This window comes from Cibotium barometz, chromosome 66 (genome assembly GCF_041138505.1).
Source record: "Cibotium barometz isolate CiBa-2024 chromosome 66, ASM4113850v1, whole genome shotgun sequence".
Lineage (NCBI taxonomy): Eukaryota > Viridiplantae > Streptophyta > Polypodiopsida > Cyatheales > Cibotiaceae > Cibotium > Cibotium barometz.
In genome coordinates this window covers 13,448,283-13,520,371 of record NC_141111.1, presented here as the reverse complement: position 1 = coordinate 13,520,371, position 72,089 = coordinate 13,448,283, and the positions used below count along the sequence as shown (strand labels likewise).

General features: G+C 38.8%; 1 protein-coding gene across 1 annotated transcript; it reads left to right on the top strand.

Moving 5' to 3' along the window:
• Positions 1 to 18,768: 18,768 nt before the first annotated feature.
• LOC147602786 (uncharacterized) lies at positions 18,769 to 69,803 on the top strand. Its single transcript, XM_086797747.1, has 5 exons — positions 18,769 to 18,875; positions 25,271 to 25,457; positions 25,551 to 25,909; positions 25,994 to 26,211; positions 69,502 to 69,803. Exons 1-5 carry the CDS (start codon positions 18,769 to 18,771, stop codon positions 69,801 to 69,803), a joined length of 1,173 nt encoding a protein of 390 aa, XP_086653873.1.
• The last annotated feature ends 2,286 nt before the right edge of the window (positions 69,804 to 72,089 follow it).

The following is a 72,089-nucleotide window of genomic DNA, read 5'->3' as shown; positions in this document are numbered from 1 at the left end:
TAAGGGCATAAAACCCACATGAGTGAAGAACATCATAACATCACCATCAATCTCAAATCTCTTCATCCAATGTTGAGTGGATTCCAATGAGGTCAAATCTGTCCAAGATACTAAATCATCATCTAAAGAGTCAAATCCTTCATGGATAAAGTCTGAGAAATCCCTTTAGCATTGCACCATGTTGATGCTTCCCAACATGAATGTGCCAAATGAATGAGGTTTCAAAAATTGTGAATTTCGAGAATTTCTAGCAAGCATAAACATCAACATTTGCACACCCAAAAGCTAATCATGGCCATATAGTATGGAGGTGGAACATGCCATATGTACTCAGTAAGAAAGTTTCCTTACTCGCCGCAATCATGTTGAAATATACAAGTGAAGGGGGTGTGCGGGAACAAGCCCTTGGTTAGAGGCTATAAAAGAGAATCTGTGAAAAGGTGAGAAGAATCTATTGGGAGAGAGGATAAAGGGTAGAATGAGAAGATTTAAGAAGTGTGGAGATATTCTAGGAGAGGTGGAGAGAATCAAGCAAAAGAGGTGGAGTGAATCAAGGAGAAATCAGTGGGATTAGATGCTTGGATGTAAACTCTATAAATTGAGGCATTGGCCTAATGAGAATTCGCTAGTTTTTTATTATCCATGCCTACATTAAGCTATTAGTTAATTGCTCACTAATTATATCTTAATTATCATCTAATCACTTTGTTAATGATTTTGATTCTAGTATTTGATTCTATTAGTTAATTATCATCTAATCACTTTGTTAATGATGTTGATTCTAGTATTTGATCCACCATAGCTCATCACATTGTTGTAATTTTAATATGGTATCAGAGCCTAGCCTAGAATCCATCAAGATTATGAGCCCATTATCTAGTTAATTAGGATTAGTAGATAATTAGAAAATAATCAAATTTTTAAAGCTATTTTCAAGAAGCCTTCTCTGTACCCCCAGCTGGTGGAGGAGGTTTATCTCCTTGCACACATCAAATTAGCCCCATTGCTTCTAGCCATACATAGCCAACTCATAGGTGCTCCAGCCAGTCGAATCAGAAGCGCAAACCGCCAGCGGAATGAGGAGAAATCACATTTTTATCAAGCGTCATTTTTTTGAAAGCAAATCAGTGATTTTCACTTCATCAAATCAAATAGGTCTAATTCCTCTTAGCGCCAGGTGTTTTCAAGCATGCTCTACAAGCTGGTGAAGTCAGAACTTGATTTGATTAAGTCTACAGTGAGATCCAAGCTCTTCATCAAATCTACAGGTGACTTTGGTAAAACAGAGATTAAGCATTCAATATTTGGTCAAATCTTGTGTTTCTTGGCTGAATCCTCTACTCGACTAATTGCTATTGATGGCCTTAAAAGGATTTGAGCTTATTTGAACTCTAAGGCCTCAGATCTGGGCTCCCTACATACTCTGTTTTTTGTACACAAAATAGAGGATTAATTTGCTAATCAATGATTAATCAGTACTAATCATTGTATTTTGGTGCAATTGAGGGTTTGAATTAACCATTAGGTATCTGATACAAATCCCTATAACTTCATATTGCAATTCAGAGTTGGTTTGATACTCCAACCATTCTGTACAAGTTGGTTACCCTTGATTTAATGTAATTTTTGTGCTGATAAATTTGTGATAATCATCATTTTGCATTTAACCCTTGGTTAATACCTACAAATCACACTCAAATTCAAGATTATTCACAGCCAGAGTTGCATTTGGAAATGTGCATAAGAATGAATACTATATGCATTATGTATTGGGCACATTACATCAGTGTAAAAATGGGATCAGACACTGCCCTTGTCCAGAATAAGGTAAGAGGTAAGACCTCCCACATAGATTTGGGTTTGCATTGCATAATGACACAAGATAAACATCAAAAGCCCAAAAGAACTGTCAGCAAAACATTTAAACATGTTGCTCACATGGAGCAAGAAGACCTAGCGGACAAGCTCATGGCCCCAGCCATGAAAGAAGAAAAACATCTCTTTCCAAGAAGAGGATCCACACCGAGAAGAAGATCTAGAGGAAGCATTGAAGGAAGACATGGACGCGTGAAGAGAAGCTGCCACAAGAAGAGTGAAAGAAGAGGAAGACACGGACGCGTGGAGAGAAGCTGCCACGACAAGAAGACTGAAGACAAGAGAAGATGTGAGGCTCGAAAGAGTGAGGAGCCATGTGAAAATCTCTGAGAGAAAGAGAGAGAGAGACCCCACAACCCAATGTAACCTGCCCCAACAAAGTAAAACCACCTCTGAGCCATCGATGATGTAGGCCACGTGGTAGATGTATGTGTGAGCACTTTAGTCAAGGTCGCGGGCACTTGTAGTAAGCCTTGGACACATAGAGAGAGAGAGTGTCAAGGACTATGAGTTTAGGGACTTGAGGCACTGGTCACGGACTATCAAGTAAGATAGAAACTTGGTACATGGTCCAGGTGTGCTAAGTTCACTTGAGGGGAGGTGTGCTAGGTACTGGTCGCGGACTATCAAGTAAAAGAGAAACTTGGTATAGGGTCCAGGTGTGCTAGGAGTATTCACTTGAGGGGAGGTGTTGAAATATACAAGTGACTAGGGTGTGTGCGAGAACAAGCCCTTGGTTAGAGGCTGTAAAAGAGAAAGTGTAAATGTGAGAGAACCTGTGAAAAGATGAGAAGAATCTACTGGGAGAGAATAAAGGGTAGCATGAGAAGATTTAGGAAGTGTGGAGATATTCTGGGAGAGGTGGAGAGAATCAAGCAAAAGAGGTGGAGTGAATCAAGGAGAAATCAGTGGGATTAGATGCTTGGATGTAAACTCTATAAATTGAGGCATTGGCCTAATGAGAATTTGCTGGTTTTTGATTATCCATGCCTACATTAAGCTATTAGTTAATTGCTCACTAATTATGTCTTAATTATCATCTAATCACTTTGTTAATGATGTTGATTCTAGTATTTGATCCACCATAGCTCATCACATTGCTGTAATTTTAACAAATCATCCATGATTTCTAATTGTTTGTTGAATGAGGTGAAAGACAAGATCTCTTTGCGGAACATAACGAGCAACTATGGTGGATCATAACCAGAAAATAGCATGATTAGCATCATGATTAAGTGTCAATGATGGTAATTAAGCATGATGAAGCATTAATCAAACTCCTGGGGGATTCATGCATAAACAAGATCTCTCGATTACTTATAAAAACGAGCCTCTTTTATAGGCACATTCATACAAGAATAAGGAGCCAAGTGTGATTCCCCCATAATTTCTCCAATAGTCTCTCAGTTTTCGACCAATTTTCCTCTCCAAATTATAGGCCTTCAGCAGCTAGATTCAAGGTGGGCTCATTTGTTCTTTGTCCTCGCTTGATTTTGTAGAAATTGATCATCCTAGGGAGAAATGAAGACTTCTATTTTCTTACTGCCATTCACAAAGCTTAAGTGACTCTAAGGTTGTTTGGACTAATCCACCTTTGGCTAAATGACTCCTCCTAGTAGTGTGATAGTGATGGGTAATGGTTGCATTCCCAACATACTCCCCCTCAAGTGTTATCCCCATCACTTTGACATATGGATTGAACCTATTTTGATACATAGATTTTAACCATTTAGAAATGGTTGATAGAGTGGGGAGGTGAAGTGTTATCCATCACTTTGACATATATGGATTGAACCTATGTTGATACATAGATTTTAACCATTTAAAAATGGTTGATAGAGCGGGGAGGTGCCGTATAGACCTTGGTCTTATTACAATTCCTAATCATACCGTTACGTTGTCTCCGTGTTGTCACATTTGGCACGCCGAAATTTATCGTCCTTTTGGCATGATGCTATATATCACAACAGGTGGGTGACTAAAAGGTTCACGCTTTGCAGCAAAGCGTGTGGGATCTATATATATATATATATATATGGGCCTTGCTTTGCTGCTAAGAGCAAGCTCTTCTACAGCCCCGTCTCTCACATTGTCATTATGGCAGCTGCCTATTGCTGTTCCAAGCGCCTGTGTTGCTCTCTTCCACTTCTTTTTGAAGCTGTTGTGGTGATACTTATAATCCTGGGGTGCGATCTTCCAAGCGCAAGGTCATGCAATGACCCACACGGGCCCCCTAAACATCACACTAAGACTCCCTCAGTGCCGCCCACCACTAAGCCTCCCTCAGTTCTTCCTACAGTTCCTGCTACGCCTCCCTCTATGCCCACTAAGCCTCCCTCGGTTCCTCCTACCATGCCTCCCCCAGTGCCCAATAAGCCTCCCTCAGTTCCTGCTACGCCTCCCTCTATGCCCACTAAGCCTCCCTCGGTTCCTCCTACCATGCCTCCCCCAGTGCCCAATAAGCCTCCCTCAGTTCCTACCATGATGCCTCCCCCAGTTCCGTCCCTTCCTCCTACGCCTCCCCCCCCTGCCACATGCTCTGTTGACATCATCAAGCTCGGTGTCTGCGTTCCCATCCTCGGCGGCGTTCTAGGAGACCCACTTCAAAGCGATTGCTGTGCTCTGCTCGGCCTCATTGGGCTTGACGTGGAGGTGTGCTTGTGTGCTGCCATCGATGCTAACATCCTCGGCCTCGTTAACGTCCATGCAAAACTCGACGTCATCGTCACCATCCTTACCACTTGCGGCTCCAAAGTGCCTCCTAACCTCTCATGCCCTTAAACCACCCTAGCTAATTAACAACACATCAAACCATTCCCTCGCATTGTTGCCATTCGAAATATCTACAACATTTCCTAGCCAATACATCACGTTAATATGTATGCAATATTGTTGATGTCCCCCCCCCCCCCCTAAATTGATGGACTACCATTGTCCTTGCTCTTTAAGAAGTCTATTATTATATTAAAGTTTCCAAACCCGGGTATTACACTTCGTCTCTCGTATCATTCATGGCCCTTTTGCTTATCTTTTTCTTGCAATGGAAACATTCTTTTACATATCATTTATGGTTCTTGATTGATCGATCCTCTTCTTTGCCATAGAACATTCTTAATTTACGGTCTAGTCTCCACTGATTAACGTTGAAAACACTATTTTGTCCCCCAGGCCATCAATGCTGCTCGTTGTCATCCCTGCACCCCAGATCATGGAGCAACATGATCCAACTCACACATACCATCCGTAATGGGATCTACAAAACACACCTCTTGAGCACACTAACATGGAAGACATTAATTACCCCCCGGGTTCTCAAATACAAGGGAAGAGAGAGTTTATAAGCTGTGTCTCTCCAACCCTCCGTGTAGTCACATATGCTCCACAATATCTAGGTGATAAGTTTATACAGCCATTAAATTCTTCACATACCTAGGGTGTCCTATTTTAGGTTTATCATGAGCCTCATTCAAATGTTCTTCTCTTCAAATCTTTTCCTTCACAAAACACATAGCCGATTGTTAAAATACAAGAATTCATCTCCCAACTTGTGGCTCTTGACTTTTCATCATTTCTTGGGTCATTTTGCTACCTTGCTTAAGTAAGGAAATAATAGGGAAAATAATTTATCCAACCCAATTTTCTCCTTCATTGTGATGGGTAAGGGTTCTTAGTTTTGGAAAGAAATTACACACCGAACCCTATCACTTTGTGGGTTTGGGTGCCCTACTTGAGTTGCTATCGAGGACAAAACCGTGATGCTCCATGCTTGTATGGTTTTGGTAGAAAAATACACACAAAACCTGATCTCTTTGTGGAAATAAGTGTGGGCGTCATGGGGGTCAAGGTGCTACCTAGGGATGTCTTTAAGGTAATCTTAGTTGGGGCTCACCCTACCACCACTATTGGCCAAAATGGTTTAACATATTCTCTACTAACTCATCCATGCTCTTGTGCTGGTTGGGCACCCTTGGCCAATGAGACTTTGGATGATTTATCCCCTATCTCTTGATTTGGGTGGATGACTTCTACATTCTTGTCTTGAAAATTATCTACTAGGTATATTTCCTCGTGGTAGTACTCATCAAAAGAACACTGTTGCAGACAAAATAGGTAATATTTCCTGAAAACGAGAAACATTTGGCATCTTTCAAAGATTCCCTTAAAACAAGTTTAGTTTTTTACCTCTTTTTAAAAAGTGGTCTACGCATGCGTACACCACTGCCAAAAAACAATAATATTTTGGGTACTTTACATGTTTCTTACAAAAATTGACATGAAAAAAAAGACTTCCTTTTGCTTACTTTTTGAGATTATAATTAAAAATCTAACAATAAGTTTTCAAAAAACGTGCCAAAATAGAGACAATGTTTATTATTTCCATCTTCAATCCATTTAAAAAATGATACAACTGTAAAAGAAGCCATTTTCTAAACATATAGCTTATGGCATAGGTATGGTTCCTCATATTCATTGCTACACCATCACTAGTCGATGTGCCTTTCCCTGAGAAGGTAGACGAGGCATCCTCTTCTTCACTATCCACAAATACAATTTTTTTCTTCTATGTGTACACTTGAAGCTTAGACTCGTTGGGTCATCTTCCATGTTAGCATGATTGAGGATGTTCTATAGAGTGCAACTATAAAAAACTATTTGTATAACTATATTACAAAAGCATTATCTTGATACAATTATTATCTAAATTGTAAAACCCTATTTTGGCTTTTGATGAGAGTAGTACATTAAAATCCATTTTGAAGCTCTTGAGTATCACAATTTCTTAATTGATAATATAAACTTTTTTAAAAAGAGTCCGTTACGTACATATGAATTTTAAAATATCATGAAGCTATTTAAAAGTTGTCTAATTTTCAAAAATAATTCCACACTCATTTTTAAAGAAGATGTGTCCTTGATGTGACAAAAAGGGTTAAATGGTAATTTTAGTTATTAAATGAGTTTAGAAAGTATGAAAAATGTCTCTTTAAGAAACAAAAGTTTATACTTTCTAAAATACTTTTTGTGTAAAATATCAGGTAGGAACTTAGGTTTGAATCCTATTGGTTACTACACATAGTAAGGATGTTTAGCTATAACATTTGCGAGTGCTGAGTAAGAACTTCTCAACTAAGAGTTGATGTTTTCCATCAGCTTGATACAAAACATCAACTTTCACGAAAATTTGATATTTTGCATCAAGTTGATGCAAAACATTAACTTTATATTCAAAACATTAACTTTCTATGCAAAAGATCAACTTTTTTACAATACTTGATGTTGTGTATTAACATTATACAAAACATCAACTTCCCACAAAACTTGATGTTTTGCATCAACTTTGATGCAAAACATCAAGTTTTATGGAAAAGTTGATGTTTTGCATAAAATCAATGTAAAACATCAACTTTTTCATAAAACTTGATGTTTTGCATTAACTCGATGCAAAACATCAACTTTTTCACACAACTCAATGTTTTGCATCAAAGTTGATGCAAAATATCAACTATACCACATAACTTGATGTTTTGCATCAACTTTCAAATGCTGTGGAGAAGAAAGTTGGAGGATCGGAGATCGATTTTCACAAACGGCCTGTTTTAGCAATTCCGTTCATAGAAGCATGCTTAGATGACCTATTCCACAAATTTTGAGTACCAACACGACTATGTTTCGATGCAATTTTTACAGACGTCACAAAGCAACTTGCTGCATCAGGAAGTTTTGTGATGTCTGTAAATCACATTCAAACATAGTAGTGTTCATACTCAAAATTTGTGGAATAGGTCATCTGAGCATATTAGCATGGATGGAATCACTAAAAATTTCTATTTGTTAATCAACCTTTGATCCTCCAACTTTTTTCTCCGGAGTATCTGAAACTTGATGCAAAACATCAAGTTTTATGGTAGAGTTGATGTTTTGCATCAACTTTGATGCAAAACATCGAGTTGTGGAAAATTTGATATTTTGCATTAACTTTGATGCAAAATATCGAGTTGTGTGGTGGAAAAGTTAAGTTGATGTTTTGTATCGAGTTGATGCAAAATATCAACTTTTCCACACAACTTGATGTTTTGTATCGAGTTGATGCAAAATATCAACTTTTCCACACAACTTGATGTTTTACATCGAGTTGTGCAAAACATTAAGTTATATGAAAAAGTTAATGTTTTACATCCATTTTATGCAAAACATCAACTTTTTCATAAAACTTGATGTTTTGCATAGAATTTAAAAACAATATACTTAGGATAAGGTGATATAGGTAGAACATAGGTTTACGGCTAAGGACTAAGCTCTTCTCTACCACCATTCTAGAAGCCCTAAGCTCCTCTCTTTTCTCTTTGTACACAAAGACAATGTTGCGAGCGAAAATTGCATCCTCGGCGCGGGGGGGGGGGGGGGGGGAGTCACTCACAAAAAAATGTGAATATCACGTGCGTTCAACGTACAGAAGCATAATTTTAATTTATGAAACTTACAGAAATATATTTACATAAGGATATGATTTAATTTTTTTTAAAAAAAATTATAGATTCATAAAGAAAAGGGGATATTATATAGATTAAAAAATTCATAAATAAGGGATTTAAAATATAGCCCTTGAACGCACGCGATAGGGATATTTTACATATAGTGACCCCCCCGCGAGATTGCATCTCTCAGCATCCTTTGCATGTCCTCTAAATAATTATAACCAGAGTTCATTCTACACTACCCTTATACATATGATCTTTGAACATCCTTCACATGCACTATAAATAATTATAACTCGAGCTCATTCCTACACTACTCTTAGATATACCATCACCTATGTTCATGATAATGGCTATCTGGATCAAACATCAACAGATACATACTATGAATTTTTGCCACCACCACATATGTACAAGATATAGGCTACAATTTCTTTCCGCCACCCTTATCCATATTGTATAACAAAAATTCCCTTCATGAAAAAAAATGCCTATGTGGGTCGAAATTTACACCCATAGGCTATATGATGTCTACCTCTAAGATTGTCCTGCTGAAAAAATATGTCTTTTAACATGCTTAGGTTTACTCAGAGCCTCCATAGTTACCATCTTCTATATATATATATGAATACAAGTCTACCTTTGCACACCTATAAGTTGACCTCTTTAAACTCTTAGCATTGGTTGTATATCATGCCCACTATCTGCTTATAAATAATAGAGAAAATAATTATATCATGCAAACTATGAAGGTAAGTATATACTAAAGGCTTTACTATTTGGGTCTAGAAATAGACTCAAGGATGTTTGTAGATTTTTTCATAAATTATGGAGCTTATATTGTTATGTATTCTAATATTTTTGAGTTCTTATCAAATAATGTGTATATTTATGCAGTGGTAGAATTTGTCCCAAAAAGTCTATCTTAAAAAGTGTCTTATGTTGATGGCTATATGACGTCTACCTCTAAGATTGTCCTGCTGAAAAAATATCTCTTTTAACATGCTTAGGTTTACTCAGAGCCTCCATAGTTACCATCTTCTACATATATATATGAATACAAGTCTACCTTTGCACACCTATAAGTTGACCCCTTTAAACTCTTAGCATTGGTTGTATATCATGTCCACTATCTGCTTATAAATAATAGAGAAAATATTTATATCATGCAAACTATCAAGGTAAGTATATACTAAAGGCTTTACTATTTGGGTCTAGAAATAGACTCAAGGATGTTTGTAGATTTTTTCATAAATTATGGAGCTTATATTGTTATGCATTCTAATATTTTTTGAGTGCTTATCAAATAATGTGCATATTTATGCATAGTGGTAGAATTTGCCCCAAAAAGTCCATTAGAAAAAGTGTCTTATATTCATGAAATCTATAAAATATTTTTTTATTTGAAAAAGATTGATATTTCTTTAAGTTATGTAGACTCCTATGTAATTTTGTAAGTCCATTTCAATTTTATGTCACAAACAACAACAGTTTATAAATCTACGAAGGTCACACGTGTTTTCAATTTTGAAAAAAAATATCAAAATTCATGTATTTTTTAAATTTATACATGGAATTCTAGATGTGTTTTCAAAAAACTCTTTTTAAGCCATTTTTTAGATTTCACACATTTTGGGAGGGAATCTTTTTAGGTAACCCTCGTCAGTTACCTATTTTGCTCGTAATAGTGTTAAAGATGTAGTGCCTAAACCTATATAGATGTTTATAAAGCCACTAGCTCTTAAGGCCGATCATAAATTGATTGATGAGTGATAGATCATATAGTTTTTTTTAGGTGCTACATCTCTCATGTGCAGATACTTGGTTCTTGAAATATAATCCCGCATCGTTTCTCCATCCACTTGCTTGAGGCTTGAGGTTTTATATATGTGTGTGATGGGCCTCTAAACTGGGGCTCCACTGGGTGAGAATCCCATAATGGAAGTGTGTCTCAAGATGTCATAAGCGACCTTTTCAAGTGGGTTTAATGATCTAAACCACTAGCCTACTTTGATTTCAAGGTCATATCTAAATAAGAAGATCTTGATGGGATCATCAATTTATCCCATGACCTTAGAAATTTGATCAAACTTCTCTAAGTACTGAATGGGATCTCTATTTTCAATTTGGTCATTATCTATGAGACGTGGACTGGCTTAGTTTTTCCTTACGATCCTCTTAGTGCTATGTTGGTTATAAACCCCCCTTCCCATTTTAAACGTAAGGAGCTTATAACACTTTAAGGAGCTTGAAATATTTAAAGAAAATAGACAAATAGCTTAAAATTTTCTCAAAAAATGAAGTTAAGTTGTGTATTATGCAAAGATGTAAGGTCCAAAGTTAGAATCTCATATGAGTTTATATGTAAAAGATATTAGCATTTTATGGAATCAGTCCAAATTTGGGACAGGGTGTATACATTGACTTTGTACCTAAGAAAATCAGGACTTTTGACTATCTTATGCGTAATCAGATTATGCAAGTAAATTCCCAACTTTGCATGTGATGTTCCATCAAAAGAACTTGAAGGAAATTCCTTCGCTAGCTAGGAGAGATTGGCCACTAAAGGTAAATAAATGCTTGTTTTTTTACTCTTTATAGGGTGCCTGAGTGGACAAAACTGGGCACCCTGATCCTGCAACCACCCAAGACCTGATACATATAGATGCATAAGGACTTATACATGATCCATTATGCATATAATTATCCTTTAATGTGCATAAACATATGATAATGTAATATTTTAGAGAAAGAGAGACCTTTTAGAGGCTAATGAATAAGTCTTATTCATTATTTCATAAAGCTATCGGAATGCATTAAAAGATACCTAAGCATGCTTCCCATAACTACTGGCATGCATTAGGAGCTCTCCATGCATGCTAGTACTTGGTCATAGAGCTATACTGGCATCCATTGGAAGCTCCTGGTGCATGTTGGTAGGTACTAGCATGCTTAGGAGCATGTCGAGTACTACCTAAGCATGCTGCTACTAATGCATGCCAGTAGTAGCTACAACATACTTAGGTAGCTACGAGCATGCATTGAGACTACATGCTAGTAGAGACTACATGCTAGTAGAGACTACATGCTAGTAGATCTGATAGCTACCCACATTCTTAAAGAGCTCTACTTAGCATGAACCAAGAGCTCTCCACATGCTTAGGTACCTACCCAACGCATGCCACATGCTTTCTAAGCATCGGTAACTACCTAAGCATGTCAGCATATATTGGGAGCTACTAGCATGCATTGTGACCTCTCAATGCATGCTGATATCTATTGGCATGCTTAGGTAGCTAACCAATGCATGTCGGTAGCTATCAGCATGGTTAGGTAGCACGCAACATGCATTAGGTAACTACCGAAGCATGTCGGGAACCCTCAATGTAGACAGTAGGTAGCTATCTAAGCATGTTAGGAGCAACCACCATGCACCGGTAGCACCCAACATGTATTGAGAGATCCCGCCCGGTGCACATTGGTAGCACCGGCGGGATCTCTCGGTACAATCTAAGCATGTCGATAGCTCTATTGGCATGTTTGGATAGCACCCAATCTTCATTGAGATCTCTCGGTACATGCCGATAGAGCTATCGACATGCTTAGATTGTACTAGCGTGCTTAGGTAACATCATGTGGCATGCATTGGTTAGCTCTACCGGCATGCACTAAGAGATCTCAATGCATGCTACTAGATAATACTAATGCATGTTGATAGACACCAATGCATGCTGGTAGATACTAATGCATGCCCATAGCTGCCTAATTATGTCACTAGCTATTGGCATGAGTCAGTATCTACTAGCATGCATTAGGAGCTATCAGTATGCGGAGCTATTAGTGCATGTCGTCAGTAGCTCTAATACCTACCGGTACGCTTAGATAGGTACCTGGCATGCACCAAGAGCTTGCGGCATGCTTAAGTAGATACCTAATGCATGCCATTGTGTTAGCTACCTAAGCATGCCAGTAGCACTAACATGCATCAGGAGAGATATCGACATGCATCAGGAGAGATATCGGCATGCATCAAGAGGTCTTGATAAATGCTGATAGCTCCTAACAATGCATGAATTTCTTAGATTCTTGAATTTCTTGCTTCTATAATCAATTGCCCCTTGATCACGTAATCCAACTTAAAGAATTGTCGATCCAAGATTATGTCATGTCATCAAGTGGGTATAAAACAAAGCACTACACCGATCCAACCCTATTACTTGACTCAGAGCTTTGGATGCCAAGTGACCTTGTTGATGTCAAGAAATGATGCAAAAAACTAGTCATGATCTCTTCATCACCCCCACACAGCCTGCTTGCAACTTGTGAATCCAAGGTAGGGACCATGTAGTTTTGTTGCTTCGCATACTTTATAGAGTCCTCAAGGGTCTCTAATTCTTACACTTCATCTTTTTTCCTGCTATCTCACACAATAAGTGTGTAGGGTTTAGTTCAATAGGCACTGGGTTGCTGATCATGATACGCTTCATGTGGATAAGAATCTATACATGCATGGGGTTCATATATGGAAAAGCACATGTGAGTGTGGCCTTGGAGTTGAACTCAGCTCCTTTTTCACCAGTTTGATACACTGCTCTAACAAAGCCAAAGCTAGACCGCTAAAGTAATTAGTTATGCAGTCAATGAGGCTAGTGGTTTGTCTTAAGTTTGTTGTTTGAGTGTTTAAGTGAGGTTTTATCTCCCCAAGTCTTGTAGTCCTTCCATTAATCCAAGATCAGAGGAGGTGTCACTACCAGAGAGTTAGTCCTTGCACCACGTTGAATCGAGTCTCAGAAAAAGAAGGTCCCAAGCCAAGGTTGGGTTGGTAGGAAGCTATTTGGATGGAAATGCTTTCCTCTAAATTTGTCTCTAAAACACGCCCAATTGCTTGTCATTTCAAGCTATTTAAGGGCTAGGGAGATTTCCTATAAATGTTTTGATTTTTGGGGATTTTTTAAAAAAAAGTGTTGTCTAACTTTGTCCAAAGTGGTTTTTAGGTATCTTTGAACAATACGGATAACAAATGGCATACTTTTTGGATCAGTTAGGTTTGTAATTTTTTGGGTTACATCAAAATGATTGCAACGGCTTAAAATAGATATCTAGCAAGTTTTTACACACACTTTTAAAAAAAAAATATTATGAGCACAGCAATTTCTTTTTCTTTTTTTCTTTTTTTTTGTTTTTGTTTTTGTTTTCATTTTTTGTGTCTTCTTTCATACTTTGTTCCGAGTGGTTTGACTATTTCTAGAGTATAACCGGGTGTATTTATTATGTTACCCAACCCAAGGGACTCTTGGCATAACTAGTGGATCGAATTCAATGGGAATAGTTGGTTTAGAGACTAGGTTGATGTTAGTCGAATTTTGATTTGTCTAGTCCACCTACTCAAATCTAAATGTTGGTAAGAGACCAACATTGACCATGTAAGAGGTCTAAACTAGGGTCTACCCTATGACCATATTTTGATTTTGGGGTCTAATTATCCAAATAAAATCAATTTCAATACCCAATTAATAGTTTCAAAAACCAAAAATTAAAAAACTTCATTAAAAAACTAGAAAAACTAGATAGAAGTTACCAAAACGGAACAAATTGAGGGGTTAAGGTAACAAGAATAAAATAACAATAGCAATAAGAAAACATAATACAAAAACTAGCATAAAATAGAAACACACCTAAGCATTTAAGATGCAAGCAGTAACAAAGCAATGCATGTATTGCCTGATATCAAGGCCAATTATGATAAGCTTTTATGGCATGAGAAAGGCATAGGAGTCACTCTTATTGTGGGGATTTCACGACACCACACTTGTGAGCGCACAAATGCTTAAATCGAGAACTAATATGCCATACTAAGAACACAAATGCATAAGCAGGGTATGTTACTTACCTCATGATACCTTGCGCTTGGGATTCTCATAGGTAGCAGCGTCGATGGAGTATGCAAGAGCTCATGACATTGCACACTCGTCATAGCTCAACCACCTTGCAACTCGATTGCCCTCTCACACACTCACTCACACATGCATAGACAAGCACCTACAAAGCTCAAATCATGCATACAAGCAAGCAAGACTCAAGAGTGAAAGGAGTGAAAGGGCAGAGAGAAAAAGCACTCGTAGATTATGTATGAGAGAATGAGGGGTTGGGGTTTCCTTTTGCCTTATCTCCTTTGTTTTTAGGGTTTACATCATTAATGCAGTCAAAGCTAGAAATTAGGTCCTAGACCTCATAGACCGCTTACACTAGTGTAAACCTTATCCTCACTGGTATCCTTCATTAAGCTATCGTGTGGCATGCCTTTCAAAGAGAAATAGCAAGCGATGATGTAGAATATACAATACATAACCATTTAAGAGAGATCCAATCTTTCCAATGCTACAACCAAATCAAGTGAAAGTGAAGAGTCTTTGACAAGGGTTAACAATGGGTAAGGCCAGAAAGAAGGATGATAGAATGAGTAGTAAAGGGGGCTGTATGGCTCTGAATATTGTTAGCTCATAGCTTATAATGAATCTTAGCTCTTAACAATGGGTAAGGCCAGAAAGAAGGATGATAGAATGAGTAGTAAAGGGGGGTTGTATGGCTCTAAATATTGTTAGCTCATAGCTTATAATGAATCTTAGATCCAATCATCTAAAAGGTAGAAGAGGAATGAAAGAAATAAATTTGATAATAGGTCCATTAGATTTGATGGAAAGAACTAGATCTAAAAGAGGACGAAAGTTAGAAGAAGGCCACTTGTGGTTTGCCTTCTCTAAAACATCTAGATCAATGAGAGGGATCGAGGATTCAACTTTAGGAAAGGGGAGAGAAAGAAAAGTTAGGTTATTAATAGAAACTAATTTATGAACTATTGAGAGGAGACTAGAAATGTGACTTTTAATATCCACTGTGAATATTGGTTATCAAGGTAGCTACACTCTCAACATGAGGAAAATTACACTAATGGAAATGGTTAACATTTTCCTTAATGGAGACATCACCTTTGTTGACTTTAAAGGTTAGAATCAAGGGCTAGATCGTATGAGAAGAATGTGGAGGGTAGAATCATGGAGAGATTTATGGAGAGAATCATTGACTTTGTTAATCTACTAAACATGATTAGCATTTGCTAATCCATCTTGTACTTAGTCTATTTAAGAGGCACACATCTAATGGAAATATAACTCTCACTCTCCTATCTTGGTATCTTTATGCTTATCATTATCTTAATCATATTGTGATTAGGCTAATTATCTAGATTAGCATGTTCATTATGTCGTGAATGTGATGTGATGATATTTGAATGTATGTGGTGAGATGTGAATGTGATGTGATGAGATGTGATGTGGATCTGGTTAGATATGAATGGATGAGATATGATGTGGATAGATAAGATGTGATGTGATGTGGATCTGGGTAGATGTGAATGGATGTGAAATGATGTAAATAAATGTGAACGTGATGTGATGATATGTGGATGTGATGTGGATCTGAATGAATGTAGATAGATGTGATGTGATATGAATGGATGAGATGTGATGTGGATATGTTGTGACATGGATAGATGTGATGTGGACCTGGATAGATGTGAATGGATGAGATGTGATGTGGATGGATGTGATGTGATCTGATGAGGATAGATGTGATGAGATGTAATATGATGTGATTAGATGAGAATGGATGAAGGACAATGTGAATACATATGACTGGATGTGGAATAAGCAATGTGAATTAATGTAGAAGAATGTGGAATAACAAGAAATGCTGTGGAACAATGTGGAAAGATGAGAGATGGTTAGAAATTGTATTTATGAAACCTGTTTTTAAATGACTTTTTCATGTCAAGAATGTTGGGGAAGCATTTTGACCATCTTGTGAATGAGGTCGTGGAGACCTAAGTGATAAAGTTAGAACATCTGACGGAGAGACAATGGAAGATGTCTCGCGTAGCAAGGTCGACCAAGGTCTTAACCAACCTCGGTTCAATTTAAATGGTGAGCTTCCAGTATGGTAGATGAGGGACCAAGGAAGCGGACTATTAGTGAAGCGTTAGGTGACCTGCAAAGGAGCCTAAAGGGTGGTGACCATACGGATTATGGTCCAATTAAGGTTCCAATGGGCCAATTGGATTAATCCAAGTGTTGGGATGAGATAAATCCAAAGAATAAAAGAAAATACCCAAAAATGACTAAATGCTCACATAAGATGAAGAGTTGACTAAGTACAAGGTTTATTAGTTAAAAATTAAGAGATATTACTAAAAAAATGAGATATTTTGGAGAAATGATGCCCTCATTCCTTTGTAATTTCATATTGGAGCTATACCATGCCAGTATTATCTTAAAATAATCATATTTCTATTATCCCTTAAATTTTCCTCTCTCTTGGGAGCTTGGAGCTTCTCTCTCTCTCCAACAACTCTTGAAGTTGCTCTTCTTCTCTTGGTGGACCAATTGATTGGTTGGGGGCTTCACTACTAATAAAGAATCAAGCCAAACTTGGAGGTAAAATTGATTTATATGGCCCTAGGATCCTATGCTTCTTGCGGTCTGATAGGAGGGGCACTGGCCCCAACCTCTCCATACTTAACAAGTTTTATGTGGATGAGTGGGCTTGCGGCCATGGGGGCATGATCGGTATCTTGGCGAGCACTACTTTTTCAGATCACGCTCTAGTTATTCTATCCTTAGAGGAGCCCTGGAGCCAGGATAGGTACGCGAGTTCTAGGATTCCAAACAGCCTCATATAAGACCCCAGATCTATTGCAAGATAGAGCAGATATGGGTGGGACTTGATTTTATTTCAGGCTATGTCGCATGCACTTTGTGGATTCCGGTCTAGGGGAGATCAACAGTTGTTTGCAAGAGGTAGCCCACAACAGATTGGAGGGATTTTGTGAGTAGGAGAGGAGTTTGAGGAGGGTTCAAGCTTCTCTTAGCAACTTTAGCAGAGTTCCCTAGATAGTCCTTGGATTGAGAGTCAGCTTGCTGTTGCTCGCATGGAGATCAGATCCATCAAGGAGAGGAGATAATAGAAATATGATTATCTTAAAATAATCATATTTCTATTATCCCTTAAATTTTCCTCTCTCTTGGGAGCTTGGAGCTTGGAGCTCTCTCCAACAACTCTTGAAGTTGCTCTTCTTCTCTTGGTGGACCAATTGATTGGTTGGGGGCTTCACTACTAATAAAGAATCAAGCCAAACTTGGAGGTAAAATTGATTTATATGGCCCTAGGATCCTATGCTTCTTGCGGTCTGATAGGAGGGGCACTGGCCCCAACCTCTCCATACTTAAGAAGTTTTATGTGGATGAGTGGGCTTGCGGCCATGGGGGCATGATCGATATCTTGGCGAGCACTACTTTTTCAGATCACGCTCTAGTTATTCTATCCTTAGAGGAGCCCTGGAGCCAGGATAGGCACGCGAGCTCTAGGATTCCAAACAGCCTCATATAAGACCCCAGATCTATTGCAAGATAGAGCAAATATGGGTGGGACTTGATTTTATTTCAGGCTATGTCGCATGCACTTTGTAGATGCCGGTCTAGGGGAGATCAACAGTTGTTTGCAAGAGGCAGCCCACAACAGATTGGAGGGATTTTGTGAGCAGGAGAGGAGTTTGAGGAGGGTTCAAGCTTCTCTTAGCAACTTTAGCAGAGTTCCCTAGATAGTCCTTGGATTGAGAGTCAGCTTGCTGTTGCTCGCATGGAGATCAGATCCATCAAGGAGAGGAGATAGGAGTACAGGTATACCATGCCAGAGCCTCCTTTTGATAGAGTCATAGGGGATTTCTTTGAGATAGCTAGCCCCCATAGGAGGATCAATGGTATTCGTTGGTTGCATAGCCAAGATGGAGCTATTGTTTCTACTTCTCCCCATGCGAGAGCTATCACCACGGATTTTTTTCGATCTCTTCTCACATTGGTACCCCATTATCCCCATAGGTGATGGACGTGCGCAAGAGGATCTGGTGGCACACGAGAGAGGTGGTTCCTCCAACTCTTTAGTCCTTCTTATTGACTCCATTCACTGCCTATAGAGGAGCTGGCAGAGGCATTGACTGCTCTTCCTAGGGATTGTTAAAATAATGGGGAGTATTCACAACGGAAGCAATAGTTGATGGCAAGATAGAGAAACATATATGAGAGAGAGCAAGAACACAAGGTAATGATTGCAACCCTAGAAACCAAGTGCAAGAGCACCCTCATCTATGGAAGGCATCCTCAAAGGAGAGCTTCACATAGCTACAGTTGGGGGACCCATCGACATTATTTTGCTCTAGGAGCATCATCTTTCAGAGGGGTGTACCTATCAGTGTGGGAAGATTTTACTGGGGAAGGAGTCACACTTTTGTTCTCCATTCTTCAGCCCCTTAGGGACACAAGCAGGAGTTTGTATTTTTGTCACAGTGAGATCAACTTTTACCAACGCAATGACAGACTCAGGAGTCATATTCTCTGGGCAAGCACAGTGGGTTACCATTATGATTGGAGAGGATTGCGTGGGCTCTCAATGTTTATGCCCCAAACACTACAACAGGTAGAGCCATCTTATGGAGCACAGTCTGACAGGCCCTTCCTTAGGATGACTTTTGGTGCCTGGATGGAGACTTTAACATGATTGAGGCAGCAAAGGATAGACTCGGAGGAGGATGGGGTTCACCAAGGGCTAGGGTTGGGCCAACCCTAGATCCCTTTTCCACTGACATGCCCACTTTATTTGGGGTATGTTCACACCTACATGACCTCTTTCTCTCACCCTTTATCACTTGTACATCATATATTTCAACACCCCCTCTGGGATAATGCCAAACATGGAGCAAGGTGAGCATTGGACATACAGGAACAATATGACCCCCTCTCAACCATAGGATAGATGACAAGGTAGGTAGCCTTTATAGATTAGGCATTTACAAAAGTGATGAGTTATAGAGAAATGTGGTTCACTCTCAATTCTAGTAAGGATGCTTCACTCCTCACAATTAGAAGATTTTCTTATCATGTGAGGAACTTCCAAAATTCCCCTCAATCTTAGTAACATATTTGGTACCTTCTCTTCCATAGTGTCTTCGTGTACCACCCTTGTTGATCCTTAGCTTTGATGAAACCATCTTCTTGCAAAAGACAAACTTCAAGCTGGATTTGGATGTACCATGTTTCATCACAAAGGCTTGAGTTTTTGATGTAGATATAGATCCACCCTTTTCTTTGACCTTGAGCATAGATCGAAATTTCCAAGTATAGAAACCCTCACCCATCAAACTTCTCAATCGAGGCTCCAATCTCCTTCGACATGATTGATAGGGGTAGGAGAGGTCTTACCAATTGCAAAAAACAAGGGCAGTGTCTAACTCCATTACAAGGCAAAAAATAATAATTCAAGTTTGATTTGATGAACAAAGAACATCTCTTGATTTTGAAAGAAGAGCAAGCGAACCAGTTGGCTTTGTAATCCTTAGAGAAATAGGTTTGAAGAAAACCTCATAGAAAGGTTTAAAGAACCTTTAGCGAAAGGTATAAAAACCTTTAGAAAGAGTTTTTTTTTCTTTTAAAAAAAACTTGGATGAGAAAAAAACTTCAAGGTTTTGAAACCTTTGGATTGTGTTTTTTTTGTTTGTTGAAAACGCTACTATGCACGATGCGTTGCTCGCTGATGTTCGTGATGCACCGTGGCTGCTGAGGCTTGTGTTGTAGCAGCCAAGAGTGCTGCTTAAGCTACATTAGTCACCATACACTATGCGATAGGCAAAGATTGATGGCAACAATTGAAACACAGATGATGGCAGGTGTCGGACAGTGTCCGTCTTTTTTTTTTTTTAGTTTGGCATTAGAGAAGAGAGGGCTTAGTACCCATGGGACCCCCCTTATCCCACAAATCAAGGGCAAGGCGCATCAATTGGGGTAGCCAGCAGGGTTCGAACCCACAACCTGGGTTTTGACAACGAAACACCTTAGCAACTAAGCTACCACCCGATGATGATGGTGTCCGTCTTTCTTGAGTTTTTGGATTGATGCTTTTAATGTGCCTGGGGCTAGCTTGTGTTATAGCTCTTGTAAGGCTGGCAAAGCTCTTGCTTATCACCATAAAAGGAGGTAGCCACGGGACAAAACATTGACAATGACGGAAAACGCAGACGGACAACGGCAGACGAAAAACCAGAAAAATTGAGATGGCATGCTACGTTTTTGTTTTGCGCCTTTTGATGATTTTGCCCTCTTTGATTAAGAGAACATACCCATCACACCTTCCACTCCTTCAAACGATCACAAAAGAAGCTCCCATGCCCCTTTGAAGAAGATCCATAATGGAAAAATTTGAGCTTTTGGATTGATGCTTTTAATGTGCCTGGGGCTAGCTTGTGTTATAGCTCTTGTAAGGCTGGCAAAGCTCTTGCTTATCACCATAAAAGGAGGTAGCCACGGGACAAAACATTGACAATAACGGAAAACGCAGATGGACAACGGTAGACAGAAAACCAGAAAAATTGAGATGGCATGCTACGTTTTTTTTTTGCGCCTTTTGATGATGTTGCCTTCTTTGATTAAAAGAACATACCCATCACACCTTCCACTCCTTCAAATGATCACAAAAGAAGCTCCCATGCCCCTTCGAAGAAGATCCATAATGGAAAATTTTTGACCTGTGAAAAAACAAAAAATTTACCAATTTGCTTGCATTTTCTTTTCCAATCTTCTCTTTCCGCTTTCTCGATTTGCTGGCTTCCTTCACTTTTGCTGAAGATCTTGAATTTGATGACGAAATCTCCTCTTTGATGAAGCTCTTTTGTTGCCTTCCTTCTTGACACCTTTTTGCTTCTCACCTTCTTCTACCACCATCCTTCTTGTTGATGAGGATGTGAATGGCTTATGATAGTGAGAGAGAGAGAGAGAAAAAAAAAAGGGATTGAAGGGGAACTTAGCCTTTGCAAGGCTTTGATACCATGTCAAAATAATGAGGAGTATGCACAACGGAAGCGATAGTTGATGGCAAGATAGAGAAACATATATGAGAGAGAGCAAGAACATAAGATGTATAGAAAGCTTCTATATTACCTTCTATTTCAGCCACTCCAAAGTTGGCTTAACCTTCACCTTCATGTGTTGGTTGTGCTGTGTTACAAAAAACATGCCCACTTTATTTGGGGTGTGTTCACACCTACATTACCTCTTTCTCTCACCCTTTATCACTTGTACATCATATATTTCAACAAGGGAAAATGCCCCGAGGTGGATCGGCTTCCAGTCTCTTTCTTTCTTCACTATGGCACCTCATGGAAGGCATCCTTCAAGCTACCTTCAATGAGATTATGATCACAAGTGCCATGCCAAAGAGGCTTTGAGAGGGTTTGAGACACTTGATTCCTAAGAAGGGTGGTGACAAATTGGATATTCGACATTGGAGACCCTAAAGAGAATGTGGGTGAGAGGGAGAGCTTCAAACCCTAGCAAGCAAACACACACACAAGAGAGAGCAAGACACAAGAGAGAGATGGATAGTTGAATTTTTGTCTTCTCTACTCAACCAACATAACATAAAGATAAGAGTACACACTATATGGGTTAGTAACTACTACAACATATAAGGGTTGTTCCATAATGTGAACCCGACTAAATAAGATGGCACTATAACTATGCCAATCTCTAGTAATCCAAAATGGCGGTCACACAGCCTTTCATCCCACTGGGCCACATATCACCCATAATCTCACCAACCATGCCAATGGTGTAGATGCGGAAGCTATCACCTAGGCGGGTCATCAATGTCCGATGTAGCACTAGTTGAGCTCGATATCTCAACACTCCCTCCTCAAGCTCAACTCCACACACTGCACTCCAAGTACACTACAAGGGATCGGGCTCATACCCGCGCTCCTAGCCGCTAAAAATGACTTGTGAAAAAAAGTAGCGGGCCCGTGTATCAGCGCGTGTATCATCGCGGCCAGAGACATGCGTGTAAAAGCGCGTGTACAGTACCACTCAGACGTGCGTATACACGGGTGTGTAGCCGCGTTCTTTTCACAGACGCATTGATACACGCTGCTATACACGCTTTTTCTTATTTTAGACGCGCTTATACACTAATGTATAGCCGCGTCCTGTTCAGTTCAAATGTCGTAGATGCGTGTATACCTGCGTCTATACACGTGTGTATTTACGCGTGTGAAGATGCGTTTATACCTGCGTCTATACACGCGTAATTACCAGTTTATATGCATTAATACACGCGTATTTTCCAGGGTATCCGCGTATATACACGCGAGTTTTAGCAGTTCTGACGCGTTTATACACGCGAACAGAGAGCAAAAAAAAAAAACAGAGAGTGCTATTTGGTGCCTGAATACTGTTCCAGCATTCCAGCACCCAATAGCACTCTCTGTTTTTTTTTTTTTTTGTGCATTAGACCATCCCATTAGACCATCCACGAAGAACATATGCACGAGGGAGATTAAGACAAGAACGACATGAATGCATACATTGTCATTACACGATTCAAGACAGACATGAATGTAATACTATCGATCAATCAATTCAATATTACTATCAAAATTTCATACATGTATACAAGGGAGTCCATATCTCGAAGTAGCCCATGGCTTGAGTTTACAAAAAAATATATACAATCACATCCTCAATACTCAGACCCAGATGATGACTCGGTGCTCCCTCCATGCTCAGATGAGCTCACATCGGTCGGAATGTCCGAGGAGTAGTGCTCACGTCCACCCTCTGCAGCGGCGGGCCGGTGGATCATCAGCAGCTTGTGCCTGTTCAAGTAATATATAGTATATAAGTATATATATATGCAATTCAATAAACCAAAACCATTCGTTACGAATTTTCAAGTACCTGTCGACCGTATGGTCTCATGGCCATCTCAAACTGCGCGTCCGTAATACGTCCCTCGGCTCTGAAGATGGCCCACGTGTCACGTCTGCTATGCCGGCGAGCATACGCAGTATCGTGGGTTGTGGGCTTCCTCCCCGTAACCCGTCGCTGTATCATAATCAACACAATTTGTAAGATTAAAACAATCATAGAATCAATGAATTAAGTAAACAATCAAATAAAGTGGCAGGATACTTACGAACTCTGCCTCCCATGACTCGACGCCGCCAGATCCGAAATGCGAAGATCCAATGGTCTCCATCTGGATCCGTCGTGCCTCCACATGCTGCCTGCTCTTCATGCCACCCTCTGCTCGTTTCTTTGCCTCCTTCCACTCGCGTTTGTGCGCAGTGTTGGCAGGTTTCTCGGCAGGATAGCCACCCGCAGCTACATTTAGCCGGTCATCGTACGCGAGTTTTTTAAGGTGAGATCTTTTATTACTTAAGATCTCCCTTATTCGCGTCCTTCCCCATACATCCGAGAATGTAGCATGTGGGGGATTGGGGTACCGACTATGTACAGCCTCTATCACCTCCCCAACTAATCGGCTATTTTGGTCTTTAAATTTAATAAAACAATTTCTATATGAGTTTGATACTACCCCACGCATGTACTCCATTACCTCCCTCCCCCTCGCATCCATCACTATCTCGCCCCTATCCGTCACATCATAGCAGACCACTCTCTCTATCTCTCTCATCTCCTCCTCTTCCGAACTGTCTCCTTTAACTCTTCTCTCTCTATCTCCTCTCTCACCGTGTGCCCTACTACCTCCCCCACCTCCCCCACCAAAGCACCCGCCGCATCCTCCACTCCCACTCTTCCTACTGCTGCGGGTGGAGTCACGACTGGGGGATTGTCTATGTGACGGTGGCTGTGAGCCCTGACGTGACGGTGGCTCTGAGGGAGCACGTGATGGTGGCTGTGAGGGTGTACGTGAGTGTGTCTGGGACGAGGTATGTCTCCTCGGTGGACGTGGAAGAGGAGAAGCTGCATGCCGTCTCGTCGGACTCGAAGGAATAGACGGCACTGGAGTGCCCTGGATACTCGCGACGACAGGGGTATAGACACCAGGCATGGAAGGAGGGGGATGGGCATACATATACTCTGTAAGCTCAACCGGACCAGGTTGGCACCCAAAATGATTCAGCATCTCCATCAGCCAATTGCTATACGCAAATGGATCGGATGAAGAACCTGGAATATCCATAAAGAACCTGCAAACAAACATCTTCATGTACATCATGGGCTGTCTCTTGACTCACACAAATATCATCATTCAAGTCAGTTGCCTGCAAATCATGAAATCTGAAACGCCATAGTCTCCTGCAGAAACGCGTGTATACACCCGTCAAAAAACGCGTGTATACACCCGTCAAAAAACGCGTGTATACACCTGTCCAGAAACGCGTGTATATCCGCATGAACAGACTCTGCAGACAGGTTACACGCGCTTTTACACGCGTTTCTACACGCGACCTGCGAAATTTTTTTTTCGAAAAGACTGACCCCCGCAGAGTGTCCTTATAAAAGGACCAACCATTGTCGCCCTTGTCAGGATGCAGTAACCCAATCGTGTGCAAAAGGACAAACCCAAAGAGCAAAGAGCAAAATAAACAAATCTGACAAAAGAGACAAGGCACAGGACAAAGTGACTCACCTTTGAAAAAGTGAGTCTTCTCTGCTCCTTCTCTGCTCCCTCCTTCTCCCGTGTGTGTGCTCCTTTCTCTGCTCCCTCCTTGTTGTTGGAAGAGGCGAAAACAGGCGAAAACGCATGCAGAGTCAATTTCTTAGTTCAAAATCTATATTTGGGGACGGCGGGCTATTTTTAGTTTAAACATACCGTCGTGTTTATATTGGCGTTTAGAAATGCGTGTATTTTCGCGTCTATGATATTTTAGCTGCGTTTATACACGCGTTTTGCAGAGATTACCCGCGTTAATACACGCGATTTCTAGGAACTAGCCGAAATAGCCGCGTCAATACACGCGATTTTTGTGCTTTCATTAAAAACATATAATGATGTTGTGTTTTCTGATTTGTACACAGGATGTCATCAACCTCTTCAAGCAGTTCTGGAGAAGATGAGACAATGCGTCATCGTAATCGCGATGTGTGGTTGGGACAACGGATCAAATGTATGTGTAATCGATGTCAAGGATGCATTGTACGAGCACGTCGAATTACCTTGAATCACATCTCCATGTATGGAGAATGGAATCAAACAGGTTTAGAGGTGAGTAGATGTAAATTGATGGTATTCAAATGACTCATGGTATCCAAATTAAATTAATAGAGTTGTAACATATAATTTGATAAATTGAAGCAGGATGCAGTACCACACCCTAACATGGTACCCTACGCGCGACGAGAGCACGTAAAGCGTCGACGAGATGATGCTGGAGCTTCGGGATCTATTGTCAGAGATGAGTGGGAAAGGGATGACAATAGCCCTGCACCCCACGAAGTTGTGGAAGAGGAGGTGCTTGATGATATGGTGCGGAATCTTTTTAAGGATGATCCCAAAGGCATGGACGACGATGATATGGAACAAGAGCATCTTTATAAGGCTTCATCGACACCGGTGTTTGAAGGGTGCACATTCTCAGTTTTACGTGCTTCACTTGAACTACTTAATATACAAACAGTTTATGGATGGAGCAATGCAAGTCTTGACGCATTGTTGAAGTAAGCATTCTAACTTACAAATTTGAATTAGTGGTTTAAGGTTTAGGATTTAAGACTAATTATAATTGATGATATTGGATGCAGGCTATTATCAAACATGCTTCCAAAGGAAAATAGACTACCCACCTCAAGAGACATAGCGAGGCGCTATGTGACATCTCTTGGAGGACTGGATTATGATAAAATACATACATGCGTCAATGATTGCATTCTCTTTCGTGGGACGCATAAGGAGGCTCTACATTGTCCCACTTGCGGTGAAGCAAGTTACAGAACAGATATGAAGAGTTTTGATATACCTCGTAAAGTTTTGCGACACTTTCCTATAATTCCTCGCATCAAACACATGTTCAAGTGCAAATCCATAGCAGAGCTCATGTCATGGCATTCCTCACATCGATCGGATGATGGCATGTGGAGAATTCCCGCAGACACTCCTGCTTGGAAGCATATTGAAGATGAGTGGCCCAGCTTTAAAATAGAGCCTAGAAACTTGAGACTTGGCCTGGGTATGGATGGAGTGAATCCATTTGGTTTCAAAAGCACCGCATACAGCGTGTGGCCAGTTGTGTTGGTGAATTACAACCTTCCACCATCAATGGCGATCAAGAAGGGACATCTTATGTTATCCCTTCTAATTCCAGGGAAACATAAAGTCAAGCATATGGATGTTTATCTTGAACCACTGATTGATGAGTTGGAGGAACTATGGAGAGGTGTTGCGGTGGTGGACATTAGTAGGCCTCCCTCCTCTCGACACTTCGACTTAAAAGCAGTGTTGATGTGGACAATGCATGACTTTCCAGGATACAGCGATTGTTCTGGTAAGAATTCTAATTACCTCCCTACTCTATTACTATTGGCTATATATATTAATTAGACGGTTTGACTTTATTATTCTAACTTTTATTTATATTTTAACAGGTTTGAAAACATCGGGTAAATATGCATGTCCTGTTTGTGGCCCTTCGTTAGTACATGAGTATGCTGATGGTTTGTGTAAGACTATATTCGATAATCATCATCGATTTCTCCCCTCAGATCATCCTAAATATGTTGCTAGTAAGAGTAACATTCCTCCACAAACACTTCGTGCAAAAGATTGGAAGCGTATTTGGGAGTCTACAACTATTCTTCCTCCAGATGGCATGAACAGGTATAGTGATGTTTTTTCAATCTTGTTATGTGTACTCTCTAATTGGATTAAAGGTCACATAGAGCAATCCCTTGTGCAGGTACTCCATTTTTTTCCGGCTGCCATATTGGACCCATCTTAAGATCAACCATCTTCTTGATCCATCTTAAGATCAACCATCTTCTTGATCCCATGCACATCTTCAAGAATGTGGGCTCCGGTATTTGGGAACATATTACTGGTAAACGAGACAATGTTAGCGTACGTGAGGACTTGCGGGTCGCAGGACGTATGCGTCAAGCTTGGCCACGAGAGGTGGGTGGGCACGTTCGTCTTCCGCCTGCACCATGGATTATATCAAAGAAAGAGGAGAAGCAGGTAAAGCAGGCCATCACCACTTTGCGTACTCCCACTGGATGCATGAGATCATTGAAGGGAGCCTTTACAACCACTAAAAAGAGGCGTTGAGCAACTATATGGGTTGAAGTCCCACGATTGGCACAAGATGCTTCAAGTAAGTGTTTTCCAAGTCTTGTACGTACGTTGAAATTAAATTTTGTAATGCCATAAACCATAAATGTGCTCTTATGTGCGCAGTTCATACTACCTACTAGCATCGACCATTGTGCAAATAAGAGTTTGAAAAAATGTATTTATAAGATGGGCGAGCTTGTGAGGTATGTAAAACCCATGCTCAGATCACCCTTCATTATACCTTGCAAAATGAACGTGCATGAGGTATAACGTACTATTTATTTATTTTTCAGATATGTTAGTTCCAAAGCAATTGATCCAGCCACGTTGGATGATGCGCGTGTTATGGCAGTGGAGGTGGTTTGTTTGGTAGAGGAAACTTTTCCGCGAACCATTCTCACAAGTCAACTACATCTCATTGTGCATTTAGTGGACGAAATTGCTTTATGTGGTACTCTGCATGCACGTTGGATGTTCTTCCTAGAGCGCTTCATGAAGACCTTAAAAGACTTTGTGAGGCAAAGTGCAAGGCCTGAAGGAAGCATGGCCGAGGGTTGGTTGATACAAGAGTCTCTTGTATATATTTCAGAATTTCTTGGTCAGGTGGACAGCTCTTTGCCACGACTATGGAGCAATGAAGAGGACTTGAGGATGACCTCTATTGCTTTATGTGGTACTCTGCATGCACGCTGGATGTTCTTCCTAGAGCGCTTCATGAAGACCTTAAAAGACTTTGTGAGGCAAAGTGCAAGGCCTGAAGGAAGCATGGCCGAGGGTTGGTTGATACAAGAGTCTCTTGTATATATTTCAGAATTTCTTGGTCAGGTGGACAGCTCTTTGCCACGACTATGGAGCAATGAAGAGGACTTGAGGATGACCTCTATTGTGCCTCAAGGAAAAGGACAGAGTAAAGTAATTGACAGAACATTGATTGATGATCTCAATTTCACTTGTATCCTTAATAGTGATGTGATGAGCAGATGGGTTACAAGATATGAGGATGCAAAGACAAAAAGGCAAGCAGAAAGAGCTCTCTTTCGGAAGCAACATGGCTCTCGGAAGGCGTACCCTAAGCATCTAGCAACACTTCCGAATGATATCCATGTTGATTGGTTGCATGAGGAAATGGAGAGAGTAGAGAGCGACGAGGGGCTGCATATCACGGCGGAAGAATGGGAGTATGCACGAGGATGCATGTCAAAGGTACATAGAACTAATGTTTTGAATTAGTTGTAAGTGATTTGCTTTTAATATTTATTCACATTGCTTACACAAATATTGCTTCTATTTTGGTCCAGTGCACTATGTTCAGTGCTATATGGTGTGAAGGCAAGCATTTTCGAACACAAAGAATTGATGAAAAGAGAAATACACAAGATTGCGGTGTCATTAGTAGCTTTGAGGGAGATAATGGAAAAATGGATGATTATTGTGGCATAATCCAAGACATATTTAGGCTTGACTTTCGTCGCTTCTTTGTGTATGTTTTGGATGTCAAATGGCAAATGAACGTGGTGGAAAAAGGGCCTGATGCAACGATAAAACGCCATGCAAGTGGATATGTAACTATTGACTCTACAAAGTTCTGGCAAACAAAGAAAGATAGGCTCGTATTGCCACAACAATGTGAGCAGGTATGCATTTTTTTACTAATGTGTTTCATGTACATATATATCTAAGCTCGCGTACCCCTTGACTTTTGATATGCTAATTAATTACTGTACTGTGTGTATTTGAGTAGGTTATCTATCTACCAATGGTGCATAACATCAAATGGTGGTACGTCATCCCTATTGCACCACGTTCCAAAGTGATGTATAATACATTCAATGATATGGAGCATATGGAGGATGTAACAAGCCGCAATGAAGATGATGTCGAACATGCCATTGAAGATGTTGTGATCGATGATCAAGAAATAAGAGATGATCATGATAATGAGGATGTGCATGCCATTTCTCATGATCATGAGAATGACCCTACCATTGAGGATGATGGTGATGTTGATGAGGATGATCAGGACATCGATACCATTATCAATGGAGTACAGAATATCGATAGTGGAATAAATTTAATCGTAGCCTTACCAATTGATCAAATGGATATTGATGTTGATCGTTTGGCAAGGATGGATCTTATTGAAGATGAGATTGAACCCTAACCAATCCGTCACTGTATGTTCTAAATTGATGACATTTCTATCATCTCATATGCATGATTTATTTTTGAATATATTTCATTGTTCTCCAAAAGCTCACCTGTATCCGCGGAAAGCTTTGTGTTCTACTCCAATGGCATTGAAATAGGATTATAGCCTATCATACCATACTTGGACAACATGTTCAAGCTATACTGGCTCTAAAATAGCAAAATGCTGCATAAGGTGATCTCAACACCTCTATGCCTAAGAAATACCCTAACTCACCCAAATCCTTCATCTCAAACTTCTGCTTCAAAAGCATCCTGACATCATGTATGTTTGCATCACTATCACCAGAGATAATCAAGTCATCCACATAGATGACTAATAATCAAGTCATCCACTATCACCAGTGATAATCAAGTCATCCACATAGATGACTAATAGCATGATCCCTCTATTTGTCTTTTTTACATATAGTGAAAAATCTGCATTGCATTAGGGCCAAAAATGTCTCAAAATGGGTTGTGTAAGGAATTTGCTAACTTGCTAATTAGTAGAACGTTGACGGTCAAAACGGCTCCAAATTTGGCCGTTTTGGATATTTAAAGCGTATCTATGTGATTGAACACGTATCTAAGTACATGTTTTAAAATCTAAAAAAATATATCGTTTTCATGCTACTCTTTAATGGCTCATCTCGAAATTTGTCCTCTTTTAGTGACTTCGCGGCAAATACTTATTTCTCTTACTTTTGAATGACCATTCCCTCCGAATGCGCTCTCATCCATTCTCCAAAAAATTTCACAAGCTTATTCTTAGTTTCACTCCTCTGCTTCTCTAAGAATTTCACAAGCTACATCTCATTCTCATTCTTCTGCGTCTCTCATCTTCTAATAGCTCTGCTAATATTTTTAGCTCTATTAGTAATGAGTGATACATCTAATCGTAAGTTTCATTTGAATATCAAGCTCAACCAAGAGTATGCAACTACACGGAGTGTCTACCAAAGACCCCTTTCATGTGCGAATGAAGCTCAACATCTTCGCAACAATGAAGGAAAGAAGCATATTGACCTATGGACAGATGGAAGTCTATATCCACCAGATCCCAGAATAGGAAGGTATCCTTCTTTTCACACACCACATGATTTGATTAGATTTGTTGGTGATGGGGTGGATGGCTTACTTGGTTATAGTTCAAGACTATCTCAATCACATGCAGAATAAATTACATATCTTCAAAATACTTTATCTTTGAATGCAACAAAAATTATAGAGCTTGAAAACAAAATAGTGTCTTTGAAACAAGAAAATGATCAATTGAAAACCTTAAAAGAAACTCCAATAGGGTTAAGAGCACGAGTAAAACGAATGCGGGATGTAGTTAACTTGACAGAGAGATCTGGACAAAGGAAAAAAAGGTTTAAACTTGTAAGAGATCATGTTACTACCCTTCTAGGATTTGACATGTCTAATGCTCAGGAAAGGGTAAGATTTTTGAATGAGGTTATGAATAGGTCAGATATCTTGAAACTTTTGAAACTTCGTGAAAATCAAACTAAAAAAAAACTAGTCTTTCAACATCTACTAAAAGATATGGACTTATTAGTCCAGCCTTCCCAAATGCAAGAGGTTTGTGACATAGTGGGAGTGAGTAGAAAGGGATACAGAGCCATCTCTAAAACCTGGTTCAGGGTCCTTAAGTATTACAAAATCAAAACTTTTGGGTTGCCTAGACCTCACAATGTTGGAAAATATAGAACCCTGTTAAATGAGGAAATTTCCAAACATTTCGGAGAGTATTTCTATATTGAGGGAACAATGCCATATGAGAGACAAAAAAAAATCGTCTTTTGAATACAACGTTTATAATAATATTTGGATGAACATTAGAAAAGTCCAATCTTTTATGGTGAGATATTACAACATTCGAGAAATAGATTGTGAAGGAAAACTTGTATTTGTTATAAAATTAGATGAAGCTCAAATCCAAAAATGTCAAAAAATGGAAAGAATATCTATATCCCTAATGAATAAAGCATTGGACTATAGTCAAGGTAAGCTTGATTCTCCATACCACAAAACTCAATCAGAAATGGAGCTATGGTGGATTGGATCAGCTCATGTGCCAATAGAGAGTCATGAAACATTAAAGTGGCTCTTTTCACATACAGACATTCCTTCAGTTATTCAGAGAGCCAAAATGCAGGTGAACACCTTCATGTAGACGACATAGGTGATTTCATTGTGGAATGGCATTTGAGTGCCGACCTCAAGGCGTTGAAGTGTATGTTTGGTGTATGTGGAGGAGCAAATACCAAATATCCATGTCTTTATTGCATGGCAAGCACAGGGACAAGAGAATGGCTTGGAGAAAATGAGATTGGAAAACCACCATCCAGAAATAATGTGAATGTTGTCGATTATCCAACTTCTGTTAAAATTTGGGATCCAATTCTACCAATACATTTAAAAAATGTGCATATATGTACATTGCATGCAGAGATAAGAATCTTGGACAAATTGCTCCGACTTCATCTGGACTATGCATATTCAATTAAGCCGACTAAACTTGCAGATGAGTGCATAGAAAAATGCGAAGCCTTGCTCTCTCAAATGGGTTTCCATGGTGGCGAAGTGCATCTTAAAAAAGATTCTGTTCTTTCTAGAGGTACAGGTGATGTTCTGCAAGATGTTTCAATGGGAGGAGCAAAAGCAAGAAGATTTTTGAGCAACCATGACACCAAACAAGTCAATGCAATGTGGAACTGCTGGAAACATCTATGTGTCATTACCACAAATGTCAAAAGTAACCAGATGTAGCCAACAAATGTATGGAAGTTTGGAAAAAACTCGACAATTTTTTCAAAGTCCTAAGACAACAAGTTGGTTCAAATACTTATGCAGATGATTTCAAAAAAGCAATAAAGCTTTTAATAAAAGCTATCATAGATGCCTGGGGAGAAAAAGACATAACTTATTACTTGGTGAGTGTTCAAACTTATCAAAACAGTTAAAATTAAAGTGTAATTTCTTAAATTTACTAACAAAGAATTGTCTTTGTAGCATATTCTTTACTTGCATGGACCATATTTTGCTACAGAAGGACCCTTTGCAACATGGAACACACAAGGAATGGAAAAGTCTCACTATCAAGCAAGAACTTCCTTTTTCAGATGTACCAGAAGAGGAGGTGGTCAAAGAAGAAGCAATGCACTTAAAGAATTATTCAATTGGTTCTACAGGAGGCAATTACAAAGGATAAGATCAAAGAACCAGCAATCTGAAACTACACAAACACCTCAAGATAGAGACTAATGATTTACTAACACATTTGTACCTCTTACAAAATATTTGCTGAATTATAATCAATCCTTGCAAAATATTGTGTGTACATTAGTTTTTGATTCTCTTGGGACTATTTGGCATGTCACCTCTGTATCTCAAAAATTTTCTCCTTCTATAACCTCCAAGAAGATTGATATCTGACTCCTCAGCTGCCTGCAGCTGCATAGCTAGAGTAGCAAAGAAAGTATCCTGCTCTTGAGGCATTAAAACCTGCAGCAAATCCAAAGATTCTAAGAGCAGCAGCTCTCTCTAGAAGCAAGACCTTGTTTGAAGGGGAGTGTATCCCATGAACCTTGACAACACCTTCAAGGCAAATATTGGCAACTCAGCATCTTCAGAGAAGTTCATGTGGAATGCACAGAACACAGCCTTATCCAATGTAGGTAAGTAGTGCATGAGAGCAGATGAAGGCCTTCTTGACCTAGTCTCTGTAGCTTTCACTCTACTGTCTTTAGCTCTTCCTAGAAAATCATCCTTATCAAGCAATTCAATCTACAAGACAAAAACCTCACTTTAAAAAAATTACAATCACAATAACATTTTGCAAAAGAAACTACCTTCTGCAACTCATCCTCACTTACTACTTTGTCTTTCATCAAGTTGCATGAGCCAACCCTTTCCACTTTATCAGAATCTACCTGAAGCTTGAAATCTCTGCCAAAAGACTCTACACCTAACTCAATAAGCCTGTTCTCAAAATCCTCATCTCTAAGGAAAGGTTTCTCCTCATCCACTCTTTTAAGGCACAAGGCAAGTGCATCAGGAGCAGGGATAAATGAGTGGTCAGATGTTTGCAAATCAAGTGCCATAAACTCTTCCTTTGACTCTACTTCTGTATCAATAAAGTCTTTGGTCACCTCACAAGCTTCTGAAATTGCTGCAATACAGTAGTCTTCCCTGATATTGAAGAGACATTGAAGATAGGACAAAGGAATAAAATCTTTCTCATTGATATAGAAGAAAGGAAGGCTTGGAACAGTAACAGAGGATTCAAATATGCTTGCTTCCTCTGAGGAATCTTCAGTAACAGTGAAAGCCCTAAATTCAGCAACATCAAGATTTGCACTTTCTTTCTCCTTAGCTTGAACATCAATTTCTTCCTCTTCTAAAATCTCACTTTTCTCTAGCTTTGAGACTGTGGTGACATTTAAGTTTTCTTCCTCCTTCTCTGCATCAATTTTTGATACTTGCTCTTTATCTTGTATTTTTGCTCTCAAAAATAGAAAAAAAATAAAGGAGACATCTTTGGGGACAAGGTTACAAAGCTTTTTATGAATTGGACAAGAAATGGATGAAGGGCATGTGAAAGAGATTCTATTTGAAAATCTAATGAACCTCTTTGTAACTTTGGCTTTCTCCACTGACAACTAAGTAAAATCGGTAAGGTGACAAAAATCATTGTCTCCGATATAAAAACAATGAGCTTCAATTGACATTTCGAATTGTTTGTACTCCTCGTCAAGAATGTCCTTAAGCTTCATCAAAACATCTGAAAGAACAAACCTTGGATTGAATATCTCCACTGCATCTAAGTATACCTTCATGTCATGACCATCTTGCAACATAGCATTCAAGAGTCTTTCACTTGGGCTTTCTTCAACAAGTTCATGTCGTCCCTCAACACTTTTACTCATTGTGATATTTGAGAAAAACGCTGGAACAATTCTGAAGAAGGCTTGGAAGTTTTTATATGGCAGAGCCCGAACTAAGCGAAAATAAGTGGTCCAAAAGTTTTGGAATGCTTCTATCGCTTGGTGCGGGCTTTGGCAATTTGAAGGTTCGAAAAAAAAGAAAGAGTTTTGCAAAATAGAGCTTGGAAGTCACTATATGGCAGAGACCGACTAAGCAAAAATAAGTGGTCCAAAAGTTAAGGGCCTTGGCAATTTGAAGGTTTGAAAAAAAACGAGAGAGAGTTTTGAGAATATCCGATGGAGCACGTGGAGCGTGGCAAAAATACCTTAAATAGTGACCGTTCGTGCCACGTGGCAAAAATGATTGCATGACACGTGTATCCAACAGTCCTATGTACGACGGCTTCGAGGTATAAAAATTTAATTTTCTTGAAAACATTTCTATTTTTCACCGACACGGTATCAAGCGAAATTGCTCCTCCGAAATTCCCGGAATCTCCTTTTACCCTTCTCACCCATATCAAGCGATAATGCTCATCTGAACATCTCGGACCTTCTTCATCGCTTGGTTCCGGATCCTCCCCTATCACTTGGCCATACCCCGAATCAAGCGTTTAAGCTATTCCAATCCTTTTGGAAGCTATTCATCACTTAGTTCCATCTCCTATAGTCATAGCCCGAATCAAGCGATAGAGCTAATCCAACCAATTTGGATCCGCCCCATTGCTTAGTTCTTGCCACTGTTAGTTTTTTTATCTCAACTCACAAATCACCCCGATCGGGTCTATTCTTTTTCTTTAACTTCAATGGCGAGGACAAAACAGAGTGCAAGGAAAGTCTATGCCCCTTTGGAGACTGAAAAAGCTCGAGATAAACCAGGATCTTCCAAAAAGCCAGTTGTCGATGAAAAACAAGAAAAGCCTCCTCCAAAGCCTCGTGCTAGGGCAACAGCAAGAAAGATATTAAACTATCAGGTGAAGTCACTAAGAGAGATCAGAGCGGCACAGAATCTACTAATCTTCTCATCCCTCGACTTCCATTTATGCGGGTTGTCGGGGACATATCAGAAAGGTTAATTGGTAGAATGAGAAACACAAATCTTGATAAAGTCCGATGGGAGTCACAAGCCCTTATGTGTCTTCAAGAGGCCACTGAGGATTTTTTGATCGACTTTATGAATGATGGATACATTGCTGCTGCATTTTCTCATAGGATCACTCTCATGAGCAAAGATTTTGTGCTTGTGTCCAGACTTAGATACAAGTTTGACAAAGCTTTGGAACCCATTCCAAGTCAAGATATAAGGGCTTTTGAAACTCTAAATATTCCTCCAGCAAGACAACCCAAACAATCAGTTGTTATTGAAGATGTTTCGCATACTTATAGTACAAGAAAAGCTCACAATATTAAAGAAGAAGTGGAGAAAGAGAGAGAGCAGGAGAAGATTATAGAGGATGCCATTCTTTCTCAGCAAGCTGAAATTCTTCATGCATCCAATTCAGAACTTTATCAGAATGTTACAGGTCAAATGGTAGTAGATGTCTCCATGCATGGAGAGGATGAGGTTTATTGTGACATTGCCCCTGAAGACACAAGTATGCTTGTGAATCACAATATTGAGATATGTGACATAGTCCTCTTTATCTGTCTGAGGTTTGTGTGGATTTCCTTTTGCTTTCTTGATGAATTTCTCAGATTCCATATTTTATTGATATGTTTTGTTTATGTCTCCAGATGTCTTATGAGGGATCTTCCTGACTCAATGGCTATGCAAGTGACCATTCTTGATCCCCTTGTTACACAGTGCCTTTTCAATAGGCAAGGGGATCTTGTAAGTTTTCTAAAAAACTTTGATATGCTGACATGCAATTACATTGTATACCCTTATGTTGAAGTGTAAGACTCACACTCAATTATCTTTTGTCCATCATTACAATATTCACAACTAATTACAGTATTCATCTTATCACAGAGGCCATTGGAGTCTTATTATCTTCAATCTATTGGATAGAGATGTAATCTTTATGAATTCTTTAGCATGTAAGAATCAACTTTACCATGGTTTATGTTCTAGAGCAATATTTTGTAAGTTTTCAATTGTTTGGTTGACCCTCAATATTTTATGCTTGCAGTGCTGCCAAACTTATCTTGAGTTTCCTAGGTTCCACCTATGAAGACTACAAACTTGAAGATTTTAAGTACTACAATCAGAAAGTTCCTTTGCAGAAAGACTCAACATCTTGTGGATGGATGGTGCTTGCTAATGCTTGGAGATATCTTGAGTCAAGATTTAGAATGACAACACTTACTGTAAGTTCATGTAATGATAGCATTGATTGATTGGGTCAATATATTTAGTGACTTTCTCATATTAAGAAATTTTATCATTTTCTTTTGTCTTAGTTGCATGAATATCCAGATTCTTGGGTAAGTTGGGTAAGGGAGAAGGCAGTGTCTATGGTTTTGGAAAGATCTATCAATCCAGTTGATCCTGATTCCCCCTTTCCACCTGAGAAAGGAGCCAAGGGTACAACTTCAAAGAAAAGAAAAAAGGAGGAGAAGAAAAGCCATGTCAAGGATGGCTCATCCAAAAAGAAAAAGACCTCTGCCAAAGAGAAGAAGGAAAGAAAGAAGAGCCCTACTAAGAGCAGATCTTCCAAGGGAAAAAAGAGCACTACTAAAGAGAAGACCCATTCTAAAGGGAAGAGCCCTCAGGCTACAGAGAAGAGCCCTAGCCCTCCTGCTAAAGAGAAGAGCCCTAGCCCTCCTGCTAAAGAGAAGAGCTCTTCACCAGCTCAAGAGAAGACTCCTATCAAAGAGAAGACCCCTGTCTCAAAGAGAAAACCCTAATCAAAGAGAAGACCCCTGTCAAAGAGAAGACCCCTGTCAAAGAGAAGAGTGCTACTAAAGGTCTTCCATTTCACTCACCAGTGAAATTTAAAATTTAGACGCGTCGTTCATCCAACAAAGAAAGTAAGAGGGCAAATGTTGGCTCTCCATTCAATATCTTTTTCATGTTCCCCAAGAAGACTGCCAAGTCTCCAAAGCCAACCTCCAAAGAACCTTCTCCAAAACCAGACCCCACTGCCAAATCTCCCTCGCCAACACCTAAAGATCTCAGAGAAGAGCCCAACCTACCACCTGTTGAGGAATCCACTGCAAAGTCTTCCTTTCCAACACCTCAAGAGCTCAAAACACCGGAACTTGAACCTCAATCAGCCAAATTTGATTGAAGCAAACAGAAGAGAGAAAGATTCTCTAAAGATCGAGGGTCATCCCATGCCAAAAGAAAAGTTGATTTTGTTGAGTGATTCCACAAATTGGCTTTTGTTTTCATTTTGTCCATATGAACACACCCTTTCTGGGACTATATTCTGTACTTAAATTCAGTATCAACAATTTGATATTCAACTGTTAAACCTTGTTTTGTGTTGCGAACAATATATTGACCATTTTTGTGAAGAAGTCAAGACGAAATTTAGCAAAATATATTGATTACATTATTGGAGAAATCCTTTTCAGCTTAACAAACTTGCCCTTGAAAGTGGCTCAAATACAACTTTTTTTGGAGGAAGACATGTGATGCATGAGGTTACACTCTCCATCCTTGTACTGACAACAATATCATCTACTTTGAATCTACATTCAGGTGATGTTTCGTCCAGAAACTCAAGCGACTCTCTTACATGTTGTAGTCTCCAGTTTGATGTTACTATAAGGTTCCTAGGATCTATGAATGGATGGACTATGATGTTAAATTCAAACTTTGGACAATTCTCTTCAGAATCCAAAGGGACCCAACTACCAAGCTTGCTTTTCCATCTCCTATAGTCATAGCCCAAAACTAGGGATTGACGACATAGTTGGTATGAGATAGACATAGAATTTGGGCTTACTCTACAACTGATATTGTCGCCAATATGAAAAGTTTCCTTGGTACTCCATCCTTCTCCAAGTACAGTGTCCAGATCAGTCGTAGATAGTCTTCTATTAAGCCACATCGTTCTTGTCCTCTCCAATTCCATTATATTGAAACATGCCACAAAGACATGTATAGGCAAGAACCATTGAATTTTTATCCTTCTTGAAATCCTTCCAGGAGACATAGCATTAAGAATATCATCTTTGATTTTGGATTTGAAGCTTCTTATGGTATTTGGATCAGGCACTTCCCATTCGAGTGACATTAATGTGGGAATAGGTATGTCATATAATTCTCCATGAACACCTTTTCTTGATGGAACCATGTATTCTGCAAAATACACCACTGATTTCTAAAATGAAGGTGGTTTGTCTGCATACATTACATCTGCAATCCCCTTGTGAATTGCTTTGAATGTGCCACTTAAGCTCTCAAGAGGCTGCCACTCCACAGCTGTTGATGGAAAGATAACTGAAATTAAACAAACAACAAATATATCAGAAGGAGAAATATTGTGTTGTATCAAATAGATAAAGTTTTGTTAAATTACAGTAAGAATGGAGAATTGGATGTTCATCCAAGTTCAACACCATGTCTTTGGCCATGTAGACATGTTGAACTTTTGCAAGCTAGCCATTGTCGGTCACTTTGAAGGCAAGAACACGACCTTTCCAATGGGATTTCACTTCATTTCGCTTGGTTCTTTTCACCCTGTGGGCACCTTTGCAAGAGGGAAGCATTGTTACCCAATCATTCACACGAAAAGACATGGGTTTCCAAACACCATCCTCTCTGGTGTTATGAAAATCACAAGATTGGAAGGAGACACAATGGTAATGCAATTTAAGGCACATGTAGCTATTCATAATTGGAGTGGAAGTATCCGTCTTTGGAAGACAGACAATGAAGGTAAACCAAGGTTACCAAAAGGAGATCCACCTCTACTACCAATGGCCAAGCATATAAAGATGCATGCAGAAGTGATATCAAGATTGAAGGGTTACATAAAATTTTGGCAGAATCTAAGTAATGGTTCATTTGTGCCAAGATATTATAGGCCCGTGATAGATTATTGGAGTAATGTAATCGAAGATCTTGGAAAACCAATACAATCAGAGGCAAGAAAGTACACAGATTTTTGGCCAAAATCTGAAGGGTCCCATCAATTAGATGATATGAATGTTGAACAATTGCAGGCACAAAGATTCTTAGGTATTGAAGAACATAATGATCATTATTAATTGTGGGCCTGCACGGGATAAACCAAGGGAGGCATTTAACCCTATGCTACATGTTCAGCAAGGACACTTTGTCATGCTGCACCTAGATGACACAAACATCTATCCAGTTTGGCTTGCTATGGCTAAATCGGATATTGATGATGAGCCTACATCACCAAATTACAAGAAACTCTTGATTCAATATTGGGGACCTTGTGCAAGGAAGAAAGGTTTGACAGATGCTCAAGCTTATGCTGATTGTTGGAAGGGATATTGGCAAATTAATGAGGCAGAACAACAAGTATGGGAAAATGCTGATGCAATTCTTTGGTCGTGGAAACCAAGGAATCCACCACCATACAAAAGAATCAAGATACCAGAAAAGGAAGCCCGTAAAGCAAAAGCATGCTTAGGCTTGGCTTGTGAGGATGAAGCTCATATTGATGGTTCCTTCAATGAGAATCCCACTCAAGTCACTTTATCCTCTTGTAAGCAAGTTCTCAGCCATGGAAACATCTAATAAGAGACCTAGTGATCTCTAAGTATTCTCTTAATAACTCTAGGAATGAGAAAGGTATGTGGGTTGGAGAGAGATTCAGGGTTAATGATTGGGTTTACTTATATAGCCAAGCTCAAGAGGGCCACAAGTCAAATCTTGTGGTGTTTTGGAACATCATTGGAAGGGAAGATTGCTAGCTTTCAAGAAAACTCAAAATGAAGGCATGGTGGCTATGGTTCAACATGTCTACATGGTTTAAGACATTCATCTTCCTCCTTAAATGGGAAAACCAAAGTTTCCTTGTAAATGTAAGTATTTTGTTACTAATGTGGTTTTATTTAAATCATTTTGTTATACTCTTGTTGTTCACTTCTTTTATTTGGTGGTTTTGTGTATACAGACATATTCCCATCAAGTTACATAGAGGAACAACCATTGAAGAGCATAATAGGGACCTTCAATGCTTTCCATTCCACCATAGGTGAGGTTTTATTTCCTAACAAGTACGCTAGGACTTTCTTGGCAATATAATATTCTTTTTCACACACTCTTACATAGTTCCCTCTAGTCCTAAAGGCAATGGAATACTTGAAAAGCTTCCATTTTTCTCATTAGGAAATATTGAGTGGCCAATCCTAGACAAATGGAGTGTAGATGCCTTCAAACAAAAGATGATTAGTGATATCCAATCCTCTTTAAAATTTACAAAGCCCTCTTGATCAATAGGTCTTAGTTGGTATGCTCCCATTCATCTTTTTGTGCATGTGTTTTGTTGCTCTTGAAACAAGCCATTCGATCTTCTTTAAAATTTACAAAGCCGCTCGATCAATAGGGCTTAGTTGGTATGCTCTATTAACCCAATTCTAGGGTTAACAAGATCTACCACCATTATCTTATATCAAGGAGTCACGATAGATACACCAAAGGGTCATACATTCAAGATATGAAGAAATAGTGTCCAAAGCTACAACTTGGATAGGCGCCCATAATGGTGTGACGGAATATTTATGCGAGTCCCACAAGAGCGTGTGGTAGTGAGATAGGATGAAGTCGTGAGTGATGTACTTCATGGATATATTATGAGAGTAGTCATTGTAATAATATTAGGCCTCTTATGAGCCTAAAGTGCTTGATCGGCCACCACAGTTTGAGTGTGAACACTTTTGCCCATGTATATAAGTGAGTATCTCTCATAATGCAACATACTCTCCCATTGTGCATTGAGTCTTGATCTTGCTAATCCCCTTGCTAATCTCTCTCCCTAATACACGCTAGTGAGTTTGTGTGAGTGAAGTGAGGTGAGAGGAGGAAGAGGACTCATAGTGTAACGCGGCAGTGTGGCAACGCTCGCGGGAGGTGCGGTCGAATTTCTTCTCAAGGAGTTGTAGAGCTTGGAGACCTCAAGGGTTACGAGCTCGGCCATTGGAAATATCCTCAACAACAATTGCAGTTCACCAGGTAATCTCTTTTGGATGTGTTTGAAGGAGGGTTAGGATGAGCCTTAACATGCTCCCATTCATCTTTTTGTACACATGTTTTGTAAGCTCTTGTCGTCGTCGCAAGCCACTCCACCAATGTTTATTTGAGATAAATTTCAATCTAAACAGACGAATGGTTTATTTAGAAATGGTTGGGATATAGCGGAAGGGGTGCATAAGGGAGATGTGAATTCTTACAGAGTTGTGATTTCAAGTATCACACTTTGATACTTGAAAGCACGCTCAAATTTATACATTTGATTCTTTTACGAGCCGTGGATGAAGAAAAAGAGGGAGTGGATACCATTGCAATCATGTGAGGGTGTTGATTCACCCATAGAACTACCCAATGGCATCATTGACCTTGTCAATGCTAGCAAAGAATGGAGCTTAGCATACATTTGAGAACACCTACTAATCATGGGATTTGAGCAAGTAAAAGATGCAAGCTTCAAGATAGAACATCAAAAGGTATTAGCTTTTTTCTCATTAATTTTTGAGTTGATTTTTCTTAACCATCCATGCTCTAATGATATTTTTTCATATGTGTTTGTGTATATGAGATCCCTGCCCCTCTGGAGTGCTGGTAGCGGAAGTAGCAACCTTGCACGCAGGGCAGAGTTTTCCACTCGGGGCCTCGCCCCACGAATGTCCAGACAAGAGACTAATCTGGCGGCTCTTCGACCTTATTCACAAGACGGTCAAAATGCTTCCCCATCATTCTTGACATAAAACGATCATTTACAAACAGGTCACAAATACAGTTTTTATAATGAACTCTCGTCTTTCCACATTGTTCCACATCAATCCATATTACTTAATCCATGTCCAATTCATATATGTACCCCTTCTCATCCAATCACATCATTTTCCATATCTCATCACATCAGATTCATTCAACATGACATCACATCTCATTCATTCTCATCCCGATTCACATCACATTATATCTCATCCATTCACTCACATCGACATCACATCCTTTCACATACACATCCTCATTCATTCTTCCACATTCACATCCACATTCGTACTTCCACATACACATCCATATCCACTCTTCCACGTACACATTCACATCCACATCCATTCTTTACATACACATCTGCATTCATATATCCACATACACATCCACATCTATACATCCACATCCATTCCACATCAATACATCCATATCCATATCCACATCCACATCCACATCCATACATTCACATCCACATCCATACATTCACATCCATACATCCACATCCATACATCTACATCCATATCCACATACACATCCACATTCATACATCCACATCCATACCCACATCCATACATCCACATCCACATCCACATCCACATCCACATCCATACATCCATATCCATATCCACATCCATACATCTACATCCATACATTCACATACACATCTACATTTATTCATTCTCATACACATGCATACCCTTACATTCACATACACATCTACATCCATATCCACATTTATTTATTCTCATACACATGCATACCCTTTCTTTCACATATACATCTGCATTCACATCCAATCACATCCCATGCTCATCTTATCGCATCCGTTATCATCCTATCACATCTTATCGCATCCCATTTACATATTATCACATCCCATACACATCTTATCACATCCATTCACATGCTATTCCCATTTAATAGCTTTTTCTAGATTGATACCGATAATAGGACTTTTTCTAAATTTCTGCCAATTGCTTGGTCTAATTAAAGATTCTTTTTGTGACAACTATTTCCATATTACTTCTCAATTCCTCAATTGAATTATATTCAATATTCTTCTTTTGAATAAAAGAATTCATGGGATGTGTAGAAATCAATTCTACCCATATTTCCACTTTTGGTAAATAATCATAAATCAAATTATACTAAAAATTCATCTTCTTCCCATTTAATTTCTTGGATCCCAATTACCATGGGAATTCCTCTTTTTGCATTTAATTATTTACATTCCAATGTCATGGGAGTTCCTCTTTTTCCATCAATTATTTCTCATAAAATAAATTTATCTAAATTAAAATATCCATTATTTCAATATGCTAGAAATTTCTCTTTGCCCGTCTAAATGATGGAATTCCACATGTCATAAGAATTCCTCTTTTGACATTTAAATATTTCTCATAGATAAATAAATTTATCTAAAAATTCATCTTTGAATTTAAATAAATTATCCCATAATTCCAATATACTAGGAATTTCTCTTTTCCAATCCAAATGATGGAATTCCAAATGTATAGGAATTCCTCTTTTAACATTTAATTATTTCTTATAGATAGATAAAATTATCTAAAAATTCATCTTTAAATTTAAATGAATTATCCAATAATTCCAATGTGATAGAAATTTCTCTTTTCCCATCCAAATGATGGAATTCCAAATGTAATAGGAATTCCTCTTTTAACATTTAATTATTTCTCATAGATAAATAAAATTATCTAAAAATTTATCTTTAAACTTAAATGAATTATCCAATAATTCGAATGTGATAGGAATTTTTCTTTTCCCATCCAATTGATGGAATTCCAAATGTATTGGGAATTCCTCTTTTATCATTTAAACTTATCTATGCAAAAAAGATAAATTTAACTAAATTTTCTCTTGAAAATTTAATAAAAATCTTCATTAGTTCCTTTACACTAGGAATTACACTTTTCTTATTTAATTATTTGAATTCCATTATGGTGGGGATTCCTCTTTCATCATATCAATTTATCTATGCAAAAAGATAAATTTAACTAAAATCTTTCTTGAATTTTTACATAAAATATACATTATATTAGTATTCCAATTTTTTCTCTTAATTCTTTAGAATACATGGATTTCCATTATCATGGGGATTACTCTTTTAACATAAAAATAAATTACTAGAATTCATCTTTTTCTAATTTATTAATTAAGCATAAACATAAAAATCAATTTCTCCATGATTTCAATGAGAATCATTCAATTAATCTAGGATGATAATTCCTAGAATATGGTAGGAAGTCCTCTTTTCATATTATGAATGAAAATATTTTATAGGTTTATTTTACAAAAATTTTACCATAGCTTCGCTGCTATTACTGATAATTCTCAATTTAATTAAAAGAATGAAGTTTAATATTATTGATATGATTAGAATGACCACTAATTGGATCATTATCCAATTATGGATTGATTCACAATTTCTCTATGAAATAAATATCGTAAAAGTATTAAAAAGCCATTATTTTGGCCTCCAATTAGACAAGCATAGAAATTACTTTTGGATTAGAGAAATGCTTCATGAGAAGCTTCATTTGGATTGAGAATAGGTCATAAGAATGACCTTTCTTTGGGGGGAGAGAGAGAAATGCTTAAAAACCATTATTTACCATGTTTTGGCCTAGAGAGAGAAAATATCTAGAGAGAGATAATCCAAAATTTAGATATCTTTGGATATTAAAATCCTCCTAGTGTCTTAAATGGATTCCCCTAAAATAGAAGTTCAAAATGAACTTCCCAATGTGCATTAGGAATTAATTAAAAATGTGTATAAGGGACCTTAATTTTCAGAAATTTTTGAATTATGGTCCAATTAAGGTTCCAATGGGCCAATTGGATTAATCCAAGTGTTGGGATGAGATAAATCTAAAAAAATAAAAGAAAATACCCAAAAATGAGTAAATTCTCACATAAGATGAAGAGTTGACTGAGTACAAGGTTTATTAGTTAAACATTATGAAATACTACTAAAAAAATGAGATATTTTGGAATAATGATGCATTTTTGACACCTTGGTAAGGAGAGGGGAACTCTTGAGGTAGGCACCTATTTCACATGTGTGGAAGGGTTTTTAATTTAAAATAATTGTGATATTTTTATCTCTCCTCTCTCTCCTGGATCAAACCAAATAAAAAAGGGAGCCAAACTAGTCCAAATCTTGTCCAAATTGAGTTAAATTGAACGTGGAAAATTCTAGAACCCAGTTGGACTTGGTTAGTGGCCTCCCTCACCTATAAATAGACCCTTAGTCTTTTGTAAAAAAATATTGGAGCTATACCATGCCAGTATTATATTAAAATAATCATATTTTCTATTATCCCTTAAATTTTCCTCTCTTGGGAGCTTGGAGCTCTCTCTCTCTCTCTCTCTCTCTACAACAACTCTTGGAGTTGCTTATCTCCTCTTGGTGGACCAATTGATTGGTTGGGGGCTTCAGTACTAATAGAGAATCAAGCCAAACTTGGAGGTAAAATCAAATTTTATGGTTTTTTCCAATTTATCTCAATGACTTTCTTCTTCTCAACCCCTCTCAAGCTTGAGAAGCTTTCTAAATAATTGTTTTAATTCAAATAAAGCTTTTTCTTAAAGTCTTAATGCTTAATTAAGAGCAAGTTAATCTTTTTGCTTATTTGTAATGCTTTCTTTAAGTAAATCTCTCTCTCTAAAAGAATAGCCATCTTTATGGCTTAATCCTTTGAAAAGGGATGCTTTTCAATGATAGTCTCTTAATTCAAAGCTAAACTCTAGGCTTGATAAGCTAGAGATTCAGAAAATGTTATTTTTATGATTTTGTGTTAACAAAATAATGGTTATTTGTTTTAGATTATTTATAAATAGTTAAAAACTACTTTGATTGATTCTAAATGAGAAAATACTATCCTATCAATTTGAAAAAAGAGAAATAATGGAATTAGCTTAATCTAGTGCGATAATCATAATTAAGTTTATGATTATGATTAAAATTATGATTTAAATTCATAATTTAATTTCAAGCATATACGAGGAACTACTATCATATTTCCATTGCAAGATTTTATTCTTTAGAAAATTATGAGAATTATCAATAATAGTAAAATTTTCAAAAAATAATACATACCTTATTTTTATGCATAATGCTAAAAGATGACTTCCTACCATATTCTAGGATTGGACATCCTACGTAAAATATTAATTTTCATCATATTCATGAGAAATATTTTTTTTATAATTATGCATAATTAATTAATTATGAGAAAAGAGTAAATTTATTTTTATGCAAAAATAAGAATTCCCATGATAATTGAGATCCAAGTAATTAAATGGTAAAAGAGAAATTTTTGGTAAATTTATTTTTTTACAAAAAGAGAAATTTTCATGATATTTGAGATCCAAGTAATTAAATGGTAAAAGAGAAATTTTTGGTAAATTTATTTTTATGCAAAAAGAGAAATTTTCATGATATTTGATATCCAAGTAATTAAATGGTAAAAGAGAAATTTTTGGTAAAGTTATTTTTATGCAAAAAGAGGAATTTCCATGATATTTGATATCCAAGTAATGAAATGGTAAAAGAGTAATTTTTTACAAAATTCAAATTATGAGTATTTATCAAAAGTGGAATTTTAAGCATTATTATTTTTTTTGGAAAATATGGGTAGAATTGATTTTTGTAAATCCCATGAATCTTTTACTCAAAAGAAGAATATTGAATATATTTCACTTGAGAAATTTGAGAAAGAATATGAAAATATCCATCGAGAAAAAGTACCTTTAACTAGGCCAAGCAATTGGTAGAAACTTAGAAAAGTCCCATCGGTATCAAAAGTAGGAAACAATACTAAAAGTGGATGTGATGTAGAGCCGAATAAATGTAAATGAATGTGACGGGATGTAAATGGATGCGATGTGATTAGATGAGATGTGAATGTGATAAGAGGAGATGTAAACGTGATGTGATAAGATGTGAATGCGATGTGATAGTATGTGAGTGGATGTAATGAGATGTGATGATGTAAATGGATGTGGATGTGGATGTGGATGTGATGAGATGTGATGATATGTGAATGGGTGTGATGTGATGTAAATGGATGATAATGAGATGTGAAGTGATAGATGTGCATGTGAACGAATGGATGGATGTGGATAGATGTGAATATGAATGTGAATGAATGGATGGATGTGGATAGATGTGCATGTGAATGAATGGATGGATGTGGATAGACGTGCATGTGAATGGATGGATGGATGTGGATAGATGTGCATGTGAACGAATGGATGGATGTGGATAGATGTGCATGTGAATAAATGGATGGATGTGGATAGATGTGCATGTGAATGATTGGATGGATGTGGATGGATGTGGATGAATGTGGTGAGATGTGAATGGATTTGATGAGCTTTGGATGGATGTGGATGTGATGTAATGTGGACGGAATGAATGAGATGTGATGTGGATGTGATGTAATGTGGACGGAATGAATGAGATGTGATGTGGATAGATGTGGACGTGATGTAATGTGGATGGAATGAATGTGATGTGATATGGATGGAATGAATGTGATGTGATAAGGATATGTGTGGATGGAATGTATGTGATGTGATGTGGATGCAATGAATTTGATGGATGTGAATGGGTGTGATGAGATGTGAATGGGTGTGATGAGATATGAATGGATGTGATGAGATGTGAGTGGATGTGATGAGATGTGAATGGGTGTGATGAGATGTGAGTGGATGTGATGAGATGTGAATGGATGAGATGAGATGTGAATGGATGTGAATGTGACGTGAATGGATAGATGAGATGTGAATGGATGTGAATGTGCTATGATGATATCTGAATGGATAGATGTGATGTGATGTGATGTGGATCTAGGTAGGTGTGATGGATGAGATGTGATGTGAATGGATATGATGTGATGTGATGTGGATCGAGATAGATGTGAATGGATGAGATGTGATGTGAATGGATGAGATGTGATGTGAATGGATGTGATGTAATGTGATCTGGATATGGGTAGATGTGAATGGATGAGATGTGATGAGGATGGATGTGATGTGATGTGGTGAGGATTTAAATAGATGTAATTGGATATGATGAGATGTGATGTGGATGAATGTGATGTGATGTGGATAGATGTGATGAGATGTAATATGATATGATTGGATGAGAATGGATGAAGGATGATGTGGATAGATATGTGTGGATAGATATGATGAGATGTAATATGATATGATTGGATGAGAATGGATGAAGGATGATGTGAATAGATATGATTGGATGTGGAATAATAAAGCAAAGTGAATTGATTTAGAAGAATGTGGAATAACAAGAAATGATGTGGAACAATGTGGAAATATGAGAATTCGTTAGAAACTGTATTTATGACCTGTTTTTAAATGACTGTTTTACGTCAAGAATGTTAGGGAAGCATTTTGACCATCTTGTGAATGAGGTCGTGGAGACCTAAGTGATAAAGTTGCAATAGCTGACGGAGAGTCAACGGAGGACATCTCGCGTAGCAAGGTCGACTGAGGTCTTGACCAGCCTTGCTTTGATTTAAATGGTGAGCTTCCGGTATGGTGGATGAGGGACCAAGGAAGCGGCCTATGAGTGGAGCTCTAGGTGACCTGCGCAGGAGCCTAGAGGGTGCTAACCATATGGTGCTTGGGCTCTAGGTCACCGAAGATACCCACGCATGCGTCGAGGAAGAAAAATGGAACAAGGTGTTAGAGTTGTTTTCTGAACTCGGGCATGGATCTGGTTGATTGTCCTTGCTGGTCCAACAGATGAGTCCAAAGCTCTTTTATATGGATTTGTTGGTTGATCTTGCTGATCTTCAATGGAGAGTCCATCTGGATTTTTTTATGTGATTATATTGACAGGTACTATGAGCTAGGAACTATCGAAAAGGCCCCTAAGTGAACAGGTGGTGAGCATTCTTGCCAATGATGCCATAGGTACACCGATGAGGAAGGATTGGTAAGAAATTAAAATTCAAGCTGGATATTTTGGAGGATTATGATCAGTGATACTATGGTTGCATTAAAATATTGTTTTAAAGACAACTGAATCTGTGAAAAAGGTAATTTCATATTGGGTGTGTAAGTGGTGTGACTATCTTGAACTTTGCTTGAAGCGTGGGCTAGGGGGCCTGGGAAATCTTTTCCCTGGTACACAGGACAAAACATAACCAAATTTCTAAATGGATCATATCACTATAGTGGTTTGGCGGTTGGCTAACCCATGGGATTGGATGAGGTTAGGCTGGACTGATGGATCTCTAAAATGAGACTCAATTCTGTTATGTTACGATGATAGATGAAGTAAATCCCGAATAGTCTTTGTTCTATGGAAAAGAATCAACGGCTCTGCCTCTTGATGAGGAAAAAAACGTTGGTCTCTATGATCCAAGTGCAAGTCTCTTCTTTGATCTGACCATGTGACTTACGGGTTCGATCAAATGAGTTTGGTTAGTTAAGGCTCTTGACTACGTTAGAATAAAATATCATGGAGGAATCGCCTCTGTTTGTTGGGCGAGGGAAGTTTTTTCGGGTTTGGTTTTGGAAGAACCGAGGGATTAGTCTCTTGTCCGGATATCCATGGGTGAGGCCCCAAGTCAGAGGTTCTGCCCTGCGCAAGAAGTGTTACTTCCGCTGCTCTAGCACCCCAGAATTCATTGCACGGAGGGGGTAGGTATCTCTCAATCCCACTATGTACAGTAAGATTGTGGGGAGTTTGATCTATGTCACGATCAGCAAGCTAGATTTGAGTTACACTATTAGCATAGAGAGCTAGTTTATGCAGGTTTCGCGCAAACCACATCGTGACAGTGTACGATGCATACTTTAGTATTTTAGGGCCACTATTGATTATGCATTGTTTTATGCAGAGCAGGTGTACCATTAGAGTTATATGGATACACAGATGTAGATTGGGCAAGTAGAATCTTAGACAGGAGATCTACCAGTGGATTTATGTTTTCATTGGGGAGTGCTATGAGACCCCTGCCCCCTCTGCACACCAAACTCTCAAGTGCTAGCAACGGAAGTAGCAACCTCTCAGGCGGGGTAGGGTTTCCCACTCAAGGCCTTGCCCACATGGATGTCTGGGCAAGGGACTAGTCCGACGGTTCTTTCGAAACCGAGACTGGAAAAACTTTCCTCGCCCAAAAAGCACGGGTGATTCCTCTTGGAAAAATCTTCTAACGGGAATTTATCTAATGAGGTCAAGAGCCTTAACTATCGTTTCTATTTCGACCAAGCCCGTACGTCACATGCCCGAATCAAGGAAGGGACTTGCACCACTTGGTTCATAGAAATCATCACTTTTTTCCCCTAAAGCGAGGCACAACCGTTGATTCTTTCCCATAGAACAAGAATCTCCCTGGGACTTACTTTAACTATCGTAACTTAAACTGAATTTTGTTATAGGAATCCACCGATCCAGCCAAACCACAACTGGCCCCCCATGGGTTAGCCAACCACCCAACCACTGTATTGGTGGGATCCCTCTTTATAGAAATTAGGTTGTGTTTGTCCCAGGTACCAGGGAAAAGAGTTCCCACGTCCCCCTAGCTAGCACTCATGCAATTATAATTAAACAGACACACCACTTACACACTCAACATGAAATTACTTTTTTCTCAGATTCAACTATCTTCAAGACAAACTTAGAATAAAACCATAGTGTTTCCATCATAATGCTCAATATTCCAGTTCCATTGTTTTACAAACAAGTCTCATCCGGACTCTTCGTTGAACCAGCTAGTCAACAAATGATATCCAATTTCATAGTTTTCCCGTTCACTTTTATAAGATCTCGTCAATCCATGAATATCTTCCTCGACATACGCATGGGTGTCCTAGAAGCCCATGAGCCCATGCATTGCCTGGTCAGCACCCTCTAGGATCCTCCTTAGGTGTCCTAGCACTTCACTTAAGAGCCGCTTCGTCGGCCTTCGCCCATCGTACCATAAGCGCACCATTTTCAACCGTACCAAGGCTGGTCAAGACATTGGCAGGATTTTTCGCCGCAAGAGATGTCCGTCGATGACTCCTCGTGGCCAGTTATTGTAATGTTAACTCTCCTTAGATTAACAATAAGCCAAATGCTTCCTCTAGCATTCTGGTGTAAGACAATCCTTTATAAAAATAGAGTCTCTATGCAAGTAAGAATTTTCCATTGAGTTTGATTTCACAAGACCCTTTTTCCAAACCCAAACTTTCTTAATGAAAATCACGAATCTAGTATCTAGGTGATCCATCCAAATGAATTCCTCACTATTTCTAGATGATTTCGGTCTTAGGAAAGACTTCTCTAAATCAGTCGGTTATCCATTCTTCGTACTGAAGAAATGGGATTGGTCACAAGACTTGATTCAAGAGAGATGGGCAGGCATCTTACTAACCCACCCTCTTGCGTGGTCATGGTCTAGCACCAATTTACTCAAATCTATTCCTAAAGATATTTCGTAAAGAAAATTCTCCATTTATCTGATAAAATAACTATGATTTCTAATCGTAAAGGTAAATATCAAAATTATAAAAATTAATTCTTCCTTGGACATAATAGAACTATAAATAATTCTATTCGTGAATAATGGGATTTAACAAGGATATTTCTTTTTCCAATGATCCTTTTAATGAATATGCATACATCATTTATTTAAAATATTCACATAGAATTATGTTAAAATATTCTTTTCTCTAATTGGACCTAGGCATCAACATGCCATAATTTATCTATATCGAAATATGATGAAACTTTCTCTTTTGATACCAAAATTAATTCATGTATTTTTCTAATTAAACATACAATGAAAATTCCTCTTTTGATAAATAATTAAAAATACCCATGTATATACATACCATGAATATACCTATTTTAAAATATGATAAAAATTCCTCTTTTCATATTTAAAATATTTGTGCATAGAATATGATAAAAATTTCTCTTTTTGCATCTTGATTTTTATGCATGAATTTCATTTTCTAATAATAAAGATTTTACCATAACTTTCCCATATTTTCTATGAAATGAGAATGCTTAAAATTCCACTTTTAGCATAAAAATTTAATTATGCATAAAATTCATTTTTCTAATGATAAAAATTCTACCATAGTTTCCCTGCATTTTCTATGAAATGAGAATGCTTAACATTACACTTTTGGAATAAAATTTATTATGCATAAACCTTCATTTTCTAATAATAAAATTTTGCCATAAGTTTCCCACATTTTCTATGAATTGAGAATGTTCAAAATTACACTTTTAACATAAAAATTAGTTTATGCATAAACCTAAACTTAAACACAAACATAATTACATTTAAGCACCGTGTTTATTTAAGAAAAAATACCCAGATATGACTTCCATATGAAAATAATTATAAGAATGTTAGCACAAGCTCTCTTTCACTTTAAATGAATATATATGAATTTTCTTAACATAAAACAAGCATAAATGAATTAATACTCATTTTAATTAGATTAAAAATCATAAAAATACTTAATCTCCATCTCTAGCTTGTTAGGCTTAGAGTTTTGGTTAAGAAAATGAGATTAGGACTAAGATCTATCCTTCCAAGAAGGATTAATTAATAAAGGTGAGTATTCTTACAAAAAAGAGAGATTTACAAATCAAAAACATTACATTTAAGCATTAATCCATTTAAACAATATAAATCAATAAAAGCATGGTTTTAAGAAGAAACCATGGATTGAAATGCTTCCCAAGCATTAGAGAGGTTGGGAAGAAGGTTAGCATTCAAAAAGAGAGAAAAATAGCATTGCTTTAGGCTTACCCTTGGTTTTTAGCTTGATTCCTTAGAGAGAAATGAAGCCCACAAGAAGAAGCTTCGCCACCAAGAAGGAGACGGTAATCTCCAAGAGAAGAAGAGGATTAGTGAAGCTCCAAAGCTTCACAATGGATAGGCAAGGTAGAGAGATAATAGAAATATACTAAACTAAAAATTATACTAGCATAGAGTTACTCCAATATGAAAATACGAAGGACTGGGGCTCTATTTATAGGAGAGGAAGGCCACTAACCAAGTCCAATTGGGATATAGAGGCTTCCACCTTCAGTTTGATCCAATTTGGACAAGTTTTGGACCAATTTGGCTCACTTTTTTGATCCAGTTTGAAAGAGGAGAGATGAAATTTCTCATTTTTTGAATTAAAAATTGGAGTAATGATGAGATTCTAGGTGCCTCCTTCATGAGCTCCAAAGGTGTCAAAATTCTAATTTTTTACTAATAGGCCCTTATTTTTTTAACTATTAAGTACCTGTACTAGTCAACTCTTCACCTTATGTGAGAATTTACTGCTTTTTGGACTTTTTTTCTTTTATTCTTGTATTTTTCTCATCCCAACACTTGGATTAACCCCATTGGCCCTTTAGAACACTCTTTGGACCTTAATCCATAATTTTCTAAAAATGTGGACCCTTAGGCTAAGGTATCTAATGCACATATTCACTTAAATTCTAATGCATATTAGAAAACTCTTTTTAAACTTCTATTTCAAGGGAATTAATCTTAAATATAAGGGATAACTTTATATCCAAAAATATCTCAAAATTGTATTATCTGTCTCTAGAATATTTTCTCTCTCTAGACCAAAAACAAAGGAAAACAATGTTTTCTTGCATTCTGAAATAGGGGATGATTACGGGGGACTAAAGGGAGAGCTTATACATATGAGAAGGAACCTTACATCCTCTCCCACTTGAAAAATGTGAGATATCCTCATCTCGCAAAGTGCGGGTAGTCCTTTACCAGTTCTTCTTCTTTCTCCTAAGTGGCGTCCTCTAAAGGGTAGAACTTCCACTTGACTAGAAACTGGCTAAGGAATCTATTCCCGAGAGCCTTCTCTCGAACATCTAGGATTTCTTTGGGTTGAAGCTCCATTTGGCCTTGAGTCTAGGAAGTCAACTGTTCATCATCCAGCACATGACTCAGGCGGTTGGGTACATACTTCTTAAGTAAACTGACATGGAATACATTATGTACCTTGAGATGGGGGGGTAGAAGAAGTTCATATGCTAGATCTCCTACTTTCTTAGTAATGGTATATGGCCCACAGTATCTTGGAGACAACTTTTTGTACTTCCCTAGAGATAAAGAACTACTCGTGGGTCGTACACGAATGAAGACCATGTCTGATTCTTCAAACACTCTCTCTGTTCTTTTCTTGTCAGCATATTGCTTTTGTCTATCCTGGGCAGCCTTAATATCTTTGCGGATTGTGTGCATTTGCTACTCCATATCATCAAGCATCTGTCTGGACATCTCAACCCTGATCAATGGGTGGGACCAAGTTAATGGTGTGAGGCAATCTTGCCCATACAGAGTTTTGAATGGGCTCATCCCGATACTTCGATGATAAGAGGCATTGTAAGCAATCTTAACTAGATGTAAGTAGCTTAATCACTTTCTGGGTTCTCTGCCATAGCATGACTAAATAATATCTTCAATTACTTGGTTGACTCTTTCTGACTCTTTCTGTCTGGCCATCTGTTTTGGGATGATAAGCAGTACTGAGATCTAAGGGAGTTCCCACTGCTTCAAAGAATGCAGTCCAGAACCATGATGTGAACTTGGAATCTCTATCGTTCACTATACTTCTGGGTAAGCCATGCAGCTTGAAAATCTCCTTGAGGAAGACTCTGGCAACATCCACTACATAGTAGGTTTTTTTTACTGGAATCAGATGCGCAACCTTGGTTAATCTATCAACTAAAACAAAAATGGAGTTGTAACCTGATTGTACTAACGATAATCCAGTAACAAAATCTATACTGATACATTCCCACTTCATTTGTGGAATGTCTAAGGGATGAAGCTTTCCTGGCATCTTAACCCTTTCTGCCTTGACTCTTTGACATGTTAAGCACTGACGTACATGATTGAGTACATCCCTTTTGAGTCCACACTAGAAGAAGCTCTTCTTTATAGACATGCAGGTCTTTATGAACCCTAGATGTCCAGCTATCGAGATATCATGGGCTTCCCTCAAAATTTTTCCTCATCATTAGGAATGCATAGCCGATTGTTGTAATACATGCATCCTTCGTCCAATTTGTATCCATCAACTCGACTCATTTCCTGAGGAGTCTTGCTTTCATGCATCAGTAGGGTAGCAATAGGGGAAGAGAATCTGTCCTGCATGATCTTCTCTCTTGCTTCATTGATTAATGGATTTGACACCAATGTTATTATTGCAAGCAAGGAGGCTTTCCTACTGAGTGCATCGGCTACCACATTTTCTTTCCCTTGCCAGTACTTTATCTCAAAATCAAATTCCTGCAGGGTCTACATCCACCTTCTTTGACACATGTTGAGATCTCTTTGGGTGAAGATCCACCACTTTAGACTTTGATGATCTATCATCAAGGTGAATCTCTATCCTAAGAGATAATGTCTCCACAGCTTTAGAGCATAAACTACTGAGAGTAACTCCATGTCATGGATGGCATAATTTCTCTCATGTGATCTGAGTTTTCTAGACAGAGAAACTAAGACTGTCTTGAGAGCGGGAGAAGGCCCCATGCTGCCATGCATCAGTGATCCTCAGTGACATGCAAAATCGCTCCCAAGCTGCAAGCTCCGTGCCGTGCACTGTAACATGACTGCCTCCCACCCTATCGGTCGGGTCCTCAAGCATGTTGATGAAGTCTCCCTCGACACACCAATGTGCGGCCTCTGGCAATGCATCCGTAACCTGGGTCCAAAACTCCACTCTGGCACTAGCATGGTTGGGCGCATAGACGTTGAGCACGCCCAATAGCTCATCATGCATCCTCAGAATGGCATACTGTGCTCTACCAGGCACAATGATCCCTCGATCCACAATGGCCTGCCGCCATACATCTGCAATGACCATGCATACTCCTCCCTGTCCACCCAAAGGACCAAACCCTGCAGACCAAAAGGTGTCCCATCTACCAGGCATCACCGAATCATATCTCCGGATCCTGCTCTCACCCAAGTGGTGCTCCTGCATCATCAAAATATCAATGCTGCCACCAACCAGGCATCTTTGAAGCTCCTGCCTCAAGCAACAACGATAGCATATAAAATGTGCTTTGCCAAGGCCCTGTACATTCCATGAGATGATCCTCATGGATGACGTGCTGAGGTGGATGCTGTCTCAGCTGTACAGCGGGCCTTCGCAAGCAGCTTGGATGGAGAGTAGTCCCCATCCGAGCGGCTGTGAATCTGCCCACCCGCCGGTGTACTGCAAGAATCACGGATCAGGCGCCAGTGGGGCTGTGACCCATGGCGACTGCCTCTCGCTCAGACAGAGCAACCTCGTGTATACATACATATCCTAAGTCGCGTGCTAAGTCTGCCACTATGCGAACGACCAAATGACGAATCCCTTTTTTTATTATAAAAGTGTTACTTCTATCATTACTGATTTTTATGCATAAAATAATAGATAAAAGAATTTTTTTTAATTATAAAAGTGTTACTTTCATCATTATTGATTTTTATGCATAAAATAATGCATAAAAGATTTTTTTTTAAATTGTAAAAGTGTTACTTTCACTAATATTGATTTTTATGCATAAAAGAATGCATAAAAGAATTTTATTTTTATATCTAAATAACAGTTCTCTTTAATCCTATGTCTAATTCCCATGAATATTGATAAATGATTAAGTAAATACTCTGTGAAAGAAACTCCTATTGTTTCATATTCTCTGAGACAATGATAAAATTCAGTGAAGCTATTGAAATCCGAATTTTAGATAAATGATTCCTCATAGGAATTCACGATTAGTTTCAAATTTAGTAAAGTAGTAATTGAAATATTTCCCTTTGATAAAGATAGTTCAAGAAGAACCTTTCTAGACTCAAAACCTAAATCGGACTATAACCAAGACATAACTCTTTCGTCAGTTTCAAGAAATGATGATGTGACTAGTTCCATAATCTACACTCAAATCACCCACCGAAAATTAAACTAAATTGAGACCTTTGATTTTGATCTGAGGATTAAGAATTCAAAATTCGAGGGATTCTGCTTGGGAATCCAGAGTGTGATTTAGAACTCTTGGGATACGAAATTAAGATATACTCATTGTATTCAAAAGAAAATCAAAACTGAAAACTTGCATAGAAACCTTGTTTTCTTAAAAGACTGTCTTACGCTAGAATGCTGGAGGGAGCATTTGGTATATGTGTTTTCTAAGGGAAGTTCGGTTGCAATAGCTGGCCGGGGAGTGTTCAAAGGAGAGCTCATGTGGCAAAGCCTGCCACATGAGGTATGGTTAAAATGGTACGCTTCCGGTACGATGGACGAGGGCTGACGAAGCGGTCCTTGAGTGAAGTGCCAGGACACCTAAGGAGGATCCTGGAGGGTTCTGACTAGGCGATGCACGGGCTCATGGTGCCAAGGACACCCATGCGTATGTCGAGAAATATATTGTATGATGGACCAATCTTTATTGTAAACTATTACTGGATCTCGTTGTTGACCCGTTGGTCTCAACGGAGAGTCCAAAGTGATGCTGTTTTGTGAGAAACAAAGACTCAATGGAAATTTTGAGTTATGACATGTGTAACCAGTAATTCTTTGTCAATGGATTGTTTTATAAGTTAAAGTTTAAAGAGGAGTGTGTGCGTATCTGTATTCTAAAGCAAAATTTAAGAAAGGCATTCAATTATGGATGGGTGAGTACTTGGCTGGTTCTACTATTCCAGTGGTGGTTGGGCGGTGGCTAACCCATGGGCCAGATGGGGTTAGACTGGAATCAGTAGAGTTTTAAAACAATAAAATTGATTAATAGGAATATGCTTAGAACTCAAGTAGTTAATTAGAATCCTAAAGACTTCTCTCAAGAATAAATCAACGGCTGTGCCTGATTCAATCAGGAAAAAAGCGTTGATTCCTTCAAGTTAAGTCTGTAATAGTTTCCCTTCTATCTGGTTTATTCAGATGAAGGTTAGTTCAGTATCTTGACCTCGTTAGAAAAATCCATTAAGAAAATAAAAATGGTGAAATCGTTCCCGCTTTCCGGGCATGGGAAATTTTCTCGGTTTCGGTTTTTGGAAGGACCACCACGTTGCTCGGACATTCGAGGGCGAGGCCCCGAGTGAGAAACCCTCCCCCCCGCGCAAGAGGAAGGTACTTCCGCTGCTACCATCCGGGATTCCGGTGCGTAGAGGGGGCAGTGGGATCTCACAATCTCTTCATTTACTTGCTGTCCAGAAATTATAACAAGCGTCTCATCCACTTCAACACGCACAATGTGTGCATAAAGACCCACATATTCATACTCTATGCAATGGCAAAATGTGATTGTGAATGGAAGTCCTTGTTTATCCTAGTAAAGCCAACCTCTTTCAAAATAGAGTGTATAATAGCTCTTCCATCCCCTGTCAAAGTAAGAGATGAACCAAGAAATGGTACCAAGAATTCACATACTTTGATTGACCTTTTCTTGCCTTCACTAGTAGTTGCTCTACCATAGAATTTAACACATTGCTTTCCTCCATGCATGGCTTGTGAAGAAGAAGGCATTTGACTATTGTTATGCTCAAACTCATCAAACATGAGGTCTTGAAGCACCACCTCGATGAGTATTCCCCTTCAATGGAATATGAACATCACTCCTTGGGAATCTTGAGCCTTCATTTGGAAATGCATGACCCTTTCCTTTAGCTTCATTTGATATCTATGGAAGGGTGGTTGCAAGATGAGGTTATCTAGTTTCATGTAGTGGGCACCCTTGGCTTTAGCCTGAAAACAAGCATTTTTTCAAGAAGAATAGCCAATCTCTCCTAGTTAGCCAAGGAGTTTCACTTCAAGGTCTTCTAATGAAACATCATATGCAAAGTTGGGCACCTAAAACTTTAATCTGATCGAATATCCAATAATTGCAAATCCTCTTTTCTTTGGGAACCAAAATTATATACAGGCCCTGTCGGAGATTTAGATAGGTACACTAAATGTGAGTAAATTGCCTATAAATTTTACATTATTACTCATGTAATGTTCCCACTTTTCATATCACAAATACAAATAACATAGATCTTAACTTGATTTATCGAGTAATTTTTTATGTGTTCTACTATTTTCTATATTATTTAAAAGGCATTAGAATTGTTAAAAAACATACTATTTTGTCCTCCCACCACATCTACCATTTAAAGTACTCAAATTGTATGGATCTAGTGATTATTAGATTGGGGAAGATTAGTAGAATGTGGGTATAAGGTAAAATTACAAATCTAACGGTTGGATTTTTGTAGATTTACTTTGGAAAATTTGTTATGATTGTCAAAGGCCCATTAAATCAATTGTAATTTAATTCTAGAAAATCAAATATTGAATCTTTTAATCTAAAATCTCGAGGGGTCAATATGCTTGTTTCCATGAATTTATTAAATTTGTTTTGCTTAATTTGAGTATGGGAAGGTCCATGTTCAATTCTCCCAAGTGAAAATTCCAATATTGTGTCCACTCTCCCCTTTTCAAGTCTAAAACCAATCCTAGTTAGGTTTGGAAATCTAGGCTTGGTAAACTTTAAAGCCTCGATATCATTCCATGTGTGAGGCTTGGGTAGGCACAAATCTTATATATGCATGCCACTTTATGTCCACATCAGCTTTGAGAGGATCCACATAAGCAGCTTGACACCTCACCTTGCCATCTCCACCCTCCATGTCAACATGGTCAACCTAGTTGACTCCCCACCCTCATCATCCTAGTCATCATGAATGCCACATCTTCTTGCCACCTTTATATGCCACCTCGCACTTGGTCACATGGCATGCCACATCATGGAATTGCCACCAGGGATTTAATATTCACGTGATCACAAGATTTTTTGTGATAGTAACACATGTGAACAAGTTATTCACATGTTCTCATGTTACCGTTCACAAAATAACAGGTCACTTGCCATTTGGGAACCCCTTAAAAGTTTGGCTACACATGGGAATAAGCTATTCATATGTTCTCATGTTACCATCTTCACATAATAGCAGGTCCGTGGCCACCTAAGAAGATTTTTTATGCGCGACAAAGATAATTTTTTTAGGCCCTTGTGAAAGCTTTGTGAATATAACATGTGATCACAAGATTTTTTGTGTTATTAACATATGTTATTAACATGTTCACATGTTTTCGTTTACGTTAGTGAAATCCCTGATTGCCACATTAGCGATAATAGTGCCACATGTCAAGAGAGTGCGATGTGTCATGCACGCATGAGACACGTGGCACCTCCTTCCCACCTCTCCATTTTTTTTCGAAAACATATTTTTAAAAAAGTTAATTTAATAATTTAGAGAAATAAAATATATAATTTTAAATAATAAAATATATATACCTTATTATAAAAGAATTTAAAATAATTAATTTTAAAGGATTATATTTTAGAATTAGACCAATAATATTATTTTTAAAGTCATGTTATTCAATTTTAAAAATTAAATTTTTAAATTTAATATTTCTTGAAAACATTTTGTGTAGGATAAACCTTTGAATATAGTTTAAAAAAAATATATTATAAAAGAAAATATAGTTATATAATTATAAAATAAAAGATATATTTAAAGATATATTTATATATCTAGAATTGATAAATATTTAGACTTGTTAATATATATTATTAATAATATTGATTTTTAAGTGGATAATAGTTTATCTTTAATTATCTTTATGTTTATCTTAATTATCCAATCAATCTTAGATAGGAAATCCAATGAGATTTGAAGTGGATAACTTATTTTTCATATATAATCAAACATCTCTAGTATTATCCCATCATTGAGACTTCATAATGTTTACTCTCTTAGCTTCCTTAAGAATGGGTTCTCAAAGTCGTAGGAGTCAGAAACGTGATAGGACTAGACTCCCCCCCGGCCACCAAGTTCAAGAGGAGGAGAGGAAAAGGGTAGCTCGTGAGAGAAAGATAGAGTGGAGAGCACGTCAAAAGGAGCAACACCTTCCGTTGGCAATGATCCAAGCCTTGCTCCTCCTCTTCCACTTTCTCTCCCTCGGCCCTCTTCCCCTCAACTACCCCTTAGTTTAGATAATCCACATGAATCTGTCCTCTTCCCCTCCACTACCTCTTAGTTTAGATAATCCACATGAACCCATCCTTCCCGAGCCCCCTTCTCTTCCACAAGAACCCACCACCTCCTTTGGGCGCCCATAGTGTGGATAGGAAAGAACTATCAAAGTCAGGGGCGCATCGTCGTGCCCATGCAATCGTCCATTCCTATTTCAAAGACCTGACGCCTTCATCACACGCATGCATGCTTGATGCTTTGATTGATCTGCCCAACATGGCCAACTATAGGGCGCTTTCCAACATTAGAGGTTGAAGAGAGAGGAGAGTTGGCATGGTGGTGCTACAAAGTGTTCGTCGTTCCTATACAGTTAACAAGAAGAGGAAATCTACGAACGCTTTGGCTGCTCCACGGGCTAATGTTGCAACAATAAGCAGCTCCCAAATGAAGGGTAAGGTGAGTGCCACATCTCGCATCCTTTCCATAGCACCACATGCACTTAGAGTTAGGTCTATTAGACAGCAAAGTTTAGATGCCAATGAGGTTGGTGCTTTGTGGGTGAGTAGTGGTCGTGTAGCTAGGCATGATCGCCTACTAGATGAAACCATTAGAGCCTTGATAGAAAGTTTTTGGGAGGAGAATTGTCATGCCTTGCTAGTTTTCAAGAAAGCTTTGCGCGTAAGAGAGTGACAAGAGGAGTGTTCATTGAGCACAGTGCTTGCTTTCTTGAAATGACCCAAACAGAGTTGTATTCTCAGTTTGTGGCATTGTATCTAGAGCTTAAAATTGGGCAAAGGTCATTTGAGGGGTGTAATCCTTGGTTTGTGAGGTACTCACGTCAGCATGACCCATGTTGTGGTCGCTACCATGTTGAGGTCAAACTTTTTTATGATGTGTTCCATTCTCTTAGTGGGCATAGAAAGTTGCCTCGTAGTCCTCGTGATTTCATCCACTCTCTTTTGTGTGCACGCACGGAGGATGCCCAGTTCCATAGGATGCCTTGTGTGGAGAGCAATTGCACATCATGTGGTTCACTTGCACATCTACAGATGGTAGATCTTGATGCAAGTGACCGAGAGATTGTGCCATGGCAACGTTATGAGTATGTGACACACTAGCTCCAGAGTGGTGGATAGTCCAGGAAGTTGGAGCTTGTGGACAAACATACACCACGTTGTCACTTCACAGCCACATTTAGGGAGCAGATCTACCCCTATATACGGCACAATCATTGTGCCAAGTGGCAAGATCATCAGTTCCCGAGCATGCCTGGTAGAGTTTCCTATTGGTGTGGTCATCTCTATGATTGATTTCGCAGAGAACTACACCTTCACACCTTTTCAGGAGATACAATCTGAGTATTACTTCTCAGAGTAGGTAATCGTTATATTTCATAATATTTGTTGCGTGTTTGAGCTATATTACTTATTTGATTTTTTGTGTCCTAATCATCTCTATTGCTTACCTCACCAGAGGTTGCTATTATGGTCCACATTAGCTATCCACATGCAGAGGCCCATGTAGATGGGATAGCGCGAGTACCCCCGAGACCCATGTCATTATTCGAGAGTATCATTTCTATATCAGCGATGATCGTTCACATGATGCACATTTTGTGCAACACTGTTTCGTCTCCATGATAATTTTTTTACGAGATTGTGGGATCATATGTGGCCAGCGATGGGTTTGATCGGATGGTTGTGGTGCACAGTTCAAGTCGTTCACGACAATTCTATTGGCTCTACAGGTAGTACTTATGATTCTCTTATATTCGCAATTAAACTAAATTCACTAGAACATCTTAAAGAAAACAATAACTAAGACTTTGTTTATGGATTTATAGGTGGCATGTGTAGTCTAGTATCCCAGTGATTTGGTCATTCCTTGAGATTGGTCAACGGGAAGGGAGAGCATAATGGTGCGGGTGCATGTGTGAAACATGCCCTGAGGCATGACATCAGCTGGCGGCAGGATGCTGAGCTGTTCACAGATGCGGGCCACGTAGTCGAGTGGTGCTCCCAACATTTGTGTGGGAGTGGAGCATCATCGTATGGATATAATCCTCTATACAAGAGAACATCATATCATAACCTAGCCTCAAGATAACATAGCCTTGCCTCCCTTGAGTGTGCCCCATGCCCCTATTATATAGTCGGGCCCTCAAGTGACTCTTGACTCTCCATCTCCCATGTGTGACCCTTGGATGCCTGACCCTAACCTTAACCCTTAAGGTTAGTCCTAGCCCATGCTCCACTAGAGCTTGTTCCCATGCTCCCATGCTCACAAGCGTAATGTGGGTTAGCCTCCTAGTATATGCACACATAATGTTTGCCTATCAGATTGTGGATGATCATAAGAATTCATACTCAAAGTAGTTTCCTCATTGTAAACCATTCGGAATAAAGTAGGAAAACATGGCATTATAACAGTAGGAACCAGGTATCCACCGCCGATGTACCCCACATTTGCTCATGGAATTATCGACGTCCTGAGTTACGCATATCAACATAGAGAGTCATCAACATCTCAATTAGTCACATATGTCCATCCGTGAACCATCAGGTTGACTGTATAAATCACCTAAAGTATGAAGCTACAGAAAGAAATGCTAACAAAGGAAAAATCCAAATTTCCTTAATTCGAACACAACAAGATAAAATCATTGAACTCTAAAGAAAGAGATTATCAACAAGTGAATATGCCGACGAGATTACACTCATCAATACATACAGGCTATAGATAAAAAGAAGTTTATCTAGAGTATGCCCACACAATAACTTTAAATGAATTCAGAAAATGAGATTGTCTTTGAATATTGAGGTCAACATGCTAAGTGATGTAAGCAAAAGCAACAATCTTGAGCCCAAATTATCCCATAAGATAATATATGTGAGGGATCGCTAACGTCCCATACCACCATGATACCACCCATACATACCTTACTAATTTGAAACTCCCAAGTATGCCATCTAGGAAAATTAAAATCCTGTATAAAAGGAATAAGATGGCCTTATCCTAGACTTTCACACACTAAAACATGTCTCTATATACTTGAGACTACATCAAGGAATGACTCTTTCCGAGTACATTATTAGAAAAGAATTTTGAATTATTGGTGCCTTTCTAATGATAACTACCCAATAAATACACTAAAGTTAGGGTAGAAAAATAATTCACCTAGATACATAAGCAACTAGGTATCCAAGTTGGAATATGTACAAGAGTACAAGGAATATACTCCAAAATTAAGTGCAAAAAATGAAGGCAAATGCTACCTTCAAAGCACATGATATTATCCAAAAGGTTCAAAAGATCCTAATAAAACCATGGATAAAAGCATAGAAGCTCCTCAAATCTATGAAAACCATAGTTGATCATAAAAATCAATGCATGCCATCTAATGATCATTAATCATGCCAAAAGGAGCATTTAAAATTGGTGGCCAACTCATCAATCTAGAGTATATGAACATGGTGTAGTTCAAGCAAAACTCCAAAGTAAGCAAGTGAAACACATGTGTATAATACTCATTAAAAAATCCCTACATACAAGTGATCTAGGCAGAACCTGATGAGTTCATATAAGACTTGGAAAATCCAATAAAATCCAATAGAATCCACCAAAACAAATCGATCAACTAACCCATGATAGAGTTTATCTTAGGCTTAGGAAATTAAGCATAGACCACACTTAAACAAGTGCAAAATAAATTATCATGGAAAAGTGTCAAAGGTGAAACACAGTTTGAATGCAGATTATATAAGAGCTCTGTTCTAAACATTGGGTGAATGCAAGGTTGTTGGTGAAGTGTGTTGTTGGGGGAGGAGAAGTTTGCTCTTGCCATTCATCACGAGCTTGCTCTTGCTATTGGAGAGGGGAGGCTTGCTCTTGCTCATGGGATTGCTCTTTCTATCGGGGAGGGGAAACTTTCTCTTGCTCTTGTTGTTCACGAGCTTGCTCTTAGGAAGGCTTCTCTTTGAAAAAGAAACCTTATTATTCATGAGGTGGTGATGCTTTCTCTTATGTAGGCTATTGAGAGGGTGGCGAATCTCCTACTTGAATCCACTCCCTATCAATTTGTGTTTGCGATGAATACTGCCATGGCGGTGCCCTTGGTCATTAGGGGAAAATGGGACTCATTATTGGGCCTTTTAGAGAAAGGAAAAATAGGCGCCCAACCAATGAGCACGAAGGTTACATAACGTAGAAATTCTTCAAAAAAGAGCAAAATTTTTGAATAATATCAAATTTGTTGCTCTAAAAAAGAGAGGAAAAATGACATTCTCTCTCTTTTTTTTCCTCCCATATGTCAGATGCTATCAACATTAAAGTTTGAAGCAATAAATTTACCTTTCCCACCCATTGCATACATTTGAACACACCCAATTTCTCACGCTCTTCTCTCATGAGACAACATACCATCTCACTGTGATTTATCAATTTTTTTCTCTCTCGTCACACCAACAAACAACCCTCCGACTGAAATGTCGACGTGCCCCAGGAGGCCATCTTCACAAATCCAATCTATTATGCTTCATAACATGCTAGATGCACAAAATGCATGGAATCCTCTAACAAATTTGAAGGGGAGTTGGATTTTGCTATAGCTAGTCACAGAAGAGAAAGCAAAGAGGATCATCAGTTAAACGATTTTATATCATGCTGGAAAGGAAGAATCCAAGGATTCAGACATGGAAGAACAAGTCAAGTATCAAAGAGGTGCTTGTCCAACATGTGTATTTGCATAACGAGTTAAGGATGGATGGTTGGCCACAGGATCTTCCATGACACAGATTAATTAAAGTCAACACAGTTTTTTAATTAGATTGTTTGATTAATTTTTCAGACGCCTATCCATCAACATATATTGAATGAAAACCAATCTCAAGGGGTTCACTATATGTAAACTCTATATATCACGTGCGTTCAAGGACTAATTTGAAAACCCCTTATCTATAGATTTTTAATGAATAAAACACACCCTTTTTCTATTCAATTTGTAAATACCCCCTTTAAATGGTACCCTTCTGGATGTAAAAAATGTGTTAAAAAGGGATTTTAAAAACCCCTTCTATTGAACCCATGTGCTACGTTTACATATTTATGAGTATGCCCCCCCCCTTTGAGCAACGAGTGGAATCAATAATTGGCATCCTTGATGTTCTAGATGCATATATTGGAGAGTAACAATACAAAGGTCGCTTTCCAAGATTATTAGTGGAGGTAGGTATATTCTTTTACGATCACTATTTACAAATTCATACTAGAACGACAGCTTTTGGCACATTGAGTAAGGCTCCTCTGCCCTAATTCACAAGTCTAGAGTGGGAGCTGCCAAGTGCAATGAGATAAGTGAAAAATATCAAGAAAACGTTTCCAAGAGGTGCAATGTAATCTCAAACCAGAGATCTCTACAAGACCCATTCGAGTAGCATTTACAATGCCGGTAACGGTATTTGTGGATTTGTTTACAAAGTCAAGAATACGGGTTACAAAAACAATGTTTGTCTATGAAAACATGCAATACATGGATATGCTTGAAATCCTTGACAGAGGATGGGATACAAAGGAAGAGAGAAATGTAATTTGCTATGTGGTAATGAAGACAATGTGTTGCAGAGCAGGTATGTCGTTCGTAGTCAGAACTTCATCATGTCTTTCCACTACATACGTATGCACATAGTACACAACAAATTAGTGCTAATGAATCAAGACATGGATAAGATAGATGGGAATGCACTTATTGAAATTGCAACTAAACTCAATGATAGAGTTATTGGAATGGTAACTATTGGTGATGAAAACTACAGTCTACAACAGTTACGACAAGATATCATGGACAAGAACCAAACAAAACTGCATTTTGACTTCCATTTCAGAGTAGGCAACAAGCAGGTAAACAATCCAATACTCTAAAAATGCATCATGTGACGATTTCAAAAATAATTTTCTTTACTATAGTCATTGAGATGTCAGAAACACATATGTTGTAAAGACCTACAGGACAAACAGGTGACCCTAACATGTACGTGACCTTGATTATTATTATTTTGCGGTGTATTGACTTTGAGTGCATTTCAAAACAATTACTAGAAGGCCGAGGAGGGCAATGAGAAAAAATTGCAAGACACACTTTAAACAAAGATGACAACAACATCAATGTGATATTGGTTGTTTTAGGAGTTGGGTTCTATGTCGTATCATGTTGTTGTGGTTGTTTGTTGAATGGTGTTTAAACAAATTGGAACATACACTTCAAGAGCTAAACAACCACAACATGATACTAGGTCATTCTACCGGCAAGTATACCCCATATCGCGTTGTTGTGGTCATTTTGGGGGTCAAGGAAAATGCAATTTATAGCGCCTCAGCTCACCATTAAAACTATGTTTGCCTTGTCTTACGTTTGAATGCAAAATCTCATGTTTCAGTAAATGACCACAACAACGTGATATGGGACATTCTACATGGACTTTCAACCCACATCACGTTGTGGCTGTTTTGTGTCCATATTTGTTTTATCATTTGAACTATATTCAACGAAGATTTTGTCAAAAATTAACCATAACTTTTTAATGCAAGAAGGGATATGGACTAAGGTGCTAAGTTCGACCTATCTACGCCAATTTTTCGAAGAATGCAGCTCCATGGTGAGATGGTTCGCTATCACACAAGAGCAAAGTGTTGTGGGTGTTGTGCTGCCCTCCTTGAATGGCTATCTGTAACTATTTATATTTCAAGGTCACAATTGTTTTATGCAATGTTCTCATCACTTATCCTCGATGGAGAGTTTGTAACAAATTTTTTATGTATATATAATGATATTTCAATTTTCTTTTATCATAAATTGGAAGAGATATAATAAATGTGATTACATAAATATCTCAATATAAGAAAAAGAAAAAGTAAAGTGAGACCTTGAGTATAACACATTGAAAACTTAAGAAAACTAAAAATTACAAAGAAAGATAGGATTTATTATGATCGCATTTATACATCAAGCCTTTTCTTTTTTGAGGGGGAAGGCATCTCTTCAACAGTGGGGAGAGCGAGCTTTTCTACAGTGGGGGGAGGGGGATGATCTATAGTTGGTTGAGGGAGCGCTCTTGAAACGGGTTCCCGAAAACAGAGAAGCTCTTGTTTTCCAATAGGGGGAAGCATCCTGGGATCCTTCAGCCCACAAGCCAATGCATAGGCTGCATAGGCTAAATAATAATTACTTCTTAAAAAAAGGTATCCGAGGCCTTGTCCAAAGGTCCATAGAGAAAATTCCTTATCCAAAAGAAAATATTTGTCTGTGTTCCACCTCATTGGATATCCCCCTAGATACCTTGAAAGAGCCTTCAATACATTAAGCAGCACAGAAGTAATGTTCTCCTTCAAGAACCTTGAATGGTAGAAAAACACTTGGGGATATCTGAGGGACTTCACGTAATTGCCCAACGAGGAGTCATTTTCCATTCTTGCCATATGACAAGAATGATAGAAAAACACTTGGGGATATCTGAGGGACTTCACGTAATTTCCCAACGAGGAGTCATTTTCCATTCTTGCCATATGACAAGCTCAAGAGGCACGAAGGATAAACGGATTTGACTCCACATACAATTGGAAGATTTTTTATATATAAATGATTAGCTCTAGCTTGCCGGACTCAATCGCTATATAAATCAATAGAGCTACTAGCAATGCATACCTTCTGATTTTTATCTTTAACAACACTGTCTGGTTTCCATAGATTGACACTTGTGTTTTCAAGAACGCAACTCACCGTTGTAGCATCTACTCCCATACGAGAAATGTTTAGCCTCTCCTAGATAGCCCTAAACTCGTCTTCATCTTCATCGAGATGTTGAGCAATGATGGCAAGGCAATAGTCCTATTGCAAATTGAATGGAGCCTATATTTCTGACAAGAGGACATAATTCTTGCCTTCAATCGGAAACAAGGGTGAAATTGTCAAGGGCACATCTGCGACGTCCTCGTCCGCATGTTGGCATATGTCTTGCTTGAGAGGAATGATGGTGTCACAGCAAAGAGCTTGGATGTTGACATTCTGGGCCTCCCTCCTCTCCTCCTCCCAATCAATATCATCCTCTATTTTTGTAGCTTCATGAGCTTCATCTTGGAGAAGACCACCTTCACCTTCAGGTCCAGGCGAATCCTCAGAGTTCTCATCCAAGTGCGGATGGAGGTAGATGATGAATCCTCAGAGTTCTCATCCACTACAAGGGATCAGGCTCATACCCGTGCTCCTAGCCGCTAAAAATGACTTGTGAAAAAAAGTAGCGGGCCCGTGTATCAGCGCATGTATCATCGCGGCCACAGACATGCGTGTAAAAGCGCGTGTATAGGACTATTCAGGCGCGCTGATACATGGGCGTATACACGCATTCTGTCAGTTCTAGCTGCATTTAGACGCACTGATACAAGCGACTATACACGCGTTTTGTGACTTTAGATGCGCTTATACACGCGTATTTCTCAGGTTTGACGCGTTTATACACGCGTATTTTACAGATTATCCGCGTATATACACGCGACTTTTTATAGTTCTAACGCGTTTATACACGCGAACAGAGAGCAAAAAAATAAATCCAGACACAGTGCTATTTGGTACCTGAATGCTGTTCCAGCATTCCAGCACCCAATAACACTCTCTGGATTTTTCTTTTTTGGTGCATTGGACCATCCACGAAGAACATATCCATGAGGAAGATTAAGACAAGAATGACATGAATGCATACATTGTCAATACACGATTCAAGACAGACATGAATGCAATACTGTCGATTCACGATTCAATATTACTATCAAAATTTCACACATATATACAAGGGAGTCCATATGTCGAAGTAGCCCATGGCTTCAGTTTACAAAAAAATATATACAACCACATCCTCAATATGGAATGTGATACTATAAGTCTGAGTACTACTCAGACCCAGATGATGACTCGGTGCTCCCTCCATGCTCAGATGAGCTCACATCGGTCGGAATGTGCGATGAGTAGTGCTCACGTCCACCCTCTGCAGTGGCGGCGGGTGGATCATCAGCAGCTTGTGCCTGTTCAAGTAATATATAGTATATAAGTATATATATATGTAATTCAATAAACCAAAATCATTCATTTAGAGTTTTCAAGTACCTGTCGACCGTATGGTCTCAGGGCCATCTCAAAGTGCACGTCCGTAATACGTCCCTCGGCTTTGAAGATGGCCCACGTGTCACGTCTGCTATGCCGGCAAGCATACGCAGTATCGTGGGTTGTGGGCTTCCTCCCCGTAACCCATCGCTGTATCATAATCAACACAATTTGTAAGATTAAAACAATCATAGAATCAATGAATTAAGTAAACAATCGAATAAAGTGGCAAGATACTTACGAACTCTGCCTCCCATGACTCGACGTCGCGCCAGATCCGAAATGCAAAGATCTAATGGTCTCCATCTAGATCCGTCGTGCCTCCACATGCTGCCTGCTCTTCACGCCACCCTCTGCTCGTTTCTTTGCCTCCTTCCACTCGCATTTGTGCACGGTGGCACGTTTCTCGGTAGGATAGCCACCCGCAGAAGCTACATTTAGCCCATCATCGTACACGCGAGTTTTTTAAGGTGAGATCTTTTATTACTTAAGATCTCCCTTATTCGCGTCCTTCCCCATACATCCAAGAATGTAGCATGTGGGGGATTGGGGTACCGACTATGTACAGCCTCTATCACCTCCCCAACTAATCGGCTATTTTGATCTTTAAATTTAATAAAACAATTTCTATACAAGGTTGATACTACCCCACGCATGTACTCCATTACCTCCCTCCCCCTTGCATCCATCACTATCCCACCCCTATCCATCACATCATAGCAGATCACTCCCTCCACCTCTCTCATCTCCTCCTCTTCCGAACTTTCTCCTCCTCCTCTTCCGAACTATCTCCTCTAACTCTTCTCCCTCTATCTCCTCTCTCACCGCGTGCCCTACTACCTCCCCCACCAAAGCACTCGCCGCATCCTCCACTCCCACTCTTCCTACTGTTGCAGGTGGAGTCACGACTGGGGGATTGTCTACATGACGGTGGCTGTGAGCCCTGACGTGACGGTGGCTCTGAGGGAGTACGTGATGGCGGCTGACATGACGGTGCTTGGGAGGGTTGCGTGAGTGTGTCTGGGACGAGGTATGTCTCCTCGGTGGGCGTGGAAGAGGAGAAGCTGCATGTCGTCTCGTCGGACTCGTAGGCATAGACGGCAGTGGAGTGCCCTGGATACTCGCGGCGGTAGGGGTATAGACACCAGGCATGGAAGGAGGGGGATGGGCATACATGTACTCTGTAAGCTCAACTGGACCAGGATGGCACCCAAAATGATTTAGCATCTCCATCAGCCAATTGCTGTACGCAAATGGATCGGATGAAGAACCTGGAATATCCATAAAGAATCTGTAAAAATAATCCTCATGTACATCATGGGCTGTCTCTTGACTCACACAAATATCATCATTCAAGTCACCTATCAGCCTGCAAACCATAGAAACAAGAAACACAGTCTCGTGTAT

What these genes read in the sequence shown, in the direction of transcription:
- LOC147602786 (XM_086797747.1), top strand. Translation starts at nt 18,769, where the DNA reads ATGACAGACTCAGGAGTCATATTCTCTGGGCAAGCACAGTGGGTTACC. An exon ending in GGAATCAAACAGGTTTAGAG is followed by an intron (nt 25,458 to 25,550) that starts GTGAGTAGATGT and finishes AAATTGAAGCAG; the next exon opens with GATGCAGTACCACACCCTAA. An exon ending in GAAGAGTTTTGATATACCTC is followed by an intron (nt 26,212 to 69,501) that starts GTAAAGTTTTGC and finishes GAAATTGTCAAG; the next exon opens with GGCACATCTGCGACGTCCTC.